The sequence below is a fragment of the Aquila chrysaetos genome, chromosome 9 (assembly GCF_900496995.4).
Source record: "Aquila chrysaetos chrysaetos chromosome 9, bAquChr1.4, whole genome shotgun sequence".
Taxonomy (NCBI): Eukaryota; Metazoa; Chordata; class Aves; order Accipitriformes; family Accipitridae; genus Aquila; species Aquila chrysaetos.
The window spans coordinates 19748185-19813157 of NC_044012.1; the positions used below are offsets into that span (position 1 = coordinate 19748185).

The window sequence follows — 64973 nt, forward strand, 5'->3', positions numbered from 1 at the left end:
TTAAAACATCTTCCCCCCACCCCTCCCTTCTTCCCAGGCACAACTTCACTCCTGATTTTCTCTACCTCCTCCCCCCCCCAAGCAGTGCAGGGGGATGGGGAATGGGGGTTGGGGTCAGTTCATCACATGTTGTCTCTGCTGCTCCTTCCTCCTCAGGGGCAGGACTCCTCACTGTTCCCCTGCTCCAGTGTGGGGTCCTTCCCATGGGAGACAGTTCTCCATGAACTTGTCCAACATGGGTCCTTCCCACGGGCTGCAGCTCTTCATGAACTGCTCCAGCGTGGGTCCCTTCCACAGGGTGCAGTCCTTCAGGAACAGATTGCTCCAGTGTGGGTCCTCTGCAGGGTCACAAGTGCTGCCAGAAAACCTGCTCCGTGGGCTCCTCCCTCCACGGGTCCACAGGTCCTGCCAGGAGCCTGCTCCAGCGCAGGTTTCCCACAGGGTCACAGCCTCCTTCGGGCATCCCCCTGCTCCAGTGTGGGGTCCTCCATGGGCTGCAGGTGGAGATCTGCTCCACTGTGGACCTCCATGGGCTGCAGGGGGACAGCCTGCCTCACCATGGTCTTCACCACGGGCTGCAGGGGAACCTCTGCTCCAGCACCTGAAGCACCTCCTCCCCCACCTTCTTCACTGACCTTGGTGTCTGCAGGGTTGTTTCTCTTACATGTTCTCACTCCTCTCTCCGGCTGCAGTTTCTGTTGTGCAGCAACTTTTCCCCCTTCTTAAATCTGCTATTCCCGAGGCACTACTACCACCACCACTGATGGGCTCGGCCTTGGCCAGCAGCGGGTCCGTGTTAAAGCCGGCTGGTATTGGCTCTATTGGACATGGGGGAAGCTTCTAGCAGTTTCTCACAGAAGCTGCCCCTGTAGCCCCCCCAGTACCAAAACCTTGCCATGCAAACCCAATACAATATGGCAGTAAGAGGGGAATGATTTTTCCACATAGCTTGCCTATTCACACTTTTATTATAGCAGTGCACTAACACTGGACAAGTTGCCTTGGCCAGGCCAAACTTACTGTTTGGTGGAAGTGAAAAGTGGAATGAATGGACTAAAATTTAAATCCAAGGCTTGGTGTCATGGGAGAGAAAAAGGGAAACTTCTTACAAAAAGAACTTGGAGAATGGCAAGTAAGAGCTGTACTGAAATCATATTTTAAAATTATTTTTATCCAGCTGAATGACAGAGCTTGTCACTTCTATGTAGTATAAATGACTGAATAGTGGGGATGAGCAATAATACCATGGCAGATTGAGTCAAGCCAAGATTTGATTCTTAGCTCTGCTACCAATTCATGCAGATAAATCATTCAAAGTCTTTGTGCTTTGACTTTCCCATCTGAGAAAGGAGATATTCAGCTTAGTTCACAGAGGTGTTGAAATGTTGATCATTTTTATGCACACAGCAATGTGAACTCATTGGGTGAAAGGTGCTTTGGAAGTATTAAATATTCTTCTTGCTATTATGCCTGCTTTCGTCTTCGTACTGTTTATGAGTAGTGCTATTCTTTTGACTGAACTTCAGCCCATTAGAACTTGACAGTATAGAATTTACATTCTTTGCAATGATAAATGCATTTAATTTTCTTCAAGCAAATACATTCCAATCCAGCATTTGAGCATAAAACTAATCTCTTTTGTTTCACGTGACTATTGAGTAAAAACAAGTGCTTAAGTGCTTTGTCAAATTGAGGCCATAAGAGTTTTTGCAAGAATAAGCAGCAATTGGCAGTTGAACCCTGTGATTTGATAAAAGTTCTCTTCCAAATCTTGAAGAAACTATCAATAATTTTGTTGCCATCCCACCAAAATGGACATGGTATAGTACCTGTACTATGGGTTAACCTGTACACGGGTTAAAAAAAAACAAAACAAACAAACAAACAACAAAAGATAAGAATTTCCCATCATAGTCTTGACTCTTCCTCTAGAACTGCAGTATTCCCTGTTACATCTTGCTCTGACTTTGGTGGGGAAAGCAGCACTAATTGCAAGTCTAAGATGTTTGAGGGAAGAGACAGATTCCTCCCTTCACTATCCTTATAGGGACCAGGTTTTCTTTTCAGAAGAAAGCTGTGGTATATTTCCTAAATCTGTGAGAATCTAATACACCAACAACGTCTCTGACTGTTTCTGCTGTCTCCCTGTTTTACACATCAGCAGTAGTTACATTTCTTACACAATCAAAAAACTGATCCAGGGTATAAGGAGGTTTGTGCAACCTACGAGATATAAACTCATTAATTCCTCTAGAGTACATGCAGTGAAATGAGCTATATCCATACATATTTCATTGATTCAGATCTGTATATTCACATTAATAACAAACAATTGCTATGAATCAGTTCTCATGCTATCTGCAATAAACTAGAAAGTAATATAAACAGTGCTCACTTAGACTGCTTTTCCTGAGATGTTGTATTAGGTCAGAGACTCACTGTGATGAGGGCTGCAGTTTGTAATCTGCAACATTACAGATTATTAGGATTTCATCTGACTTCAATATAAATAGGTTTCCTTGACTAGAATGAAATACAGAAAGCAGAGGATGATCTTTCCCCTGCCACCTCCCCCATCAAAACTTTGAAATCTTGAGATATGACGAGCCAAGCAATCATAGCCCCAGCTCTGCACATGGTATTGGGGAACCCTAAAGAGCTTCTTGGAATGATCTCATCAGCTTTACTGAAAAGACAGACCTAATGAACTTAAGTGAAACAAAAGAAAATGGAAGTTTCTGTGCCTACGAGCTAATGTACCTAAGAAACAGCCTAGCACAGAACAATCTACAGGTAAGTCATAGTAAGACTGAATTAATGAGCAACATACATGCAAATATTTCTTGAAATGGTGAATTCTGAGAGGAAAATCTAGGGATTTTCTGTCTGGAGCAGAAAACTGGAAAAGTTAACGTGTAAAAATCTCCAGTGGACATGCAATGCAAAACCTAATAAAGCATTTGAGTAGCTGGGATACCTGAAGAACCCTCCTTCCCTCCAAATACGGTATTATTAAGGTAAGCAAAAACTAAATTCTGTCATCAGGGAAGGTACTGGATCAGATATTGTAGAAATATGGTTAAGATTAACTTACACACAATTGGCAGCAGCAAATGCTGAGTGTCACTATGCTCAGAAAGGGCTGTTGGAGAGTGAGGACTGGGTCTTGGACCAAGAGTGTGAAAAAGCTTCTTTTCTTAATTTATGAGATCTTTGTAGACCAAAATAAATGGCAAATCACTTATTTCATTCCCCAAAGAAGCCTAAATGTCCTACCTCGCCCTTGGGAACACAGAAAGTTGTTTTTTTAAGGTTACAGTTTTCTGATCTGTGAATTACCTGAGAGGGATTTGTAGACTGCAGGTACGAGCACCAGAGGAGTGGACAAAAGCTCAGTAAAGCAGTGTCCAGAATGAAACCAGTGTTCTGGGTAAAACATCATGTCTCATCTCAGGTGACACGTGGACTGCCATTCCCAAAGCTACTCAGGAGATCAAGCAGAAAAAGATAATTAACTGTGACTGTTGAGGTTGCAAAGACTCTCAATGTGAAGAGCTGAAAGCAAGAGGACTTGCTGCGTTTTAAAGTATATCCCTTCCTGGAATAGGAAGATGACTCCATCACAGATGGTAATGCTAAAAAAATAAAATAAAGGAAACTTAGTAATACTGTACAGGTGCTGCTGCACCATAGAAGAGGGCATGTTTTCAGTAATGCCTTTTAATCCATCAATGTACACAGAAGTTCCCACTGCTTATTTTACTATCATCAGAAAACATGTATTGATTCACTTATGATCATAATTCCTGATTCAAATCTTTGTCTATTACATCACAGCAGAGGGGGTGGAAAGGAAATCCAGAAATAAAACAAAAGTAAATTGCCATTTAATTTCAGAGTAAAACCTTAAGCACCTTATTCTTTGAAATAGAGAAAAAAAATATGTGATCTGGATTTTGTGTGCAGCAGTAGTAATATTATTTAATATCATCTTAAAATCAGGAAGAAAAAAACAGTATAAAACTTAGGCAAATGGCCCTAGAATCAGTCTTCCTGACAGGAAAATGTAGACATGCTGTATGGCCAATCAAGTTGCCTCTGGAAGTAGTTTAGCCATTTATTTGCCCTGTATTAATAATGGTCAAGTAAGAAAGAAATTAACGGCTCATAAAAAGCATAGGAAGAATAATAAAAATGTTGAAAGACAAAAAGTTGGAATTTAATCCCTTTATAGAAACATTCTCACTGACCATTAAAATGCTGCCTTTATTCAGTCATTCCCATTAACAACTAACACAGACCGCTAAAGGACAGGCAGGTGGTGCCGCTGGTTCAGGTTTTCACTCTAATGGAGGTTTTACTTTGAACTCAATACCTCCCACCTAATCACTGAGGGCTGGTAGACTTTCCTCACTCCCCGCCTTTGGGATTCCCACAGTGCCCTTAGATTTTTCTTCTTTTTGGCATCTTTGAGGTTGTGATTCTGTTCCTGAGATCTCCGTGACAGACCAATGACCTAGTATGTCTTGTTAAAGGAAAAGAAGCTGACCTTGATACCTAATTATACAAGAAAGGAAGTCACTAAATAAAAGCTGCGAGCCTGATTCACTTAACAGCCTGCTCAAACAGCTCCTGCTACACGTGCAGTGCCAGTAACTGTCTGAACAATCTTGGTATGGACACTAAACATACTCCTGCACATTTGAGCTTGAAAATAATCCCAAGCTTTTCTAGTACGATGCCACAAATTACTGCTCAACCAGAGGACAGTTTGCAATTAGATAACACTTACTTTGGTTTAACACACTGAAAACGACCCAAGCCCAGCCCCAGCTGCCCTAACAATGGCTGGACATGCGGTAACAGCCCAGTGCTATTAAGACTCATATATAAATATATCTGCCAGCCAAACAGCCTTTAATAATCAAATATGAGTAACAGTTTACTGTAGCAAATTGACAATAAAAACAAAAGAAAAATCTCCAGATAAAACTCCCCCATGATTGTGCCCAGGAATTCAATTTTAAGTTTACAAATTGTACTTTTACCAGTTGGCTGAAGTACTATGTGAAAAGTTAGTAATATAAAACTGACAAACTTTTTGCAACATTACCAAGAGCAACTACTGAAGAAATCAAGTAATGTCTCCTTTCCAGGGAAGTTATTTTATATTTATTAGAAATATTTATATTTTTATGTTTATAACTAAGAAATTATTGCCACTGTAAAGGTAAAGATGGTAACTACAGATGGTTGAATGATGTTCAAGATTCATCAAACACATTTTTCAGCAACTGCTGAAAACTTGTGAATCGTATTTTCCTACTGCTAAACCATTTCTATAGCTAGTAAATAAGACATTTCTGAATTTTTGCCAGCTTGCAGTGACTAATTTATTCAAATGCAATTTTTTCCATTATTCATCTCCCTCTCAAGGCAATTTTTTTGAAAGATCTTGATGTGACTTATTGACCAATTTCCTTTAGCTCTATTAAACTGTAAATTTTGTTTAATTTATTAGCTTTTGTATATGTAGCAGGTAGTTATTCTTGTTGGTTGGTTTTGTTTGTTTGTTTCTGATGGTAAAATCACAGATTGGCCTCCATATACAGGATGGAGAAACTTAGCAACCCCAATCAATCAACTAATCCCACAGAAAGGAAGACCCATCCCTTAGTAGACCAGACCAGACGATAAACCTTAAAATACAACCCACAATTGTAAAATCAAAGCCACAAATGTCCCCTGAATCTTTACTCTGAGAAGGCAGAGTAACCAGCAAGATTATGAAGTCCATTCAAAGAACTTCATGGAAGTCACTGCAGCAATGGTATAGCAATATAAGTCGCCTAGATAAAAAACGTATTTGATAAGAAATTCAGGTGAATCAAGGTATACAGTAAGACCAAATAAACTCAAACAAATTCAACTGTCATAAGAAAACCACACTCCCTGGCACAACAGATTTAAGCTACAGCAATATACTCTGCTACATAGTTGCTTAAGTCCAGTTATCATAACATAGGCCAGAAAGAGATGTAATTGATCAGTGCACCAGGCTTCAATAATACATGAATATCCCCTACGTTGTCTGAGTGAAAGCACTGCCTCAGTTTCCCTTTATGTGAAGTAAGAATTCTCCTACTGTCTTGACAAGAGCCCTGGAGTGAGTACCTGATCCATACACAGCATCTTAACACAACATCTCTACAAATAATAAATGAGTATATAAGCATCATACAAATGTGTGTCATTTTTTCCTACCAATACAGACATTTAAAATATATGAGGATTTTAGAAGGAGAAAAGGGGGGTAGGAGGGGGAATCAAATGACTGCAGGCCCCTTGGCCTTACCATTTTTCCAGAGTCTGTAACAACAGGGACCTCTCTGTTTCAAAGCAAGCCCATTGTGTTCTCTGAATCTGCTGTGATGAGATGAAATTTGCATTCAGCATACAGCACTAGTGGTCAGAGGGAATCACTGTTTTCATCAAAGATTGTGCACTTTAAATCCTTTGCTAGTTCAACTGCTATATATTTGATTTTAATTAAAGTTCTGTCATGAATTATAAAAGACCAGATCTTCAAAGTCATTAATTAAGGCCCCTCGGTGTCTGAATACTAACACTATAATGACAAGTGAGATGTACAGTGCCTATCAACAAGCGGCTGCACAGCAGCAGCAGCAAAGCAAGCAGAACTATTATTCTGACATGTTCAGGATTGCACTTGCCGATTGTTACAGCAACGAGATCTCCCATGAATACAAACAGAACAGCGGTGGGGAATAGTCAAGCTTTGGTGTGGCACTGTTTGTAAGTAATGTGCCTCTTCCCAGAATTTGAGAAATGGGTCACTCAGTGAGATACTCCTTAGGGTCTGTCTCTGAAATTTGAAAAGCAGAAATTCCATAGCTCTGTACTATGGGGCTTCAGAGCTGATCACGCAATCACGTCAACTTAGCTCTAGCTCTTACTGTGCGTGTGGTAGTGGCTACCTTACTACCTAAGGGCTGGATCCCATCATCCTTACTCACATCTTTCACTGCAAGGTACCTCATTAAGATCAACAGGCTCACTGACAAAACACAACACAAACCAACACCAGTATGGATGGCAGGATCTGTCCCCAGTGCTACTCATGATCATGCTGAGTTTACCAAGCTTAAGCAAATACAGCAGCATCGAGACTTCATTCTTCTGCCGAGCCAACAGTGATGTGGAGTTTCTTTTAAGGACAAATTAATTCTCTACATTTTATCCACAAGATCCTGTTCATTTTCAAACAGAGAAGCCATTGGCCAGATGTCCCTCCCTTTCCCTACAAGTAGCCCCACTTATTTTTTTAGACACTTTACAAAGTCAAATATGAATGAACACAAAATAGCTAGGTGTTTTTCATATGTTGCAACCAACTGGGCAAATTCCAATGGTAAGTGATAACCTCAGTTGTAAATCGCTGTGGAACTGGATGCTTGAAAATAAGGGGAAAAGCCAATATGTGAAAAGGGAGAAAAAGGAGCAGTATAAAATCAGATACTAATAGTCATGATGTTTTTCTTTGAAATAAAACAAACTGATGCACTTCTTTATGTTCTAAGCAGGGTGCTTGGGTTTACATCAGAAACAACTCGGGTTTTCTCTGCCTTTTACAGATGCTCTGTTCTCAGAGAATACTGATAACTCAAAACTAAAAAATCCTTACTCATGATCAGCTTCACTCATTTCCCAAAATAAAGGTTTCCTCTTACTGCTCTGCAGTTGAAAGCTTGACACTAAAACCGTTTTCTCACCTCACTGCTGAGGAGCAGTTTGAACTTTGTTTCCTCTCTACAAACTACATGTGGTGTGGGCAGCCAGTCTGTTGGAGCTAACAAGCAAGGCCCTTGAGGAAGCCAGAGCCATCTCCTCGCTCGAGCTTTTCTTTCCTCTAGCAGCTAATCTTGACCAATAGGCCAACCTGATTTCCTTTAAATTCACCAGCCCTATAAGTTAGAAGGGAGTTCTTCAGACTCATTCTGAAAAACTTTATCAATACGCACTTTCACAATATTCCACACTAGTTGTCCCATTTATGACCTCTATTATAATTAATTTTTCTTGTACAGAAACTTTTTCTCTGAGCATTTTCACAGTTTCACCATAAGGAATTGCCTTATATTGTGCTCCATTTATGGCGATTTAGAAGTATTTCCTCATTCATATCCCTCACATTATTAAACTATGTAATTTTTAGTGAAAGCACTATACTTTCCATTTTACTGCCATAATTTTCACTGAAGACACATTTCAATTAGAGACCTTAACAGTTAATAGGTCAGGCATATGCTACTTACTATAATCAGTCTCTAAATGGACATACCTAAAATACTTTTTTTTTTTATTATTTTATCTATTCTCTGCCTGAAATTCAGGGGTGACAAGCAGGCAATGATCAACTTCAAACACTTGTGTTTGAAATTAGTTTCTAACCAAATTCACAAAGGCTTTATGATTTCTGAACTAACTAGCTAGCAGAATGCTCAACAGCAATGAGTAATCAGAACACCCCAAATTCAAGTTACAAGAACTCACCAGATGTTACTTTATCCTACCGCATACTTGAAATCAAAATAGTTAAAACAGGTAAGAATTACATTAGGAGAATGCATAGGAACAAGAGATAAATTTATCAAAGGAGTCTGCATTTTAAACCTTTTCTAGACTATCTGGCAGTACTAAGAAGGCACAAAGAAGTTTGTCCTGGTGACACATGTAAACTTGGCCTGGGGTTTTGCCCAAAGTAGTTCAGCATCTTTCCGCCGAACTAATTCACCCAACAGAAGCTTTGCAATGCCAATTAACGCCAGCTGAGGACACAAGCAGAAATTTCTGGTTCAGGCAGAAGCATAATGAACAAATGCAATGGAAAATGCTTTGTCGAGAGTAACAACAGATTTACTTAAAATTCATTTCTAATTTAGTAGCAAGCTAACAAATGAAATCCATGTGTCAATGGAACTTCACGTCCTTAGGACCTAACTTCCCAAAACAGAAGGGATGAGAGAAACAAAAGCAAAAATATAATTGCTACCTTAAATGCTGAAAATCACATCTGGTACCAACTGTTGACCCTTTGTGCATTCTCCCGCTCTCACCCCTCCCCATGCACGCGCACACACACACACTGATTTCCAACAGTTTAAAGACTCCCTCATGTGGTGGTCAGATATGGTGAATTCGATCACTGGAGTCTGAGCCAGCCACTGAGCAGGCAGAGAGCATATCCAGATAATAAACGATGTGGATGTTTAAGACTTATGTTCTGTTAGGATCGACCCTTCAACATACATGTCTTAGATGAGCTCACTTGCCTGCAATATAAATGAGTTCTTGCTGAAGTTATTAATCCTTTTAAACTCCAATGGGGACTGTTGTGACTGATCATTGCTTCCTGGAGACAACTTTACTAAAACAGATAAACTGCTAATATTATGCCTTCCTCTGTTCCTACAGGGGCACATGTCTCCATCAGTCAACTGCAGCAGACACCCACTATTTCTGTTACAGGCACTGAATGGCAGGTACTTGGAGCTTAGTGTCTTGCCAGTGCCAAACACCAGAAAGAACGTAGTCCCTTAGTATATTAATACTATTACTTGTATAGATTGTCCATCTTCGGCAGAGGTACCACTAAGAAAGACCAGTGAGTAGATAATGATTCATATACAGCTCAGGTTCAGTGGGGCTTCAGTCTGGTACCATGCTGGTAGCCTTGCTACTTTCTACTGCAGTGCCCTCCTAGTCAGACATGTGACTGCAAATCAAAATGCATCAAAATCCCTCCTTAGCTTAGTCCAGTTCCATGCTTTCTTCCATAAGCTCTTTGGTTTCCTGGTACTTATAAACTTCTCTTCCTCAGACAGGAAGAAAGGCAGCACTGGAATGATGATCCAGGAGAAATTACAGAACAGGATCTGTGCAAAGGAGAATAGTCACAAGGCAACCCTGGCAACTGAGAAGGAGCCAAAGGCCTGGCTAAACTGGACCTGGGACGGTCACAAGGGCAGCCTTCCTGAAGCCCAGGCAAACTTTTCCATCACCTGAGCTTCAGGTTTTCCAGTCCCTTACAAGTTCTGAATGAAACACTCTGAGAACACCACATTAGCTCTAACAATTTTAATTGGTTGTTTCTTTTTGACAAATCCTGCTAAAATCAATGCAAGTCCATCTACTTTAACCAAACTTTTGTTTTGCTTCCTAAACTTGAAGCTATAAACTGACAGCACAGAACCTAGAAGTAACAAATACAAGAAGAGGTTATATACATGTACCACAATAGTTTACTTGGAGACACACATCCCGCTGCACCCAGTTACAGCCAGCTGACTCTGTAATCAGAGGATCAGCTGCTTTCTTGAGATCTTAATTGTCCTGATGATTATTTATTTCTTCAGCCTAGCAACAGGTTTCAATTATTTAAAACATGAAACCCCACTAAGAATAAATCCATCATTCTCCCATGGCCTGTGCTCACTGACATTCTGCCTAACATACTCCTCTGGAACCACCAGGAAATCATCAGCTTTTGATAAAATTTTGGAATTACTGACAGTAGGAATTGCTACAGTACATTTCTGGAGGGATGACTACTCTGTCAGCAAATTACCCAGGACACCATCTGAAGTCTAATCCTGAAACTGCTGAGTGCTCCTGAATCATTTAAAAAATAATTTTCTGAAACAGAAAAATCCTTTGATAAAAACAGCATGTTAATACACACTCATGTATCAGTCAGATCTACTGAGGTATGTAGCTTATAGCTCACAAGACATCATGATTCCCTTTTTACTGTTATTACTGAAGTACGTCCTCAAAAGAGGCATTTGCCATCTCAGACTGTGTGGTTTCTGCTATACAGTTCCTATTAATGCATGAAAGTAGGCATTTAAAAAGCAGAACTGGCTCATAAAGAAGGTTGTTTAAAATTTTCAGTATGGAGTGGTTCTAACCTGAAACAAACATAGAGAGGAGTTTTTTATGACTCAGGAGAGATAAATTAATGTATATATCAAATAAATATCTTACCTTATATAGAAGTTATATGCAACATTGAAATGAATTTTTTCCACAAACACATAAAGGCTGTAGTTGCAGTTATAACTGCGTTCATTTTCTGTAGCTAATCCCGAGGTAGCATCTATGTACATAGACAAAAAAGGCTGTAGTTGCAGTTATAACTGCGTTCATTTTCTGTAGCTAATCCCGAGGTAGCATCTATGTACATAGACAAAAAATCTTGTAGAGTGAGTATTAAGGTAGAGAAAGGAGACCTAGGTTACTGTTTCAGCTCTTCCTTAAAGTTGGTAGATGGCCTTTGGTTCTCTTCTTGGGGGGCTTCTTCCTCTTTCTCTCTGTTTTGTATTGCTTCTTTCCTTAATTTTTAACTTCCAGGAATCTATTCAGAAGTCACTAATTAATGTTAGAGGTAATCTCTTCAGAGTATGGAATGTCAAGGGAGGTTTATGCACTAAACATTAATAGCAGTTACACTGTCAATCTGTCAATGTCAAAATACATCAGTTCAAATGTTTCAGAGTCTGTCTCCCTGATTTTAAGCTTATCTAGTCTGAGAATAGAAAACACATCATGCCACGTCTTTTCAAATTCAGCAAGAGTGGTAGGATGATGGAGTAATTCGGGCTGTAACAGACCTCAGGAAGTCATCTAGCCTAACCTCTGGCTCAAAGCAGAGGCCTGCCAGCAGCAGAATTTCCCTACTTTCAGGATTTAGCACATCTGTAGCACACTGAGAACAGGATGATCCCATAGAGCTTAAAGAGAAATATAAGAACATAAGAAACATTTTGCCCCAAATTCAGTCATAATACGATAGGACTTCTCTCACAAAGAAGTGTCACCAGCATTAACTTTGCTTTGCTTATCTGAAAGAGGGCACCTCAGCTAGGATCTCATAAACTGCTACTGATCTCATGTGCTAATGGAACAGAATGCCTTTCACTCAATGGTCAGAAACTCAATATACTGGTTCACCCAGTACCCCTAAATCCAATATTCCATTATGTATTATGCTTCCTAATTGAACATAACTTGCTTAACTGCTTACTAGTTGAAGTAGTACCAGCAAAGCAGTTTACCAGCAAAATTGCAATCAAAGGTGAGAAACAATGCTTCACTGCAGGTCTGTACGGTTTCTGTTGCTTTGCCAATTTTTTCGAGGAAATGTATTTATAAGGTGACCTCAACCTACTCTTACTGACAGCAAAGATAAGAAACAAAATACAGTGAGATTTTTCAAACTGCACAGACCTCACAGTCCATTCAAAAGTTTCCTCATCCACTTCTGATTCAATGTTCATTAGGACACACTGAGAATTGAGCATTCATTAGATTTCAATGAGGCTTACGAGTGCAACAGGAATGTGCCAGGACACATTCAGCTTTAAATGGCTTCACATTTAGCCCTTCTAAATGAAAGCTACTAAGTCATCATAAATTACATTAAAATTCTTCTGAAAATGATGTGGTGCTTATGCTTTAAGATTTACAGCAGCCCTTGACCTAATGCAAAGCACAGAGGTAACTGCAGAATCTTGCGACACAACACATAATATTTTTACTTGCTTAATTAAGGAGAAGCTAAGAGTAACTTGGCACATCTAGTGAAGGCTTTCTCAGCCTTTGTTCTCTTAAGAGTCTCACGTGGCCGGACACAAATATGAGCTGTCACCACAAACAAAGCAGGAGAGTCATTCCCCATAACCAAGTGCAGGGCTGTGGAAAAACCGGATCATATTTTCAGAACTGCCATTTATTAAGACAAATCTTAGAAATTACTGTGTTTTTTTGCTGATGGGGAAAACCTAAAAAAGAAGATGTAATTTCAAAGCCAAACCATTAGGGGAAAGTTGTTCACTGTTACTCAAGTGCCATCGGAATCCTACTTGAAAGGATGAGAGGGCATACATACAAAGCTACTTGCTTACAAAGAAAGCTCCATTCATGTATGAAGTTCCTGTAACTCCTCTTTCTCTCTTGAGCATTAAGTGCGGCTTCCCATGGCTGATACACCCAGCGGCTGTGCATACAGCTGCTGTGTTAGGCTGTCGATGGAATTTTATGGGCAGCAAAAGCTCCTGCTAATGCTTTCTCTCTGAACACCTCAGCCCACCCTTTGAAATCTTTGCCTTTATATAAAACTATTCAGTCCATAGATGATCGGGTGCAGGTAGCAAAATAGCTTGATATTAGCATAAATTAAAGAACTGTCAGTAGTAACTATTTACAATCAGATATGAAAATATTATGAGTAAATACCAAACACCAGCAAAGTATTTCCTTTTCATTAACAGCCCTATTTAGTAACAAGAGTCATATCGGGAAAACTTTCATTTAACATTCAGCGGAAAGGCATGACAGCCTTTACGCTGACATACAGCTCAGAAGAACCTTGATGGCTGGACTCATGTTTAATAGAAACTGTAGACACTTGGCTGGCCAGAACACAGTTTGCATTCATGCAGAATTGCCAGCCTCCCGTCTTAAAAAGTCATGAGCCAAGCCCCTAGATTAGGGATATTCAGCTAAAAAAATATTCAGCTTGTAATAACATCTCAAAGCTAGCAATATTATGAACGACACAATAAAAAGACTGTCCATGACAATGGCCATATTTACACCAAAATTTCAGACTAAGGCAGCTGCACCAGCGGACCAAACCCCCAGCATAAGCAAACCCTGAATTTTGTACAATTCCCCTGATGTCAATTATTGAGGATAATTTCTATTGCTGAATCTGCCTGATGATCTCTTTACCCTGTAGATTAAGGTGATACACTGTGCCTGTTGGTGGCAAAGCCTCAAGCTGGTTCTAGACCCAAGCAAGCCACAAGAATCTTATTCAGAGATCTGCACATTCTGCACAGATCAGGGAGGAAGAAACACTCATGCCAAATGCGGGTGAGCCCTATGTACACAGACCTACAGTTTATGTAGCCTAAGCGGGAGTGGGACAAGAAGCCTCACTCGGCTGCACTGGCCTGTGCAGGGTCTGCCTCAAAATCCGTAAGAAAAATGTTTACTGTAAAGCACTGTGTAGGAGTGTAACCACATATGACTAAAGCAGATTATTATGTCTGTGGCAAAAAAAATAGGCTAAAAATTAATAAAAATACTTAGCCAGGAAAATAATGTTTAGGAATTTGTTTATTTTTTTATTGAAAATAAATGTGGGACACTTCATCTTCAACATTAAGTCAGATTTTGCTTTTTTCTGCTCTCTGGCTAACTAAATGCTTTCATATATGCAAATGAGGAGAAAATGTGGCCTCTTTCAGCACTAATAAATATCTGCCTGTTGCTACCTTAAAATCACTGCAATCACATCTGGTAACTGCCCTTTTCTCATGTTTCCACTAGTTTTCAGACTTCCTCTTGTGGTAGCTTGAGACTGCGCATCTGGATGTTTTAAACATACAAAGGAATTGCTAGAGCAAGCAAAAGAGAAAACGGTGCAGAGAGTTAAGATGTGCAGATAAGCAACTGGTGCACTGTGCAGCTAAAGTAACAGACAGGCAGGCAGGGAAAAGCTTTTTGCAAAGAGGAGAGCACAAGTTTAGGCAGAATGAAGACTCACATTGTCTGTGGCTTCGTTTTTAAAGTACTATTAATCCAAGTATACCTTTTTAACAAAACTTTAGCTGCACCGTCACCAATCATTAAGTTTCCTGGAGACAGCACTCCCAAAACAGACAAAGAACTAGCAGTGGTAAGTGTTGGTTTCATCTTTGCTTCAGATTTATATTGTTGTTTCATAAGCAGATGTTTCTTTCTTTTTTCAGCTGAGGCTAAGGAATGACTGTAGCGTTCTCTCCCTAGAGTCTCTGGAAGTGCTAGCTAGCTAGCAAAGGTATCAGCTTTCAAAAGTTAAAACTAGAGCCAAGTAATGTTTCCTCTCTTAAAATTTTTAAAGCCGGCAAAGAAAGTTGTTTTTTTTTCTTCCTTAAGTCTGAACATACAAAATAATTTCATTAAATCATTGTGACTATAATCAGAAGATTGCAATGGTAAGAGGGGAGAAGGGCAAGTAAGAGACATCTAATTTTTTTACTTAAATCAAACAGAAGTGAGGGCTCTCGAGACTCACTTAATGCATGTATCACAGCTTTCAGAAGTTTGTTTTCCAGATTGCTTACCGTGCGTTGCATAAACACAGCTTTAAGGGACAACTACAATTGAAAGCTGGCTCGAGTTCCAGAAGCCATTGTGACTAGTTTTGACTTTGGGAAAAAATCTCATCAGAGGTTTAAAGAAATTTTTTTCCAAATTCAATCTGGAACAAAAAAAGGAGTTTGGATTTCTGCAACATTAGCAAATTATAGCTATAACTCTACAGCGTTTTATTCTAACCTTATTTTAGCCCTGTGGACCTTCATAAAAATGACATTATGGGGAAGTCCATTTGAGGGGAGATTGAGATGAATTATTCTTATTTTAGCATGTAAATTATAGACATTTCTCTTCTTCAGCAGTAAGTCCATTTTAAGGAAGATTGAGATAAATTATTCTTATTTTAGGACACAGAGGTTTGAAAGTTGGTCACTTTTCTTCAGGAGTTGATGTGCATCTTGGGAAAGCTTGCCAGGTTAAAGAAGGTCTGGGGGAGGGTAGAGAGAGAATTTCCAGATGGGAGCTGTGGTGGAAAGTTTAGGAAAACAGACAAACTGACCCCAAAAGGGCATTCCTCAGCCTTTAGCAAAACAAATTCACCCAAGGTTTTGCCTTAGCAGCACAGCAGCCAGGGGATGGGGGCGGGGGGCAGTGCATGTAGGAGAGGAGAGTGGGGTCCCACATGTCTAATAGCAATTTAACCACTTTTAAATAATCTATGTTATTAGACACAGCCAGGCTTTTATTCAGTAACAGCAATTCACATCTCCCCTCATCTCTGTTTCTTTCGAAAAACCTATTTATTATGTGTACTCAGAGGAAAATTACAAGCTGGTTTAACACTGCAGTTCGTCTTTGTCTTTCTTGTAGTATTCTTGGGTAATGCTAACTGGCTGTCTTTCCCTCACACCCTCCATCAGAACAGCCCCAACACTCAGCATCAGAACACAAATTGCTGTGTTGCAGCTGGACCCTGTTTCATTAATGGGCTGGATCAAAATTCCAGATCACCACAGCTCCCTGCTGACTCTGGGGAAACTGAATTTCGCAGCCTAGGCCAAGATGTGGTTTACATAGACACTACATTTTCTTCAAGATTCTCTTCTCATAGAACAGCTGGTTATGTTCATTTCTCATCTTCAGTAAAATCTCCATTTTAGGAAAAACTGAGAGGGGTTAGCTTTTTATTTAGAATCCTAGCAAGTAAAATTCTTTACCATGCCTCATTTTATATTTTTGGTTGTATGTCTTACTCCCAAACCTAAAATGGCAAGAGCAGCATCCTGCTTCTTCAGTAAACTTCAGGTCTGATGTATAGTCTGTATTATATCATGGTATCTCATTGGGAGATGCAAACAGAAGCATAAGAAAATATATCAAAGTACATTAAAATGAAAACTGGGATAAGAACAGATCCTCCAAACTGACCTGTTTGATTATGTTCTTAATGGATTTCACATAATTTCCACCAGGCCCCATTAACTATGACTAGACAGAAACTTAGTGGTAGCAAAGGTGAAACCACTCTGTGTCCATTATTTGCCAGTGCCACAGTCTCCACCGGAGAAATACCACACCAGAAGTTACAAAAAAATCACAAAAAGTAGGCATAGTCTGTGCTTAGTTAGTCAGTAGGTAGATGGAGGACCTTCTGAAGGAAATGGTGCAACATCTTGATTAAATCCTTTTTCTGAGTAAGCTCTGAGCCATTTCCTATGCAGGGTAGATGAGGTATGCCTGGACTTAATGAGGAGGTGGTGAAATCCAAGCTTGACCAACCGCAGTCATCAGATATCCTTTGCTATATTTTGCCGATCTAGTGGTCTTATCCCCAGTCTCCTGGGTGAAGTTCAGTCAATTAATTAGACACATAAAGTAAGGTTTCCCTCAGGAATACTTCCTGGCACAAGAACTTAAATGTGCAGTCATTTTGTCAGGCTTCTTGTAATTCTCGGTTAGAAATAATTCTCACTGATATTTCTGATACCTTTTTGGCAAATACACCTTTACCTTATTTAGGGTGTTTCCCCACCTTGGATTTGTAGTTAATATTTTGGATACAATACCTGAATGATGCTCCTTCCTCTGCTACAGACAACTTTACTGGAAAGATCAGTAACTTGCAACCTTCCTGTCCAACAGCATCATTGGCAAGGGCATCTCTCAGCTCTGTGCCATGCTACACACCAGTTTGGGTGGCCTACCCATCAGTTTGGCAACACCTGCCATTTGACATGGCTGTAGCTTTTCTTTTAGAGCTAGGCATAAAATATTGCAAACACAGACTCGAGTGTGGAGTTCCTGAAACCTCTGTGCAAGAGAACCATAAGATTCACTTTACTGGATAAAGCCGACAACTCCAGATAGTTTAGTCAAGCTGTTTAGAACCTGCAAATGAAAATAATTAGATAATGATAGGTTATTATCGTTATAGAAGTACCTAAACTAACATCTTCATCATAATCCATTTATCTACTCCTCAGTGAGGATATAAATTCAACAATCTAAAGCTCTATGTAATCTAAACAGCATGACTGAGCTTTTCTGTGCAACAGTCCAAGCTAAGGCAACAGCTTGAGCTACAAGTTTTCTCAAATTCAGTCTGGATCCAAACACTGAATCCAAAACCTCTAGCTAGCCAGCAGTCTGTTGTGTGGCCATGTTTGTTAGTCTCCAGATAGGAACAGAGTTGATTTTAGACAGTTCCTGACGATGTAACTTCATCACTCTTTTTCATTTCAATGACTATGGTTTTATGGCAGGTTTCACCACATGCTAGAGACTGCCAGGCATTCTCTCAGGGTTGGTCTCTACCCCAAGAAGCTCACAGTTACTCTGCCAGTCAGCACTGAACTTAAGGGAAAAAAATACTAAATGGTTTGTGTGATCTCACTTGTGTGTTGCACAGAGAGTGGGGACCACGTATAGGTATTCAGGACCACAGGTGTTTATCTACAGTTTAGTTTAACATAAATATGCAACTTATCAACACACATCTGAAAGACTTGGCTGCTTAACTGGAACAATTGCCAGGGAACAGACTAACCCATTGCTCCTTGGGCATTAGAGGCAGCAGCAAACAACAGACAGAGGTTGTTTTTTTTTTTTACCACCACTATACCTGCTAATTAGGTCATACTGATCAAAATGGAAAGTGGAGGAGACTTGGGTGGGTATTAGTTTAGATAAGAGAGGAAAATAATGGAATTTGTGCTGCCTTTTTGATCCGTTATGACCACTAAGGAGAGGTAATTTTGTGGTCTGCCACCATGGTTGTATCAGAAAGATCAGTCTGGCCATAATCCGCTGGAGCATTCAATGGAGTTTTAAGTATGCAGATATTGATTGGCTGCAGTGTCCAGGCAAATGAGATGTTACCAAAGACCTTCTTCCTCAGGTCTTTGCAATGTTTGACTCAAAAGCAAACACCCACAACATTCAAATAGCTCTATGTGGTTTGAATAAGCGATGGTTTTTTTCCTTTTCAATTAATGTGGTCTCATTTGTGTGGTTGCTTTGATACCTTGACAAGTTTCTCAATAATCCATAGAGTCTTCCAAGAAAAAAAATACACAAAATCTAAAACTGTAAGCAGTTTTATACATCATAAAGAAACCAGAAAAGACAAAGTCATTTTTACTTTGTAGTTCCTACATTAAAGCTCTACGCTCTACTTACTAATAAAGCAATTCATTAAGTAAAGGTGACAGCTAATAGTGGAAATGATTGCTTAATTAGCAGTGTTGTGTGATCAAGGATGGTTTGTGTCAATTAAGGAGATTCTGCTGGTCTCAGTTACTAATAATAGTAATTTTGAAAAGAAAACTTGCAAATTACAGATGGAAAGCTAACATGGAATTACAGTATTTTATTTGTAATGATTAACTATTTCTTCTATGAATTTTAAAGTCTTTGTTCTGTGCTTTTTTTTCAAGCAATACCTGAATAAATACTATGGGTGCCCAAAAGACAATTGCAATTTATTTGTGCTGAAAGATACTTTGAAGAAAATGCAGAAATTTTTTGGGCTGCCTGAAACAGGAGATTTGGATCAAAATACTATTGAGACAATGAAGAAACCCCGCTGTGGTAACCCAGATGTAGCCAATTACAACTTCTTTCCAAGAAAGCCCAAATGGGAAAAGAATCATATAACATACAGGTACTGACTGGTGATGTTGGGTTTTGCTCACATATAACCATAGTGCTTTCAGGAACCAATCAGACAAGACACTTAGAAGCGGAGTAGCTGCGTAGAGGGCTAGACAGGATTTCTTGAATTAGAATCTCTTTGTGTTTGGAAAACGACCCGATGCTTTAGCAAACACCTCTGAAATTTCAAGTTTAAAATTTCAGGAATAATCATCTAAAGATCAACTTTATGGTTCTGGTTGAGACTAAAGAGATTTTGGTTTTGTTCTTTGCTCTGCTGCAAGCATCCTAAGGGAACTGGAGCAGGAGTATCCCACCTGCCCATCTGCTCAGCAGGGACCACAGTACTTACTGACTGCAGGGGCCACGTAGGAGGACAAACTCCTCTGCGCTCAGCAGTCATAAAAATGGAGGTTGTCAATAATTTTTAAAATAAAACAATCATACTTCAAATACATACAGACATGATTTAAGCAAACCTATTGCAATAGGTTTGGCATGTTTTAATTTCTTACTCTTACTCTGAAGAGTCGGGGACCCATATAGATCTCATTGAAGTCAGTAATAAAAAAACCCTCATTACCTCAGGTGGTCCAGGAACAAACTTTTAGCACCAATGAGAAAAAACAGCAGATTTGTCTTAGCTGCTTGACTTGGTCTGCTGCTTCCTCACAAGCTATGACTCAAAGCATCCCTCATGCTGCAACTAGCTTAATAAATACTGAAAAAAACCGTGGCAGCTCTCGCAGCCCCCGCTTGCTGTTGTGCTTCCTCTGATTCTTCCTCATTCTCCTTAGGCACGAAGTAGTTTCCCTCACTATCCACAGCCCCAGCAGCAAAGAATTGGAAACTTGTCTACATGGAGGTTGGCTGGCTATAATATAAGGCACTAAGAATTCCAATTAAAATATATGAAGAAGAAGAAAGCAATGCAGAGTTTTGTGCTTTTTAAGAGTTTGTGCCAATTAAGAGTTTGTGCCTTTCCCATGTCTGGCCTATGGCTCTATCTTACATGCTTTTACCTCCTGTTTCCCCATGTATCCTATTGCCAATGTAATCAACACACTGGTAAAGGATTAGCATTCAACTGGGATGAAACAATATGCAGGTAACTAAAACGGTGAGGGAGAAGGGCTGTTTTCCTGTTATTACTAAAGAGCAAAACAATCTACACTTGAAACTTTCAGAACGTTATTGAGCTTTTTTTCTGGCAAATAAATCTTATATATCAAGATGTGCGTGTATGTTCATGTTTACAGTGACAGTATGACTTGCCAGCCCCTCAGCGCTGATGCAAAACCCTGAATATTTTGTGCAAGACACACCACCATGCAGGCTTTACAGCCTCTGGCTATATAATTTTCTTCATGCTGCTGCGTCAATTCCAAAGGAAAATAAATAGTAAGCACCACATCTAAACACATCTCTGAATCAAAGGAAAGTGTTTAGATCTCACATGTAGCAGTGTTACATCTTAACTGGTTTCACTACTGAATCTACTCAGCATTTTGATCAGTAAACAACAAATACTGGGTGGGGGGTTATGTGTTATTTAACTCTTCCTTTTACTTCTAAGGATTATAGGCTACACCCCGGATTTGGATCCCGAGACAGTAGATGATGCCTTTGCGCGAGCATTTCAAGTCTGGAGTGATGTCACACCGCTGAGATTTAACCGAATAAACGATGGAGAAGCAGACATTATGATTAATTTTGGCCGATGGGGTATAATTTTCTATTTTTACATATGTTTTTGGTTTTGTTCCTTTCATTAATCCATAGTATTGGAATGATCTACCCTCAATAAGCAGTACCCATGAGCCTTTCTGGCAAACCTTGTCCTAGCTTGCACTTGGCTTATACAGGCTAAGATCGAATTTCACTAAGATATTTTTTTTCTTTCTTATACATGAGAGAGAGAGAAGTATTTATACAATATCCTTGTACTATATTTATCTTTCCAAAAGAGAATTGCTAGTGGCAACATTTTATTTTTAAATTAACAAATCAGAAATAGAACTGGGAAATATTGGTACAGATCTTCAGATGATGTGAGCTGGATTCCTGCCACGGAAGAGAATGGAATGCCATTGCACTGTTTATTTATAGCTCTGTACTCAGTTTTCCAGTGATAGTGGTGGAGGTCCTAACATATTGGAGATTAAAAATGGATTTGTCGCTTTCAATTTTGACTCCATAGCTGGTCTCTGTTCTTTAGCATAGCAGAATACAGGCTTTCAATGCACTCTTTGGTCCTGAGGCATTTAAAAGTATGGATCATAAGTTGTATTATGGTTTGAGTCCAGCTGATCATAGGTGACTTGATAATCAATTTTCATTGTAGATGCCTTCTCAATTAATTTTGGTTTCCCCTGAAAGAATGTTTATAGCTTTTCAGTGTAAACCTGGGGCAATTTAACTTCTTACAGACAGTCACAGAATTTTTAATACTAATGAAGATATTTGTGCAGCCAATCACTTGGGAGGTAGACTTTGGAAGTGAAGTGAACAGTTCAAAGAATAACTGAGCTCTTTGTAAAAGCCTCCATTTCAAGCGAGTTTTCTTTGCTTTAGCTACTGATGAGTTGACCTCAAAAGCTTCAGTGATTCTGTACAGAACTCAAAACTTCAGATCCTCATCCAGGCTGGCTTGGTTCGCAAAAAAGAAGTTTTACAAAAGCAGAAGTGTTTATGCTGGTTTTAGTACTTGCTGGTTATATCAGCTCAGAAGCAGTGGGAGCAGAGCTTCTTTCACATTCGTTCATTGTTATCACTTTACTGCAAGTCAGATTCACAGGAGCTGGGATATCCACAAGGTTTTTCATCTTCAAGCTTTCTCTTAAGCAAACGATCTACTTTGAGATAAATGGGAGTAAAGCATCTAATATATGTCAAAATCTTCTTGACAACTAACACACTAGTCTACTGAAATGAATGAAGGGAACTAGTATGAAGAGAGTGACACCAGCATGAAATCGGTGTAACAGAGTAGAGAATCATGCCTGTGTATTTAGGGCTTCTGTTAAATGGCAAGACATCAGACCAAAAGGCCTGAAATGATGCAACTGGAGATGCTGGCAGCCAGCTTTGATGCACAGGTCAGTGTGGTGGGAAAGCTATGAATACCAGGGTTATGCCCTTGCCAGCCTGCCTTACCCACATGCGGTGTACTTCCAAGAAAAGCCTACAGTGTAATAACAGGAGAGCTACTTAACCTGCTGTTGCCCTGTGAGCTGCCTGAGTCTCGGAGTGTTGATGTGGAAGAGGAATAGGCTCATTCACAGGACTCGGAAGACTGAATAAGAGCTAACTTTCCAGAGGCTTGCTACTGAGACACTCAGCTGATTTGCTTTCCTGCTTAAAGTAGTTAGTATCCTGCACTAAGAGCACAGCAGTCTGAGGTGCAGCAGAAAAGAGTAGCCTGCAAAAAGAAATCTGCCTTTATTTTCTAATGTCTGTGTTGGAAACTGATATGAATTCTCTGAAAATATCCCTCATCTACAATGTTTATTTTACAGCTCCCTACCAGCCTCCATTGAGAAACAGCAGCGTGTATGCAGTCATATATCTAATGTACAATATTTCACTGTGCTTCACTGTCTTTGATTCCTTTCCACAACACTTACGAGATATAAAATAACATGCTGTGACAACTGCAGTACTGACACTTAATGTTCTTTGTAGGAACTGGCTTCTTTTCTCTTCTGATTCAGTCTTGCCAGCACAACCCATACCAATAAATTCACTCACTAGAGTATTCTGCTGCTGTCTTGGATGGGGAGGTACACATGATAATCATCATTCATGTATAGACTCTGACAGAGTTGAGGTCATTAGAAACTGCTCTTTTTTGTCTGCTTCCTCCTGCAGAACACGGTGATGGCTATCCATTTGATGGCAAAGACGGTCTTCTGGCTCATGCCTTTGCACCGGGGCCAGGAATTGGAGGAGACTCCCATTTCGATGATGATGAACTGTGGACTCTTGGAGAGGGGCAAGGTACCAGACTTTTTAATGTTTCAGAACATATGGCCTGCTGGCTGCTATGTTTTAATGTTGTTTCAGGCACTGAACTACATGTTTTCATTGACATGTCAATAAATGTTAGTGGGTGAAAATTATACAATTTAAATTGTTCTCTACAAAATGTTTATGTAATTCCTAAATAAATGTTACCTATGATTTCCCTTTCTGTTCCTCTACTGTTGCCCATTGAAAAACTGAATTAATAATAAGCCCGATGCTGCACAACCTTCATGAATTGTGGGAAAAGTACAAAGCCACAACTATGATTTTGAATGCTTCAGTTGTCAGGGACTCAAACTGCAACATCTTTAAGTTCATTAGTAAGAGGCAGACTGGCCAGTGCTTTTCTGCTGACATACCCTTTTTAAGACAACTTAAGCTGTGGCTCCAGTTGTTAAGAATGGAACCATCCACCTGAATAAGTTTTTATATACTTATGGTATCTGTCAAAAACAAATGGAATATAAATCCCTCATGCTGATGACTGAAACAAAACTGACATCAAACAGTGGATTAAGAACATCTCCAAGACTTTTTAACAGGCAGTTTGCCATACCCTTTAGAAGAAAACAACTGAAGTCCAGATAATATCACCTGACCTAGACAAACAAGACCATGTATTATTAGTTTGGAACCTCTTTTTTCTGCTTGAACTTTGCCACAATCATATAGTACTGATTATAATTCTTCTACTGTAAAATAATTTGGAAAACTTAGAATAAGAATGCAAATTCATGTTTGCCTTTCATTTCAAATTCTAGTTTTCTCAGCTGTCCTCCCATTGAAAAAATAATTGAACTTTAATACCAAAATAGTCAACTTCCTTCTGTTTGGCTTTCTTTTGACTTTAGCAGAAGCATTGACCGGTAGCTCTACTAACTGGGCCAGATCCCTGCCTCAGACCAACAACGAACAGGAGGAAACTGTTTTCCATATTAGTGAAAATACAGTGCAAGCATCCAGTTAGTTACTGCCACTAAAAGAAATGCTATGGATAAGTGAATTACCTATACATTAACATATATTCCAGCACCAGTACTGTAGTCTTAAGACTACATGTGACAAACTGAAATAAACCCCAGGATCTGGGTGTGTCTGCATTACCACCCTATCCCCCAGTGCCGCAGCAGATCTCATTCAAGTCAAATTGGAAATACCAAAGTGGTTTGTGAGGCATAAGGCATGTTCAGCTCATGCTCAACTGCTGCCTGAAACCTTTCAAACTATAGTGAACATTTTAGACCATATTACCAAAGAAACTAAATTACTAAATGTATTAACAGCATGTTTATAAGTTTGCCTTGCCATAGTAACAATAACATATGTATTTTTCTGGGCTGATTTTAAGGACTGTTCATTCTAACACTTCACCATGAGTAATATCCATGTAATTCTTTCAAAATTACCAGTTATTATTTCAGCTATGATCATCTTGCCAATAGAGAGACCAGCAGCATATTGAATTTCAAAGTGGAAATTCAAACTGCATTTCTATACCAGTATCCTCCAGGAAAAGAAGATGTCCAGAAACCGTATTTTTTTATATCAGTTGGTGGCTAATTTCACCACTGTATTTGTTCTCTTTATAGTGGTTAGAGTGAAGTATGGAAATGCAGATGGTGAGTACTGCAAATTTCCCTTCTGGTTCAATGGCAAGGAATACAACAGCTGCACAGACGCAGGACGCAACGATGGATTCCTCTGGTGTTCCACAACCAAAGACTTTGACGCAGATGGCAAATATGGCTTTTGTCCGCACGAGTGTAAGTAGATCATTGTTTCTACTGTTTTTTTCGCGGTAGACTGTTCCCTACTTACTTGCCCATCCACTTCTCCTTGTACTTTTTCCACTTCCTTTCTGGCAGATTTATATTTGCCGCTCTTTAATATCTCCTCAGTATCTAAGCAGACAAAACTCCCTAAAGGCTCCCTTGGTGTAGGAGAGTTTGTAACTGATGATGACGAGGCCAAGGCCTTCCTCTAAAAACAAGGACATATTAAAGATATGTCTGAAGCAATGTTGGCCCCATATATACATCAAAGACACTAGAGGTTGAGCTTCACAAAGCAGGAAAGACAACCACCTTTTAGAGTAAGGATAGGGCCAAATTTGGAGATGGAGTACACTAAATGACAGAAATCTCTCCCTAAATTGCAGGCCATTGCACAAACAATTGAAATTGCATCTCCTTCAAGAGCAGTAACTGACAAAAACTATCAGCTAAGGTTGAAACCAAATAAGCCAAACATCTATAACCTTGCATACCAATTTTACCAACTGGTGGCCCAGGTCCTCCTAGTCTAGGAGCCATTTTAGTGCAAAGTGAGACTATTATTGTCACAAATCATCTTTAAATGGCCTCATACTGCTTTTCAAAATAAAATTGATTGAATTTCAAGTAAGTATGTATCCTGGTACAAAGTTATTTATATGTTGGTACATTGCAAATTGCTAGCTAGGAAAGCAGTCACATTTTTAGAATTTAGGTTTTTATTTTTAACGCAGGTCTTAGAACTCTTACTCTTGAAGCAGTGCCAACAGCTCACTTTAGATACAGGAATGACACTGTATTTCAGAAATCATAACTCTGTATCAGTATCTATACAAAACTGTTAGAGGGTCTAGGAAAACTAAAATCATACTTAATTTCTAACTTTTTGGAATGTGAACAGAATCCTCTGTTTCACAAGCAATTTATTTCATATTTGGAAACACTCATTTACAGATTAAACAATATGTGTAATGCTTTCATGTAGCCATAACTTTTTAAAGATAGACACAACATGATTACCTTTCAAATGAAATTATGACAATATGTTTCCTGTTTAACATCAGGAACACTTATTTATATGCTTGAAAATCTTGATGAGTCTACTGAATATAAGATTTCAGACAATTTATTGTTATACGAGTGTTAATTTCATCTCCTGTATATCACACAGCAGGAAACCTTTAGAGAAGCAATTAAGTATAATTGGCTGTAGCCTACTGTGCTGATTTATCAGCAGTGAGTAGAGAAGGAGCCACTTGCTCCATCTCCTGTTTGCCAGCTCCAGGGCTGCCACCTATACTCACAGACATTCCCAGTACTGCAGTTTTCCATATTCACTTTTTTCCCTTTGTACATAACCGATTACTATAAGCTTTTGGCAGCAGGGAGTGTTTCGTCACTCATGTTACCTTACATCCTGAGCAATGGATCCACAGGGTCACTAAAACTCCTGCCTGCTACTGCTGTGTCATAACAAATAATAAGAGTTATGAAAGAGAATGAAACAGAAAACAATGGAGCTTTTGCCAGACTCATGCTAATCCTGCTTGGAACAATAGTACTAAACTTATTTATAATATTATGGCTACATGCAGTCAGTACAAGGAAAGAGAATGCAGGTTGCTGACAGAAAATCAGCGATGCTTAAGATGCAAAGCTAACAAAACAAGACATGTTCAGAGTTTTGCCAGACAAAGAATGCACAACCAGAGGCCGACATGTCCCAGGCAAGCCTCAACAAGTACTGTAAAAACACATGTATGTACATTAATATGTATGTGCCAGTTAAGTACACATAATTTTTTGGAAGACCACAGATACGAGTATGTAGAAAAAGTGCAGATACCCTGTCTTCAAAACTTCTTTCGTAGCCAAACACTAAATGGATTCCTGCTTGACAAATTTTAGGGATTTCTCAAGTTCATTTGCAAGACCACACAGTTTCCAATATAAGATTACAAGTTTTCTGCATCAGGATGCTACCGGTTTGCAAAGACAATCTGTTGTAGAACATACCAGTCTTCTAGCCCTAATGTGATAAAAAAAATATTCTATAATTTCCAAAACCCTGATCGCCTGTTATAGATCACATCTTAAGCTGGATCTACCATGGTGACAGCTATTTATACAACTATAGGGGATGAACAAGTAGGAGTGTGAGTTTTTAACAGACTTCAGTTAATTAAAAAAAAAGTTATCATTAGTTACATGACTTTCAGAACTAAGTTCTTCAGCCTAACATTTACTTCAGGAGATTATATATGTGCATATGCACATACCCGCACAATCATTTTTTCCTAAAACTTTGCCATCTCCTTCATTCCCCACCTTTCCCCAAATCTCTTCTCCTTCAGGTTAATCCTTCCAGCTGGAAAAGAGCAAAATTGGCCTTATTTCTTTTAAATACTCCAAATGCTCAGATCTAGTCGGAATGAAGCCCAGATTATAGGTAGCTGGACAAACCGAGATCCACATACTCTCACTGATACCTTTGTAAAATCCCAAAGTCATACAAGACCGAAAATCTAAGCAGTGAAGCACTCTCAGGGAGAGCTGGTTCTGGAAGTTGATGTTCCTGGAAATGCTTGTGTCAAGGTTTCTGAAACGGAACAGAAGGGTTTCAGCCTTTTGTTTCTGATGTAATTGTTTCGCAAGATCCTTGAACAGTTATGCACAGATGTTTCTTATTAAATTCAGAGCAGTATTGTTCACTCATTATTCCAAGACACCATTTGCTAAAACCCAGCCCAGCTAATAAAATCAGATAGGGGAGTATTTACATCATAGAGTCTGTGTTGGGGGTGAAATTCCTAGTTGTCAGTGTTTATTTCTCTCCCATTTAATTCACTTAAGTTAGTTTTAATTCTTCCTGTTATAGAGCCACGCTGCATATTTGGAAACATTTTTAAAGCTATGGTACTGCACCAGGCTTTTCTAAAGTTAATCCCAGATCTGTACCCTAATTTTGTAGGCTGATTCAACTATCATTTGTCAAAGCAGAAAGCTGTCTACCTACTACAGAAATCTTACGCAGGTGTGCTGAACCTCTCCTTTGCCATATGGGATCAAGGGATCTTGAATCTCTTTCTTTACCAAACTCCACTGACACTACAGGGAGTTTAGGCTCCTAACTTTGATCCTCTGATATTTAACGTTATTGAGATCTGTACTCTGCCTGTACCTCCCTCACACTGATCATAGTTCTTGTAGGCTGCTGCTCAACTGCTCTCCCAGGCAGAACCCTCATGAAGCTGCAGCTACCTCCACCTTGGACCTGTGCCACAGGGTTTTTAGCAGCCTTCCAGCCTGAGGTTTCCTTACATCACAACTGGCTGATTTTTCTGGGAAGAGCTAACAGTGCAGTGCAGCTCACAGATTAGTAATGTCCAGTCTCAATCTGCTCTCACATCAGCATGTCTTCACTGATTTTTAAATTGCTGAGCTTACCATGATGCAGAACAAGATTCAGGCCGTTTAAGATACCCTTACAAGTAAATAAAGCTTTTGTTTTGTTTTGGGGAAACTGACCTAGTCTCTGTCTTTAACTTTCATTTACATTAAAGCAAAGAATTTTCTAGTTAAGGTGCGGGGGAGGGGACAGAGGATTTGAAAACTTAATAAACCACTGTTGTTACCATCACATGATGTTACCTCAAGCAAAATGAAAAAAATGCATTTTGACTGTGACTCAGAAACTGCTTCGCATGGAGTCCAAGAAATTGACTTTCCATAAGGTTTTTGCAATTTAGCCACATTTAAACCAATAAAAAAAGGCTATTGAAATACAGAGTTTGCCAGATCTAGAGCTTGAAGCAGCTCATGTGGTAAATGAGTCATCTAAACAACTCAGTTTAATTTTGCCTTCCAATTCTATAATTTCTTTATAAAAAAATAAAGTCTTTCTCCAATCATGATAGCCACAGTCCTAGTTAATGCACATTTCCTAACTTATTACAGCATCTGAGACAAATACAAACATTTGAAGCTTGCTCTTTTGGGGAGGCACAGTGTGTGTTGCAGTTATCTTTTGCCTAGAGATAGGACCTCTGTGTGGCAGCTTCCATGTCCAGGATGCAGAAGGATACAGATGAGAGCTCAGCCAGATCAGAAGTTCAGCAAACTCGCGTGTAAGCCAGGCCTGCAAAGCTCCAAGTCCTCTCCTCAGTGGGACTGGAACTTACTTCAGTCACTTACTGGTTCATGCCCCCAATACTGTGGCCAATTACTGATTTAAGTGGAAAAGGCAAAATGAATCATCTGTGTCACAATACCCCATTTGTTACAACCTTTCCCAGTCACTCTTCAGCCAGAAAAGGTCTTGGGTTTTTATTTATTACTACTCTAAAAAGTGAAGCATGCTCATAAACAATGTCTCTTCCTATCAATGTATCAGACTAAGCAAAGGCAAAACCCCTGAAATCCTGCACAAAGACACTGAGGCTATAATGGCTTTTTGGTCATCAAAAATGACAACAGCAAAGTTAGAAATAACCTGCCAAGCCTTCCCACATACATGTTTGGGTTTTAGCTGTAGCTTTAAAGTGGGGGAAGGACAGGCAGAAAGGTGTCCCCTCGGGCACCTTAAAAAAGGCCAAATCACGCATACTTTACACTGGGAATTCAAACAGACATGTTTCATTCTGAGGTGCTGTTCTTAAATCTCAAGGGGAATTAGCGCATGGCTGCACGAAGGATTTTTTTTGACTCTGTTCAAGTGCAAGGCCTGGCCCAGTTTGTCACCCTCACGGTTTCCTCTCACCAGCACATGGCACTGACAGACACTGTCCTGCTAGTGAGGATTCCCACTGATAAAGCAGCTGAGAGAAGTCACAGGCAGGTTCACAAGATATCAGATGCTCCAAGCCACCTGCATTTTCATGTAACTCAATTTGGACATATATTTTTTAAATATCAGCATGAGAGATTTTATCTCTCTTCCTCTAGATATTCCAGAAAGTTTACTAAAATCCTAAAAACAGATCCCAGAACTCTCAACTTAGTTTAATCTGTACTCCTTCATCCATGAGAGAGATTTCTAGTTCTCAGGGTTGAGCCATGTGGCCTTGTCTGTGTATGCGGACAGACAATAAACAACACCTAGAAGACCAATAGACTACCTTCAGGAACATTAACGAAGCAAACGACAGGAGAAGCCTCCAGTGTTCAGCTTTGTCGGAGAAGACGTATGTCCTCTCTTGTTTATCTATTGAGTGCCTGAGCCCAGCTGCAGGGATTCTCAGAAATGAGCAGCAAAGCAAAGTAGAGGAAAAGCCTAGAGGTTATTATCTGACTTTAACTCTACTGTATGTCAGTATCTTAAAGAAACTGAAAATGTACATAGATGGCCACTGGGAAAAACCAATCTGACTTGTCTGTGGCTCTGTACAGTCTACCATTCTAGCTAACATTCTTGATGCAACTTAAATGAATCAGCAGAGCACTAAGGAACATGAGTGACCTTCTCAGAATCCTCTTTCTAAAGGTTGTTTCAAGAAGGGATATTAATTTTATGTTATAAGGCAGGCTATAAAGGATACACACAATTCAAACCACATTCAAACAGCTTGGTAGAGTTTTCTTCATTCCCAGTTCATTTATAAAGATCAAACAGTCATTCCTTTCTAGACATTTGTGAGATTGTAACATCTCTTGCCTATCTTGCCAAAGCATTTCATTTTTTGTGTAAAATAGAAGTTCTAAGTGTGAACTGCAGCACGCATGACAGCTGTCTAATCTCTGTCAAGACCTTCACACATTACCACTGGCACACCGTGATTCCTTGTTGCTATTGAGCATCGTGTACTGACGTTTTTCTCTTTCGTTCTCTCTACAGCACTTTTTACAATGGGTGGCAATGGTGATGGGCAGCCATGCAAATTTCCCTTTAAATTTCAAGGCCAATCCTATGACCAGTGCACAACAGAAGGCAGGACAGATGGATACCGATGGTGTGGAACCACTGAAGACTACGATAGAGATAAGAAATATGGATTCTGTCCGGAAACTGGTATGAGGAACGTTGCTTGCATAGCACAGTCTAATTTGTCATTGTTTTAAGTAACAAAAGCCTCCTGTTTTTACACCTCCACTAGAGCACACAAAAATCAATGAGTTAGGCACAATTTCAGCATAGGTGGCCAAGGAAGTAACTAGAACAGGAGCAATCTATGTAAACGATACGGTATGCCATAGCACACCAAGCTTATCAGGGATACACAAATGTCATTGAACTATAGGACTAAATGTCTACCACTGCAGGGTAATTACGAGTAGATTACAATTTGTTAATGGCCCTCGGAGAGAAGTCTCGTGTGATGGAAGAAAGCATGAATAATATTTTAGCTTAATACTTACCATTTACACTTGAAAAAAGAAATCCTGTTTAGTATGTTAAGCTTGAGTTAATAGATCTTCTCAGCAATTCAAAAGAACTAAGTAAAATGGTTTAGTCAGGAAAATAGATTTCTGCTTTCTTCGCAATTTTTTATACTTTTTAACTTGAGTTTTATTACATAAAGGAACAAAAATTAATTTATAGCCTCGTATAGCTTGGCAGATGTTCAATTTTAGGATACAGACTAGAGCCATAAGTATTTAGACTGTATAAGTTAGCTATGGCAGTTCTAAAATCTCAGGCTTTTAACAGAGCCAAGGGAAAGCTACATTCACCCTGTTGCACCCTGAAGCTACATTCAAACCTACATGCATCCTGTTTTTTGAGTATTTTGAAAATGGCCTAAGCATTTGCAATAGGGATTTGATGTATTGGTATTTGGCTTCCTGTTACTTTTGATAACCAGGTGTAACCCTTCACTTTTACCTTACAGATGTTTAAAAAAAGAAAAAGAAAATTAAAAGAAAGGATCAAATTCATTCTAACTTGCTACACAGGAAGAGAAAAATCTAAAGGATAGTTCAACAAACAAAAGAACCAATATATTTAGAATCAATATATCCAAAGTCCTAGGTAACACAGTCTCTATCACTGGAACCAAGAAGTACACTTAGTTTAAGCTTTTTTTCAGCATAACACATTACTGCTTGAGGTAGCTGTGATTTTTTTTTTCTTTTGTTTTAATTTCTGGCTTATTCATTAGTAATAATGAATGAGAAATAAATAACAATAAATAATTAGGGACACAACCAGCTTTGCCTCCGTGTTGCTCTTCTGTACCTTCCCAGGTAATTTGAAAGGAACTGTAATTGCCAGGTAGCAGTGTAAATGAATTTAAGTGAGTTTTATATTCTTTTCCTATTCTGTTTACAATACCTACTTTAAACTGTAATTTTAAATTTAGTTACACCCTCTTCCCTCTAGAAAATACTTGTACGTGCATATACAAATGTTATTTCTTACGTATTACCGCCATATACTACACAGATAAGAAAACACTGAGGGGAAAAATTTACCAGTTTTTGCAAAAACACTCGTTAAAAAAAAAAAAAAAAAGCCATTCACATTTGATATCCTTTTCTTTAGAAAATGTTTAAAACCATATGCTTTTAAACTGTACCCTGCTGTCAACATAAAACAATTCCTCAATTTATTTGATATGACTCCTCTTCTGGACCTTTTGGGTTTTTTTTTTACTTCAGAGCTTATACTTGAGTGGGACACCTACTAACCAGGTGGATACTCAATAGCTCTTTAACCTTTCTGACACTAAACCTACCTTCGACCTATTTGAGACACACTTTAAAACATCACCAGGAAAGACCATCAAAAGATACTGGCTACGCAATCACCTTCCACAAAACACTGTTAACTGCTGTTTTCTCAGAGCTGTGAATATAAGTCCAGGGCTCATTCTTACTCCCACCAAAACTATTGGCAAGTTCATTGCAACGGCAATGCCTAGACTTTTTCCTTTTTTCTGTCAGACAATTTTCTTTTCAAATACTATGTTTAATCTTACTCCTCATGTTCTTAAGTGGATTGCAGATTTTCTGCTTGCTTTCTGGTTTTAGTGTGTAGTCTAGGAGAAGATGCATCAGCTTAATCTCACAAAAGGGACTCCCTTCACACTGTGGTTTTCTGTCATTTTCTGCAGCCATGTCAACAGTTGGTGGAAATTCAGAGGGAGCCCCTTGTGTATTCCCCTTCATCTTCCTTGGGAATAAATACGAGTCCTGTACGAGTGCAGGCCGCAATGATGGCAAGCTGTGGTGCGCTTCTACCGGTAGCTATGATGATGACCGCAAGTGGGGATTTTGTCCAGATCAAGGTAACACAGTTTGTCAGAGCAATACAATGGTAACAGCATATTGACCACACCGATGATGTCACACTTACAATGATTTCATTCTCATACTTATCACTCCTGTCTGATTACAGTACTTCCCCCCAGCCCAAAATCTGAGCAAAACCCCTACATTTAAATGTAAGACTATTGTAAAAGAGTCAGTCTCAGAGCTCATCTGCCTGAAACATTCAGATTTTCTAAAATTGTAACAATGAAGTATCTTTCCAAAATATAAAAACCAAAAACATTTAAGAAATAAATAAATGTTTTTCTCAACACCAGTTTTGACTTCCAAGGCTAAAAGCCACAAGTACTATAGAATTTCAGTAGTATGTCATAATTACCCTCTTATATTGGCCAAATTAGGAACAAATGCTAAATGTAAAAAATTAATACATTTGTAGCCGATATTGCTGAAGATGAAAAACATGTTTAAAAAATGAGAGAGACAATATAAAATTTGTATGGTGAATATAAGTATTTAAAATTATTTTGGTTAATCTTTGCCCTTATTTGTAAGGTAAAATTAAATATAGCAAAAGGCTCTTTACACATTTACAAACAAATGCTAGATTCAGGTTTTTCTTTTAGGAGGAAAATAACTGTCAAATTTCAAAGACTGTTTGGGCATAATTGATTAAATGTCATCCTGTGATAAAAGATTTTTTTTAACCTAACAATATGTGGTACAACAGTACTGATCCAGGCTCTGTTCACAGACACACAGACATACAGACCTATCACTTACATGTCATTTCATGATGTAAAGTAAGATTTGAGGTCTAGATTGCAAGTTTAATTCTTCTGTGCTTAAAAAAAATGTCTGATTTTATTTGCTGCACTTCCTTTTTTCACAGAAGTATTAAGACTGTGGTCAAAGTCATTTGCATGTGAGATTTGCATGAGCAAGTATCAGCTACAGAAGGAAGTTTTAGAATCTAATGAAATGTCATTTCTGGCAATGTGTATGACATTCACCATTGGAGGCTGTACATATTATCATATTTATTATTGGGAGATTTTTGATGGGTAGCAAGGAAATAAAATTGTAAGACTATGAATAACCTGTGTGGTACACTTCTATTTAGATGCAAGCAGCTAATACTATCTTGCTGTGTTATTTAGGATACAGTCTCTTCTTGGTTGCTGCTCATGAATTTGGCCATGCTATGGGATTAGAGCACTCTGAGGATCCAGGAGCTCTTATGGCCCCTATCTACACCTACACCAAGAACTTTCGACTTTCTCAGGATGATATTAAAGGGATCCAGGAGCTATATGGTAAAGTCCTCCCTCATCAGCAGAGCCCATCAGAAAAGCATGGAGCACAGGTTGAAATTTGGGACTCTGAACTTGCAGTAAATTATGTACTTCACAATACCACCAACGCCACAAACATCCTCTGTTCCTTTTTCCCTGCTTTCTTCATATTATTACCACCACTCCTACTTCAATCAAATACCACAATTTAAGGATGAGGGGTCACTAAGTTTACTGAACTAAGAGGAGCCCCAAAACTCCCCATAACCAAACTTTTAGATGAAAATTTCTACTGCCTTTACTGGGACAATGAAATGTCATGCTTTTCTCTAGCTTGAAATACCTGATGTGGTTGGTTTGGGGTGTTACTGTCTACAACACTCTGAGCTTCCCAGATTGCAACTCCCTGTAAGAGGGGAAGGATGTTGTCTCCTGTCCCAGCTTGGAAACAGTTCACATTGCCTTCCCACAACAATTCAAGCTGTGCTGTCACAGTAACATTTGCAGAGTGTGTGGGAGCTGATACTTCAACATTAATGTATTTGGCAAGCTCCTGGAGAAAAAGTGGATTTAAGTATTTTTATGTTAGTACATCTTTAAAATTTATTTTTTTCTCCACAGATACTCTTAGTAAAATGCATAGGAATTATTAGGATTAAAGTTCCTTCCATGTATACATTTTCTACCTTGTAGAGGCACAAGTATACTACAGTCAGTTAAGCAGATGAAGAAAATCTATACCATTTCTCTTTCTGTGCTTTTCACTTTTCTACTGAGATATCTTCCTAATTGTAAGTGACTTTATTTTACAGTATTCAACACCTTAGGAATGATAATAAGAATATAACAAAATGATTACTACGAGACACTTTTTTATCAAAAATCTGATTTGAATCTTCATTTTTGCCTTGTCCTTAGCCGCTTTAATTAAGATTGGGAATTGAGACATGGGCAAGGTTAAGTGAATTTTCTCAGCTCACATGGCATATCTTTGATAGAGTTTAGAATTTAACCCAGTTCTCTCAGGGCACACTCCAAAACCTGAGACAAAACTATCTTTCTTGCTTCTTTATAACTGATATAACCTTTTACAAACCACTTTCTATATAAAACAAGTATTCAAAAAACCCTTTGTTTTCTTGCATTATAATTATCTCAAATCAGCCACACTCCACTTTGTTTCATACAGTAAATCAATGTGATGTCTAAGAAAAAAGGCAAATGCCTTATAAGGCAATACAGCAGCAGCCAAATAATAAAACAAAATAAAATAAACCAGATGGCAAAGCGTATGTTCTGAAGAGAACATTTTGATTATTGATGAGGGCAGAAAGATCATACAAATGGCTTAAAATGCATCTTTGTAACTTGCAAAATATTGGTACTTCTAGAAAGAAGAGAAATCCACTTTGATGTCTCTCTCAGCAGAGTTGCGGATAATTCTGAATAGAAGGACTTTGAAATGCATTTCTCTTCTTTTTAGAAGCCAGTAAAAAAAAATTGTAATGTTAACGTTTGAACCCAGTATAGTCACTTCTGAATACCTTTCAAGTTAAATAGACAGCTCAACATGGACACTTACACAGGCACAGGGTCTTGAATGAGGCCACACAGCAGATTAAGGCAGGACTGGAAGCTAAGGCCTTCTCAGCTGTACTTGACCACCCTTCTTCCGAGAAGATTTTATTATAAATTTTTTCTCCTTCAAGCACTGCCTCCAAATTATTCCCCTTCTAGAAGTCATGGTAGTTCATCTTCTCTGTAACCTATGCAGCACTGTATTTCAGTGTAACAGAATATCTGTGTTCATCATTACAGAAGTATCGACCGATGTCGAACCTGGACCAGGGCCAGGACCAGGGCCAGGACCGCGTCCAACCCTTGGACCTGTCACTCCAGAGCTCTGCAAGCACGACATTGTATTTGATGGAGTCGCACAAATTAGAGGAGAAACGTTTTTCTTCAAAGATAGGTAAGTGAGATAAATTGCTTACCAGTGGGGCCTCAGGTGGAGGAATCTGTATTATATCTGACATATTCATCAAAATCTAGAAATTTATTATCAGGCACAATCTCTGCCTTCTCTTTTGTGTGTTCAGAGGCAGCAAAGTGTCCTAATCAACTCCTAAGGGAAAGAGATGGCAAATTCTGGTTTTACAGTTAAATAATATGGCCTTCTTTGCCACAAGGGTAAACTGCTGGCTCGTGGTCAACTTGGTTTCCACCAGGACCTCAGGCCCTTTTTCACAAAGCTGCTTTCCAGTCTGTTGGCCCCCAATTTGTACTGGTGTTTAGGGTTGTTCCTCCCCAGGTGCAGGACCTTGAACTGGCCTTTGCTGAACTGTGTGACGTTCCTGTCATCCCATTTCTCCAGGGGTCAAGGTCTCTCTGGATGGCAGCACAACCCTCTGGTGTTACCAGCCACGCCTCCCAGTTCTAGGTCATCAGCAGACTTGCTGAGGGTGCACTCTGCCCCAGCATTCAGATCATTACTGAAGTTGTTAGTCTTCTACCCAGTACTAACACCTGGGGTACACCGCTAGTTACTGGCCTCCAGCTAGACTTCATACCACTGACAGCACCCTCTAGGCCCAGCCAGTCAACCCATTTTCAGTCCACCTCACTGTCTGCTTATATCACCCACACTTCAACAGCATCTCTATGAGAATCTTATTGGAAACGGGGTTAAAAACCTTTCTGACCCACTCTCCCCTCATCTACCAAGCCAGTCGTTTCATCATAGAAGGTTATCAGGTTGGTCAAGCATGACTTCCCATTTGAGAATCCATGCTGACTATTCCCAACCATCTTCATGTCCAAAAGACTTTCTGTAATTAGAGATAGGTGACATGATTATGCCATAAATTCACTTTTTCTTAGAGCTACTCTCAAACTTAACTTTGAGAGTCTGGAATTTTCAACTTCAGTCATTATTTTAGGCAGTTTTGTGGTGGTTTTTAATTTCTGGTTTCTGCCCTACACTGGGATTGAGCATGCCAAGATGCTATGACAACGACTGGGCTGGTGGTACCTCTAGCTAAAATCAGGACAAGGAAATGCCACAAACCTCATGAAAAAGCCTGTTCTCATTATATTTTCTGCCCAATTTTAGAGATTGGAGAGCAAAAATCAACCCTGGTGTCAGCCCTGCCAGCTTCTGTGGAGTCACACGAGGGTTGCTTAAAAGGGTGAAGTAGCTGGGAGACACATCCAAACTTCTAAATGCTTATGCAAACCAGATATGACCTGCAAAATCTTTAGAGATTTACCCATCTGTAATGTTAATCACAAAATTAGCAATGGAAGAGGTGTATTAACCAGTCTGTTGCCTGCCAAAGAAGGATTCATTCTCTATAAAATATTTCCGGATGCCTCTTGTAGCAAAACCTACAAGGATTGTAATTCAGCAACAGAAATCCCATCACTTTCAGTGGAGTAGAGCTCTGGAGGCACTATCCTTCCTGATTTCACTTCATATAGTCTGCAGTCTGGGGGAAAGCTTCAAATCTGATTGCAGGAAAATTTGCAATCTCAATTTCTAAAAACACTCCTCCAAAAAAAGTAGTTCATCCAAAGCTAGTGGCAATAATATCAAATGCCTCTTCCACCATGGAGACACTGTTTTAGCAAATCTTCAGTTTTAGCATAACTTTCATTATGATAGACTGGTCCAAAGAGGATCTGTTCCTTTCCCATGTTCATAAAGATACAATCATGAAAAACTGTGAGCAAAGTCTTGTCCCTGAGTGGTTTAATCCAGGTTGAGTCCAAAATCATTAAATAACAGTATGATGTGACTCATGGCTGCTGTAAGAACACATCAAGGACACTGGTGATCGGGATAGGCTCCATGTGTGCAAGGCCTCCAAGGCAGAAGACACAAAAGGCATTTTTGATGCAAGAGCAGAGACGTTCCTGATAAAATTAGGTGGCTGCACAGCTGCAGCTCCCACTGTCTTTGCCAGGGCCTCCTATTACCCAGCTGCTCAGCAATGAAGAGCATCTCCTAAGGAGAATGGGACTTGGCAGCACCATGGTGAGAGACACTAAAGCTCCTTTTTTCCAGCCACAAATCAATGCCCAATTTGAAATCATTTATCCTCAGTTACCCTGAACATTCTCCCAAAGCCACTGAAGATGTGGGCCCAGTCACATTCACTGCGCATGCCTAAATTAAACACTGTCTCCTATCACACAGAAACATACACAAGCATCTGAAGCTGATGGAAGTATTACAACTCAGCTGTTCATCGCTTCTTGCCAGATGTCAGCTGAAATTTAAAAGCAAGCAGGAACCAACAGACAAGGTCCCCCTCACAAAACAGCAATTTAATAGTTATTTGCATCTCTTTGTGGTGTAAAGTCCAGCCACCTCCTCCAGATTTAAATTTTCAGCTAGAAGATATGAAGGATTTATTACTATGCTGCATGGTTTAACTCTACTCACCAGCTTTTTGTAACAAAAAAATCACAGTCAGTTGGGTAATTTTACAGGCTATGGTATACAGTAATTCCTTCAGTGCATTTCCTTCTAGTTCCCATTTATGTGATACCCAGAATAATGGTGTTTGGGCTTTGAAGTTTGACTTAATCTTTATCACAAACTTTGCGTTTTAGCAATGCAGAAACGGGATTGAAAACTTCTGGTTGTAAAAACCAGAAGTTCCTCATTTCTATTACAGCTGCTAGGGGCAAAAAGGGTTCATTCAACTTGTCTGTGGGGACCCCTATGATACCTTTTCTACTATTCCTCTTGGCCCCATTAGTGGCAGGCTAAGATTCCTTACAATCCAGTGATCCCTAATGGCAAGAAACAGCCCTTTCTTGGCCATGAAATGGCTCCACAGTACCAACAGATTAGCCTCACAGAAAGCCAGCACTGGACCCTTCCACCAACAAGCTGCACACAGCTGGCCCCACCACCCTGGCCTAACAAGTTTGCCAAAAACACTGCCCACTTTGGCTAGCATAGTCATCAGAGAGCTAAAGTATTCACCTCAGTTCAGTGCCTTCAAAAGGAAAAACATATTCTCACAGCAGTAAAAAATCTTACAGGTTCCACAGTATTCACAGCATACTGATCCTCTTTTGCTCACTTACGGGCCTTGGTTTTCAGCCAGACCTCCACCTTGCTTCTGCTTTTGTAAACTGGTAATCACGCAAGGCTTGATCCAACAAGGAACAATTTTAAATCTATTCCTAAATCAGAAAAGTGATTCAGTATTCTATATAATCTCAACAAAACAGAAGTATTTCACATTCAGATACAGTTGGTCAAAGAACTATGCAAATACCAAAACAATCTGTTCATGCTTTATCTAACGTAGCAAAAGCAGACAATTGTTGAATTGTTTTGCTCTGGAATGGCTTTGCCTGTCAGTCTTGCAGCTTTCCAAATATCAGGCAAGCAGCATTATGACTCACTTTTGGAATTCAAAAAACAAATGTCTATCATGTGTCGTGTGACTTTTATGATTCATGAAAATGACCACAGCATCCAACTGTCATATTACACAGGCAAAAGGAGTAAATAGCAAAAAGGAGGTCAGATCAGATTAATTCTTTCAAAAAAGTATTTTTCCATCCCCCCTCAAACCAAGGAGATAAAAGGGAATTACTGTAGGCGCTGTTGGCCATAGAGAACAGTTGGGCTTTTCCACCAGGCACAGAATCCTCCAAGCAGAGCGCCTGAGTATGGCATTTACACAGGTGGTTTTGTTCTGAAAGTGAAAAAAATTCAAACTTCTGAAGTTTACCAAGACATTAAAAAAGACCCACTGATTTGGTCCCTTTATATAACTGCATGTAGTAATAATAATAATGGCAAATCTTTTTTATGTTAAAATATAATGTAAAATACTTACTGTAACAAAGTATTAAATCTGTCTATAAACATACTAAAATTTAACCTGAATGAGTTAAAAGATTTCTAACATGTTGAAAGTGAAATGAGAAAGCCAAATAATTAATTTCACCATTTCCTCAATAAGATGAGTAGAAATAAAAATACATCCTACCCGATTCAAAAACAAAAGAAAATTCAGCTTTGACAAAGCTTCCCTTTCCATAAGAAAACCTCCCGTTTTAACAAGTCCCTTGAAATGTGTGCTTTAATAAAAACCCGGTGTTAAGTCTCCATTGGCTCTGGAAAGTTTGGAATTCATGCAGATAGTAATTATTAGTGCTGACTCAGTCATAAATCAGGTCCAAATTTGATTGAGAATTCTGTAACTTGGATTTTTAAAGGAGCTACTTTTATGCATACATTGTTAGAAAGATTTGTTATATGTATTTCCATTTCATATCATATTGGATCTGCTTTTCTGTCTAAAAAGAGATGCACGGAACAAATGCTATAGCCTTTTACAGCATTTCATATGTGTTTAAATGCTGTCAAGAGCAAGACTAATTAGCTAAATGCCTCATTCCTTGCCTCTTTCTTTAAGTGAAAATTTTGATGAGTTATGCTCAGAGATATTTTTGTACATGTTAAAAATACATGTATGTATGCAAAATGAGAGTTAAGTTAACATATTAACATCTTAATTATTAGTACCATGTCAGGTTAAATTAATACGTATTTTTAATTAAGAGACAAAAAACCAATGCACTTGCCAGTTGTACTCTTCCTCATATCAAACACTATAGATTATCATAATTCAGTATGCAGCAACTAATCGTACTTGCAAATGCATTTCAAAATGTTTTATTAGTCTTAACTAGCTCTGTTCACAGTCAAACTTCTGTTGATAAAAATAAAGCAATTTATTAAATGAATATAGGACTGCTCCTCTAAGTTTTAGGCAAAACCAAAATCCAGTTTCAGATCCTGGGTTTCTTAAAGGTATAATTATTCTAGGTAGGAATGGGTAATGACTATTTACAGTCTGCAAAAAATAAGATGCCAGTAGCACCTTGAGCTTCGGCAACATAATAATGGTAAAAGCTGTCTGACCTGAGAATTTAATAGCTATAGCTTGGTGCAAGAGTGATTCCACCAGCCTGCTGATTTTTCATTTTATGACCATGGCAAAACTTTTGTTCTGTTGGGGAAAAAAGTTGTTCATTCCATGGAGAGGAAATAGCAGTGCCATTTTTAATACAAAAAGCCCTCAGCACAAAGCTCTGCCATTTAAAGATAATTACAGCTTTTAAAAGATTAAATCAAATGATGATCCTACTTATACATAAAATAGCCAATAAATTACCCTCTGCATTTCTCTAATGAACATTTTTAGTGCTAGCAGTTTCTTTTACAGGCGAGCTCACTTCCAAGCAGTTTGATATACTGTTATTAAATTTGAACTTTTAGTCACTACAATAGTAATTGCAAGAGCAATTCACAGACAAATCTCTGCTTTTGTCAAACGCTTACCCGTCTGCTCCATACACAACAGCAGAAGAGCTCTAATAGTTTAAATGCCTTGTAAATGAGTTTATTTGTATACTCAAGCACAGAATACATTTTGCCCTGATACAAAAAGCAACAGGAACTCCAAAGCAATCAGTGCAAGCAATTTCACCTGCACTCCAGCATGCAGCTTATTGTGCAACTGTTTTAGCAACATGCTTCTAAATGAATGATTCGGCTTTTCAGTCACGGTAGGAAAACAGTTACAAGCGTGTATTGCTGCTAACGTGTGTGTGTGTGCATGTGTGTATATGCACGCTCATGTGGCCTTTGCCAGAAATGATGAGAAACAGATGTGCTGGTGAATTAGTTCATTGTAAATCTCGCACAATTTTCTGTTCTGCTCAGATTCATGTGGAGGACTGTAAACGCCCGAGGAAAACCCACAGGTCCTCTTCTTGTTGCTACATTCTGGCCTGATCTGCCAGAGAAAATTGATGCTGTCTACGAGGCCCCTCAGGATGAGAAGGCTGTATTTTTTTCAGGTATTGTTTTAAGTTTTAAAATGTAAGTAGCCATTTGTATAAAAGTTGCATTCAAGCTCAGTTTCCTCTGAGTTGTAACTGGGCCAGGGAATGGCCTGCCTAAGAGCCAGTATAGCCAGCAGGTATGGGTGACATCTCAAACATCCCATGCTGAGGATTTCAGGACAAAGGCTGGATCTGAAAGACTCTGAACAGCATTCAGCCTCCATTACAACAAAGGAGAGCTATAAAGACCTAGAAAGACAACTTCGACATTAAGCAAGACTAACCAAAGGTCAGTATTTAAAACAAAAAGCAACAACAACAGTGGGAACTCTGTTTCATCAGTCACTGCTCTGTTTTTCTTCTGTTTCCTCTCATTTTAATTTACTGTCTCTGTACATGTCGCTTGAGAAGATTAGATCTTTTTTTCCCCCCATGCCTTTCCTTGTCTCCTCCTCTTTTGCCAAAGACTGACTTCCACTCTGGCTTCCAAGTATCTGCCTTGGTGGCTCATCAGGCAGAGGATACAGGCGGCTGTGCTAGCTGCCTCCATGGGAGAGGAGGATAACAGGAAGCACTACTCTGTCCGTCATAAGTCACACATATGGTTCAGCTGTACTGGCCAAATTAGAGGAGCTGGGAGGCTATTTTCAACATGAAAAACTGAGCCAGCAACAACTGGCTTCCAGTATCTACTAAAAACATGACTAAACATCTCCAATCATGTAAAAACCATATGGCTGATGCTGCTGTACATTTTCTGTACAGGAGGGAAAAAGAAGTAATGATAATGTATTCCACATGTCTCAAAGGTCATTTGCTTTAGTTTACATGGCAGGGAGCGGGTGGGGTGAGGGGGAGCTTAAAAAAGTTTTATTTCAGGCAAGCCAAAACACTTTAAATATTGCATATACTATATATAATCTTATTACATCTAAACTTCTCTCCCTCTCTTTGTAATTTCCAGGAAAACGTAACTAACCTGCTTTTAAAAAAATAAATAAATAAGAACTATCAAACAAACAAAGACTGGTTTGAAAGTTACGTTACTTACTACTGAGACCCACCCTTTGCTCCTGAATGGTCAAATAGTAACTTCTCTGGAACTCAAACGCTACACTATACTTTTCTCCTATTAAGACTGTACTTACTTTCTTTCCCACTAGCACAGAATCAAAGAAATGTGCTTTCATGAATGAATCTTTCCATGGCTTTCAGTGAATCCACTGAGGGTATTTACTCAGTGAATTATAATACCATGTAAAGACCGCAGAATACTAGTACATCTTCCACTAGTACCTATTTGGAGAGACATTAGAAAATGTTGCATGACAAAAGACAAAAGAAACAGGAAGTCTGGGTGAAAACTTCCTGTTAATCACTCAATAAAATCACTCAACAAAACAAATGAAGGGTGAACATGAGCTTCTGCATTTGACCTTCAGGTGGCCGTGCCTCGTTTCAGACTATCTTCATCATACAAAAAATGACCAATATTAACTATTTGTTTTAACATAACCCCAACTGTACTAAGACAGCATCTGCATCAAAGATGGGACAGAAGGGAGGAAGCAAGAGCAAGCTGAGGTGAAGTCTTTTGCTGAGGGGCAAGCAACACTGAAGAGACAAAAGCAGAAATTGTAATCACAGTATACCTGCACTTTAATCTAGTACTTCTAGTACTATAGAAAGACTAGTAGTGCAGTTAGTGCAATAAAATGTCACATAACAAAGTGTTATAGACGCTCGTGACAAATTGGAGGAGCCAATTTGTATTAAATAAAAGATCGAATTTATTAGCAAGCGATAAAAAAGCAAAACAGCGCTGGGCGGGCCGGGGAGACAGTGCTCCGCCACAAGCTCGCACCCAAACAGGGGAAGAGCCTCTTTATTTATACAGTCTTTTTAGTCCCTGATACATGAAGGCTGGCTGGTATCTTCGGTATCTTGTGCCATCAGGTGTTAAGTGGTCGTAATTTGCCTTCTGGTGGTTGTTGGGATGAAGGCCGAAGTCTTCCTCAGCTGTTCTTTAGGTGACTCAAGTCCCATTCATGCTCTGTAAACGTTTCTCTACATATGCTAATCATCGGTACTCATGGTCTTAGATAAGTGAAGAATATCCCTACCTCCACATGCGATTTCATGAACAAAGTTAACCCGTTCATTACAATCCCCCCTTTTCTATTTTATCCTGATTTTGTTCATTAAATCGATCTAATACTTTTTTGTCCGCCCGAGGATAGGATTAATTCCTTCATCCTCTATTTGTTCATATTGTTTTCGTAACAGCATTAAGTGTGCAGCTTCTAAGCGCCCTTTAACAATAGCGATCAACTTATTAAAAATGCATGGCCCAAAAGTCAAAAATAAGATCAACAAGATAAGGGGTCCTGTAATAGTTGACAATAGGGTGGTTAACCAGGGTGAATAATTAAACATAGACTCATACTAGCTCTGTTGTGCTTCCCTGTCTTTCTTCCGTTTTTCTAACCCCTCCCGTAGCTTGGCCATTGTATCTCTAACTACTCCAGTATGGTCAACATATACACAACACTCTTCCCGTAGGGCTGCACATAACCCCCCCTGCTGCGTGAACATTAGGTCTAAGCCCCGTCTGTTTTGTAATACTACTTCTGATAAAGACCTAACAGACTGTTCTAGGGCTGTCATGGCTTTTTCTATCCTAGCCAAATCCTCGTCGACTGCTATTCTTAAGGATTGAAATTCTTGATTTTGTTGTATGAGGGAGGTTATTCCTGTACCAGCTCCAGCAGCTCCGACTGCTATGAGGGTTGCTACCGTGAGGGCTGTCAAGGGCTCACGTTTTTTGTATGTGATGGGCCTGAGTAGTTTGATAGTTATAAATAAAATCTTCGGGATGGTAAATAAGCTTAGGTATTACAGTTACTTGTAAGATAGTAGTAGTCTGTACAATATTGTTATTATCATCTTCCTCTGTTACGACTGAATTTGGTCTTACACCAGAGGGTTTATTTGGCACCAGCTCTTTCCTTATCGTAATTATTCCCCCTTAATCTGCGCCTGGTTTTCAAAGTCTGACTCCCCATGTTCTCTCGGTTAACCAAGCAGGATCTTTCGGGTTGGTTGCATTAATATAAACATATGGGCAATTTCCACTCCATAGTCCTGTTTGGCTTCCATCCCAACCATGTGAAGGAGGTGTACATCCATGAGGCTCCCACCTTACAGATAGGAATTTATCTGGACCTCCCCTAGGAATCCAATCAGAAGCTATAGTTTTGCAACCCCAATAAGCATAATAGTAAGAGTCGGGATGGTTGCAATACCCCTTTCCAGGGTTAGAACTGGGACAAAACTAAAAGCCTAAGTTATGTAGACATGGGTTCCTGGGTATGATTTGACATAAGGATTGATTAAAGCTTGGGGCCCCGGCAGCAATTACTTGCTGTAGTATCTTTTGATCCTCCCACCTATAAAGCGTCTATTTGTAAGGTTGGTGGGGGTTCCCTTTGTCTTGGGTTGTCTCCATTAGCATTAGTAACAGTCCTATCATTCAAGTGTTTAATCTCAAGTTTGAGAAAAGTGGTGTCCCTTTACCCTTGCGACAGGTATTCCAAGGGTGCTGATAATCATTTTGATTTTTGTCTTCATCCCTGGTGAGAGATGGGAGACTTTGGGGAAGCTCTGAGGATGTTTTATTTGGGAGTAATAAGTCAAGAGGCTCCGTGAGCCTTCTCTGGAGGTAGTTCATCAACCTTAATCCCCACAGCAGTACGTCTCTGCCCTCTTCTCTGCCTACTCTGTTGCTTAGAGCAGCGAGGTATACTATCTTCTCAGCAGCAGTCGTATTCTTCAGGGGAACCTCCTTTATATTTACTTTGTTTTGACTTATATGCGTCCCAGTTTGTATCCTTCACTTCCCAAGCTCCCCACCCCACTCTGACCACTGTTCGTCTGCGGGATACTTGCACTATTTCAGTCTTCGTTGGGCATAACTCATTTACATAAAGACAACACCTCTCAGGGTTTATGCCTTTAGCAAAAATATCCCACCATTCTTTGGAGCCTTTTATAATTTTTCCAGTTGATATTCCCATACATAATGCTTGCTCAATTAATTCCTGTTCGTAATTATAACATTCGTGGCAAATGTCACTAGGGGAATACCCATAGGAGCAATGTGTCCACCACTTTTCTCTACAAAGTTTACACCTGTAACATATAAAGATAACATATACAGTGAGGATTTTTACAAAAGACAGTCTCACTCCTCCACTTTTCTTCGGAGCTTGATTTTCAAGCTGTCAGGGTCTTTGGTCACTTCTCAATGAGAACTCCGAATTGGTCCTTTGATCCTGCTTGCATGAGTCTATCCTCGTTCTGTAGTTCGGACAGCAGTTTCTGTGGTAAGTAAAACAAGAAAGGGCCCCTCCCACCTAGGAGTGAGAGAGGATTTTTTCCAGGCTCTTATTAATACCATATCACCTGGCTTTACTGAATTTCAGGGGTTGTTTTTCTTTGGTGTCCCTTAACATGTACCACAGTTATTCGCTTGGGCCCTCTTATTGCTTGTCTTGACTTCCTTTTCCCTGTTATTACTCGAGATGACCCATCAGCGAATAACTTTTCTCCCTCTCTCAATTTTACCTCTTCCAGATCTAGCCTAATTTTTGTTTGTTCTTCAATGGTCTGAAGGCAATTATGTGTTAATTCTTCTTCAGGACCCCCATACAAAAATTGCGCCAGATTTTTTAAGTTCGTTGTTCCGATCTCCAATTTAGGGGAATGGATTAGGATCCCCTTATATTTTAAAAGCCTAGCATCGGTGATCCATTTTTCAGCCTTTTGTTGGAGAACTCCTCGAATATTATGGGAGAACACCCTTAATTCACTTCTAAACGTTATCTTATTTGCTTCTTCCACTATCAGGGTTACAGCAACAACTGCTTGTAAACAGGTGGGCCACCCTCTACTGACGGGGTCTAATAATTTGGAAATATACCCTACAGGTTTCTTTTTTCCCTGTCCACTCCTGGGTTAAAACTCCGTATGCTGTCCCCTCCTCAGTGGCCACAAATAAATAAAAGGGTCTCCTCACATCAGGCAGACTCAAGACAGGGGCGTTAACTAGATCAGCCTTGAGACTCTCTAATCTCTCTTCATCCTCCGGGGTCCATTTAAGCAACCCATCCATAGTTAACTTTTGATACAAAAATCGTGCTTTCGCACTAAAGTTTTCAATCTACTGTCTACAATACCCAAATAGCCCCAACAATTGTCTAATCTGTTGTTTACTCCTCGGGGCTTTCAGTGATAAAATTCCATTTACTCGTCCTTGCTTATCCAGTGTCCTAAATATTTCACCTCCTTTTCCACAAACTGTAGTTTTGGCCATGATACCTTGAGGCCTTGAAGGCCCAAGAAATTTAACAACCATATGCTTTCTTTTCTGACTGTTTCTTGATTTTCTCCTGCTAACAATAAGTCATCCACATACTGTATTAGTACGACCCCATCCTGCAGTTGGTATTCCCGTAGAACCCGTTCTAGGGCTTGTCCAAATAAGTTTGGGGATTCTGTAAACTCCTGGGGGAGTACAGTCCACCTTAACTGCTGTCTCCTATGAGTGTCTGGGTCTTCCCACTCGAAGGCAAAATAATCTCTACATTCCTCCTTTAGAGGGCATGACTAGAATGCATCCTTAAGATCTATTACGCTATACCATTGGTTCTCGGGTCCCAATTGACTCAGCAGGGTGTGTGGGTTTGCCACTACCGGGAACCGGTTGACAGTCCATTTATTGATTTCCCTTAGGTCATGCACCAACCGATAGCTACTATCGGATTTTTTTTTTTTTTTACTGGTAAAATCGGGGTATTAAAAGGGGACATGCAGGGTTCGAGTACCCCCTTTCCCAATAGTCTTTTAATCTCAGGTTTTAGTCCCCTTCTCCCTTCATTAGATAAGGGATATTGTTTAACTCTCACTGGAATCTCTGGGTTCTTAATAACCACCTCAAATGGTTCAATCAAGCCATTCCATTGGGGTCTCATCTTTTTCCTGTGAGCCGGATCCTGATTATTCCAGTTTGGCCGATTTAAGGGCCATTTTTGATCCGTCGCTGGGCCAGCCTGATGTTGCTGGTCCCACAGTCTCATCCCAGCCCCCCTAATCTTGTCCCTTTCTTCTACGGTAAATAATATGCCCAGGATAGACTGTAATTCATCCCACGTGTACAAATTCAGTCCCAAGAATTGATCCAACCTTTTGGCTACGCCCAGGGGATCATCTAACAGATTCCCCATTTCCTTCTTAAATTTTCTTACATCCCCTGTATTAAGGGGGACTGCCACATACCCCGTTCCCGGTCCCCCCTGTTCATCCTCACCAGGCACCAACATTTCCCGAAAAAGGAACAATCTTTCCTTTCTTCGTATTATTTTATTACGTGCAGACCTTCTGGGAGGGGGTGCCGGGGCTGAGGAATTAGGTTCCGAATCTGACCCTTCCTGGGCCTGGGCTATTTCCTGGCCTTGGAGTGGGTCCTGAGGAGGAGGGGCCTGAGGGGCATAGGGAGGGGGCCAAAGGGGGTCCTCATCATCTTTTCGAGGTTTATCTGGTCTGTTTTCTCTTAAGGCAAAGAGGAATGACATTTCCCAGGATTGGGAAATCCATAAGGCAGCATATTCACTTTCCTCTGGGCTGGCTGGTGGTCTCTTATTGTTTACCCATATATTTAATTGTTGACACACCCAATCCTCAGAGGACCCGAACACAGGCGAGAGTATATGAGGATTGCTGAGAGGTTTTCCACCCCAAATCTCAATACAATAACTAATCATCTTTTTCCTTAGACCTATCCTTTCTCCTTGGTGAACTGTCTCAATATCTTAACATCAGGCTTAGGGGACTGTCCGGGGGTATGTCTGGTAACTTATTTCCCTTCCCCATCCCCATGGGTCCAGAGGGCTTGCTTTTCCTCTGTCCCATCTTCCGAGGTGCCCTTATCCACACACACACTCACTTCCCCTCGGTCGTGACTCGCTCCCTCGCGGGCTACGAGAACTGCACTACTGGAGGGTCCGCACTCGTGTGATCTCAGAGAAACCTCTCACACAATTGCACCTCGGGATAACCACCCCAACCAAACGGCTCACGCTTTATATACTCACCCGCTCCCGGGGTCTTCGTTTGGTCTTCGTGCACAAAATTTAAGGGGTCCTGCAGGTTCTTTTGCTCAGTTATCATAATTTAGAGGGGTTCGTGGGTCCAGGGTATGGCGGCGGCACCTCTTCAAGACGGGGCTATCCGGGGATAGGGCGCCTCCCCGCTTGCAAGGGTCCGCACCAAAGAACCTGGATCCGAGTCACGGCACCAAGTTTGTTATAGACGCTCGTGACAAATTGGAGGAGCCAATTTGTATTAAATAAAAGATCGAATTTATTAGCAAGCGATAAAAGAGCAAAACAGCGCTGGGCGGCCGGGGAGACAGTGCTCCGCCACAAGCTCGCACCCAAACAGGGGAAGAGCCTCTTTATTTATACAGTCTTTTTAGTCCCTGATACATGAAGGCTGGCTGGTATCTTCGGTATCTTGTGCCATCAGGTGTTAAGTGGTCGTAATTTGCCTTCTGGTGGTTGTTGGGATGAAGGCCGAAGTCTTCCTCAGCTGTTCTTTAGGTGACTCAAGTCCCATTCATGCTCTGTAAACGTTTCTCTACATATGCTAATCATCGGTACTCATGGTCTTAGATAAGTGAAGAATATCCCTACCTCCACATGCGATTTCATGAACAAAGTTAACCCGTTCATTACACAAAGCATAAAAGAAGAAATACTACTCTGTATCTGATTAATAAACAGTGTTTGTTTGCTTTGTTTTCTCCCCTACTTAGGAAATGAGTACTGGGTTTATTCAGCCAGTAACTTGGATAGGGGCTATCCAAAGAAACTCACCAACCTGGGACTACCCCCTGACGTGCAGCGTGTTGATGCAGCTTTTAACTGGGGCAGAAACAAGAGGACATACATTTTTGCTGGAGACAGATACTGGAAGTAAGATATATTGAAGTGGTGATGGTATGTTGTTAGCCAAGCTGTATCTCCAGGGCTGAATGCATACTGAGGTTCAGGAGGCAGGGGGTTCATCTTTTGAGAATACAAACCAAAGGCTGCCAGGACAGCACTGCCAGCAGTGGTGAGTGAGGATGCTGAACCAGGGAGCATGTCTAGGAAAGCGCTTCAGTACAGCAGCAGGAAACTAGCTTGCAATGGAAGAGGATATCTGGGAGTCTGTTAGGCTGCAACCCATCCCTCAACCCTTATGTACCAACTGCCCCACGTCAGTCTCAGGCTCTTCAGAGGGGCAAGCTGTCCCTACTGTCAGCTCACAACTGCTGGGAGAAAACTCTGAAAGGAATTCCTTAAAAATGGGCTGATCTCCAATCACTTGAAGCCAAAGACTGACCAGATTGCCTTTGAAATTCATTCACTAAACCATCAGGTTTGGAGGCACTAGATGTAAAAGAAACAGCAGGGTGCCTAGCAAAGCATGCTGGGGATGACTGTAAATCCTTTCAGCAGCTGATGTACCAGTCACTAACACATTTGCTCTACTAATAGAATTGGCACTCAGGAGATCTGACCAAACCACAAGAAGCGTATCTGTTAGTACTTTGGGAAAAGTCTTAGCTTCAATTCATTTTGACAGTCTCAACAATCCTTTTTATGTTTCCAGTACATGCTCAGAGAAGTTTTTGTTGCAAAGAACACCACAAATGTGATATTCCACAAATGCATGTAACCCTATTTGCACCAAGGTTCCTGTTCGAAAGGCTGTATTTAATAGAATTTCATTATCATAACTGGCAGAAAGATCTGGCAGGAAAGATCACCTTAAAAAGCAGGGGCACTTTGGTGCTTTGAGGAACTGTGTGAGTTACCTCGGTGCTGCCTATCAGAATGGCATGAGAACAAAACAGAGACACTAACTCCTGCTTTCACCATCAGAGGTCTCTTCCAGGAACCAGACTTTACTTCAGGAATGCAGACATTACACAACAGGATGAAAGTTAAACCATTAATTAACTGACAATTTAGAGGAAAGTTAAACATCAGAAACACCCACCAGAAATCTAAAAGATTCTCCAAGCTATAAGGGTTCTTTCTGAGAGATGCTCTATATAAAGTATTAAAGGAGGTCTCAGTATAATTGACTCCATTTTATGTGAACATTAATTTCATGTTATGATCAAACTGGATAAGTGTCTTTATTATATCCTAATGGCTGTGGATTCCTGTAAGTAAATAAAATACCCTTTCACAATTGCCACTTGATCATAACTTTCAATTACTTTGAGGACAGTACTCTTCTTCATTATCTAAAGAAAAAAAAAGAACTTAAAAGCTAAAGAATGTTATTCATTTTTTAATGTCGTATTGTAGAAACCATCTTAAACATTTGCAAGTAGTTCTAAGTAGTTCTAATACAGCCATTTGCAATACTTTGAATTCCTACCCAAAATCTACAGACTATGAGTTAGCAAAGCTGCTGGTCTCCTCTGTACCAGCTATTGGTTTGATTAACTGTGCTCCAGGGCCTCCAAGTAATTCATCGCTCTAATCACAGACAGTATTTCTATCAAAGTACCTTATCAATTGCAGTCACTGCGGAATGCATAATTTGTTGTTAAGGCATCAAAATAAGCTTAAGTGATTTCCATCTGTGTAAAGAAGCAAGCAAGCAGTTGACAAGTATTTCAGAAAAAAAAGCATCTCTGTTTAACACAGATGCTATAACCCTTAAGTATGTGGCTGTTTTATTTTATACAAGCGCTCTGCCACATGGAATCAAAATAGTTACATACCATAGGCCTTCCTGTGCCATTATCACACTTACTTTAAATGGATTTTTGGAAACCTTCTCCTCTCCCTCCTTCCAGCCCCAAGCTATTTTAGTGTTGTTATAACAAGATTGATAAACAAAGTGAAGTTCTGTGACAGAGAGGAAGAGGAACTGGCTCAGCTTCCACAGCTGGTTTTAAAGCTACACAGCAAGGTACTAGATTTTCCTTAAATATCCAAGGAAAAAATAGTAAGCAATTTAAAGTAATAATTTAAATCGATTTTGACCAACCTACTGTTCATTTGTGCTAGTGTAACTTTGGATATAATCCAAGCAGTTCCATACAGCAATGAGGGAAAGATACATACAGAGATACATACAGATACAGATAAATAGAAATCAAGAACATAAATGCTTCCCTCTCTCCAGTACTAGTCAAAGATGACCTCTCTGAAGTCCGCTGCTCCTGAAGAAGTGCTGCTAGGGTGACTGAGGCCTCACATGCATTGGAAGCCTGGTTCAAACTCTATCCCATGTCATTGTTCCTCAGGACATCTCCACTCCTCCTGCTCAGCACTGACTCCTATCTATGAATCAGAAAAATGGGGAAACAAGGCCACAGTCTTGCTCCTTCCATCTTCACTCTCAAGGACCTTTCATCCCTGGGACATTTATTCCCTATATATGGAAAGGGAGATCCTGGATTACTTTTTTGTGGGAGTGTAAAACTGGCTTTGCACAAATCTATCTTTGCATTCTACAGCGGAAAGCACACAGAGTAAATGAAACAAATGATCATCTGCAGATGTGGATACAGACAGATCCACTCACTTCTGAAGGATACTACAAACTAGATTCAACTTCCATGGAGTTAGGTGGATTTACATCAGCTGAGTTTTTCCTCTTTAAAGCATAGATTGTGAAAGCCATTGTGGTTTGGGTTCCCCCCCCCCCCAAAGAAAAGCATATATTTTTAACTTAGCATTTATCCGTTGATCATCACTGAGAGAGAGACTGTGTGAAAATAACGGGGGGGGGGGGGGCAGTTAATGAAATGTTAGGGAAAGTAATTAGTAATTTAATAGCAATCCATCAATTACATAGACTACAAGCATATTTCAAAGAAGATTTGAAAAAGATAGCAATTTCACATTAAAAACTGCTATCTTCAGATGCTGGCTGCTGCCTGAAAAAAGTTGCCTTTCCTAGAATTATGTTTGGAATTTTAAAGCTACTTTTCTGAAAAAGTTTTTGCTTTTAAAGTGTATTTTCAATTCAGCAAGAATTGCATTTCCAAAAGGAAAGATGTAAAATTTCACAGGGTTTTAAAGGAGTCAGGAAAAATTATAATGAAATAGAAACTATGTTACATCTCAGTTATTATATTTGTTTGATTGTTTTATATAGTCACATTTGCTGAGGACTCCCTGAAATATTATGTTAAATTTTAACATTAAATACAGATTTGTAATGCAGGGATATAATTTTCTTCAGGTACAATGAAGAAAAGAAGAAAATGGAGCTTGCATCCCCTAAATTCATTGCTGACTCTTGGAATGGCGTTCCAGATAACCTCGATGCTGTCCTGGGTCTTGGTGACAGTGGTAAGCTGTAATTCTGATTCAAGTCACTAACAAGCTCTCTTATTTGTCTGCTGTGAAACTTTATTAGAGACTTTAATTTCTTGTGGTCCATGAATAGGAGCCAAATTGAGCCAAATTCCCATTCAGCTTTGCAAACCACTGGTTCAAACAAACTTTTTTTATCTCTTTATTTTCCCATTAAATATCACTTGATAAATACCCTACTAATCACAGTTTAAACTTTTTAAAATGAAACATTTAGGGAATATTACCTCTCCTGAGTATTTTTATCCAAGCAAATAACAGTTACACTAATTTCCCTTTTCATGAAGGTCATTTAATTTCAATCTGCTACAGCTCTTTATCATTTACTTCCTTGATGCTGAATACTACAAAGCTTAACAAGGCAAGAAACAGCTTTTATTAGCATCTTTCCCCTTTTCTTCCTTGTGTGTTTTTTGTTTTGTTTTGTTTTTTAAAAAGGCTATATACTGTCTTGTTTGAATGTCCTGAAGCATCTTATCATTTTCCATTGCAATGCTGTACAGGTCTAGAAACCTGCTATACAAATGTCAGACAGGACGTGGAGGAAAGTAATCAGTGATGCAGTCACTTTTATGTCAAGATGTCCCCGAGGCTCAGATCTGGGTTCATGCTGGTTTTCCAATTTGGGCATGGGGAAAATGAGCTCTGTGGAGAATTCTCTTTCCAGTGTAGTTTCAGACAGAGGCTAAAGCGACTCCTGCAACCCAATGTCTGATGCACAGGATGTCCTAACACCAGAAGACACAACTATATATTTCCCTATAGCTTGGAAATTTCCCAACTTCTTGACAGCTCCATAGGTTCCTCAGTACCTGCATGTAGTCACAGCACCATTTCAGCACTATCCTGCTCTAGCACAGTCAGAACTCAAGTATGACAACCTCCTTGATCACAGGCACAAATGGGTTGTATTTTGCTCTTTTTTTTAACCTCCTACCAAATGCAGCTGAGAGCCCAGCCCATGGTTTTAAGTGGCCTCATATTTTGCACAGATATGCATACATGTCTGGAAGCAGTGCTGATATCACGAGTCTCGACTCGGTTACATTTTCAACATCTATTTTGCCAGAAAACATTTCTTCCCAGAAAATTCTGGCTCACAAAATGGTAACCTGACTTCAGGCTCCATTTAACAAGACCTCTCTTCTCCAGGATGGGAATTTCTATGTATTTTTAAAATAAATCTTTTTTATTGTATATAAATATTTCAGGAAACAAGTCTTCCAGTTCATTAAGCTTCATGAAATCAAACAGACAAAAAAGCTTTGATCAAGAATTATGTGCTCCATAATCTGAGTCTGCTTTTTTATTTACCTTCACAGGATACACCTACTTTTTCAAAGATCAGTACTATCTACAAATGGAAGACAAGAGTTTGAAGATTGTTAAAATTGGCAAGATAAATTCTGACTGGTTGGGTTGCTGAACTGTATTAGATACTAATAACCAAATATTTACTTTTTCGTTATATGCCTTATCTGTAATTAGAAATAGATCTGAATGCTAATTACTGGACCAGTCTGGTACTGGCACCAAAACATTAAGTACCAGTACTGTACACATCAGATAATTTAAGAGTGTTTGCCTCCTCAGTATACAAAAGATGTTTACGTATATATTCTGGTACAATTTTTCAGTTTTCATGCTAGTCATAGTAATGCTAGTAACAGAACATCCATCATTCTTTATTCCCTTGGTGCTTAAACAGAGGATTGAAACCATTGGAGACTGGATCACGCCCCTGTGTTATACACATCCCAGATAGGCTCAAATGAGATGTACCAGCAGTGCACTTTGATTTTTTTTTTTTTTTAAATACAGCTCTGTTATAAATAGATGGTTTGTCTTGATGTTTTTCACCCTCTTGCGAGTTTGATCATTACTTCCACTTATTTACATAATAATACAGAAAGACTGTCAAAGGCACAGGTTGCCTCAGGATTTGATTTGTGTTGATGCATGATGGAATCATGGCAAGAAACTGTGTTAAAGTATTGTTTTAAAGTACTTTTTATTTTAATACCTTAGTTAAATTCAGCAATTTGCTTAATGCACTTTGTTACTACTATATAACTTGTTTATATGGACGGAATGACTCAGATTTTTGAAGTCAATGCGTTATACATAAAAGCCAAGTATTATTGTTTAACTTGTTTTATTTTTCTGTTCTTTATAATATTGGGGGTTTGTTCAGTTAGGTTTTTTGCTTATGCATTGGGCAACAGAAAATGTTCTTTTCACAATCTGATAGAAAGTTTCTCATTAAAAAAATAAAACAGAAAAGAATGTCCCACACATGAAGTGCCAATGATACAAATAAAATCAAATTACACTGTCAACACTTCTCATGGCCAGGCTTCCTTGTATCATTTAAAATTAGAAATTCAGTAGCATGTTACAGTGAAATACCTGTCAAAGGAAAGACAGTATTACCCCAGTATATAACTGCATATTGGATTTATTTAGAAACCTAGATTATTTTCTCTGTTAGTTCTAAGATGTAACTGCAGCAATTTACATTAAAGAGATTATATGGTCCCACGCCTCCATGAAGCCTGCTGCCTTCTCAGAACAGTTTACATGCCTGTCTATTATCCAACGCTCTTTCTCCTTATCAGCAGGCTACCTCACCACAACCCAGACAGGAAGAGTCAGCATAGACACAGTGGTATCTGTATCCTACAGGGAATATAAGCTTGAGAAACAGAGATGTAAAACCTTACTCCTGCCCATGAGATCAGACACCATTTGGCCAAGAACCTTATCCAGCTCCATGCACATTAAATGCCTTGTGAGACTCTACGGACTGCATCATGCAAGTGGTCAACCCAGATCCTTCTCAACATGTCTCTCACATTGAGTCCATGATTCATAGAACTGGCTAGTAAGCTCTGGTCAGGTTTGTCGTTATCTAAACCCTTCATGCCCCACGTTGGGTGCCAAAATGGACTGTCGTGGTTTAAACCCAGTCAGCAACTAAGCACCACGCAGCCACTCACTCACTCCCCCCACACCCAGGGAGATGGGGGAGAAAATCAGGAAAAGAAGTAAAACTTGTGGGTTGAGATAAGAACGGTTTAACAGAACAGAAAAGAAGAAACCAATAATGATAATGATAACACTAATAAAATGACAACAGTAATAACAAAAGGATTGGAATATACAAATGATGCACAGTGCAAATGCTCACCACCCGCCGATCGACACTCAGTTAGTCTCCGAGCAGCGATCCCCCCCGCTCCCACTCCCCCCAGTTTATATACTAGATGTGACGTCACATGGTATGGAATACCCCGTTGGCCAGTTTGGGTCAGCTGCCCTGGCTCTGTCCCATCCCAACTTCTTGTGTCCCCCCAGCTTTCTCACTGGCTGGGCATGAGAAGCTGAAAAATCCTTGACTTTATTTGACTAAACATTAGACTAAACATTACTTAGCAACAACTGAAAACATCAGTGTTATCAACATTTTTCTCATGCCTAACTCAAAAACATAGCACTGTACCAGCTACTAGGAAGACAATTAACTCTATCCCAGCTAAAACCAGGACACCAACTAATACCTGAGCCAACAATCAACCAATTTCTTCTCATGTCCTCTACAACTTCATGTTTACACTCAGTGCTTTCCTGTTCTAAGCAGAGTGTTTTTACTGTGGTATCCTGAAAAGATACTGCTGCTAAAGTGGCTGCATTTGCCAAATCATCTTTCCATTGCACACTATCCAGATAGAACTCCCACTCTGGGAAACTGTTAATTACTACAGACAACTCTTACCTGGATGAACCAGTACTATTTTCACCTATGCCAAAAGAAAAGATGGCTTACCTCCTTCTGAGCATCCTCATTCTCTTCAGAAATCTTTAATCACCTTCCCAATTAGTCCTGCACCAGAATCAACAAAATAAGGCACAAAATTAAGTAGTTGTAATTGCAAAATGTTAGTCTTGCAGTTTTTACAGACACCTGGCAACCTTCTCAGGATAGCAGGATCTATTGAGCCATTGCAGGGATGTATGGTCTGTCCCGACCATAAACATCTTCCTATACTAGTGTTGAAAATTTTCTGTAGCTTTAATGACTACCAGGAGTTCCTTTTGAGTGTTGCAATAATTTCTCCCTAGAGAATTTAAGCTCTGTTTTAAGCATCCTCAATAACCACCCCCTAAAGATTTTTATGTTCTTGTGTCAATACTGTCCCAAACTGCATGCTCTAGCATCTGTATTTAATATGGAAGGTTTCTGAAACATAGATATACTAGAGGAACATTTGCAATGGGCCTTTTCAGCTCTGAACTTGCTAAATCATATTTCTACTGATGACTGAAACAGTTTCCTTTTCATCTACAACTTACATATATGTTTTGCAACATGGGCAAATTTACCAGCTTACCTTCTGTAATAATAAGACCATAATCCTACAAAACTCCACACATCTGGTGGGTTTAAGGAGTTCTGCTCAGCTTCTTGTTTTGTTCTTGCCTGTGTAAATCCATTCTCCAATGACTACATCACTGGCAGAAAACCAGAAATAAATTTTCTATCCTTAAACCAACTCACACTTCTTTGGGTTCAGTTTCAGACTGGCAACCTTAAGCTTGTCACAGGTCATTTGTAAACACATCTGTTTCTCTTCATGAACTGTAACATTTGCCAGGTTATCATCTACGTATATCAGACGAGCTGGAGGAGTATACTCGTCCTTCTCATTAACCTTTCATGTTTGACCTGTGAAATGCCAAAAGTCACAAAATATGTCCTGAAAAGGTCCTTGGGTCTAAATCCACTTGCTGGTAGCCACTTTTAAAACCTCACTGTTGGAACCCAGAAAACAACCTGCTCCACCTCCAGTATATCACCTAGTCATGATAACTGAGATGAAACTTTAAAGTTACTTTAATGCATTTTCTGCAGTTAGGGATGTTTTTCTTTTTCCTATGGCCAAAACTCAAGAAATTGTACATTTCCTCAATGATTTTGTACCTCTTCTTTACTGTTTGTAATGAGTTAAACATGAGATGGGAAGTCCTTGCCTCAGCAGCATTGCAGCTCTGCCTGTAGCTGGCCATGTCCCATGCCAATCCGTCCCACTGACTTGCTTCCCTATTTGACTTTGGACCTGCCGCAATACTATGGACTTCTCTGGTGATCCCTGGACTCTTGGCTGAAGTGGATTACCCTCCCCAGGCCTGCTCTGTTCACCTTTCTTGGGCACTGTGAGTCCGTGCCCTTGTCAGCAAGGCCACTGCCCTTGCCTTTCCCAGCCTCAACATGTTTCTCCTAAGACATTTTCAGAACTGAATCAAGATTTTTACCTACCTTCTTTACAGAGGAAGAAACAAAGGCCAAAAGCATAAGTGTTTATCTCAAAGCCATATAAAACCCAGCACAAAACTCTATCAAACCTTTGCCTAACTTGTTCTACTTCTCCAGTCTTATTAAATTGAAGTCAGGTTCACTTAGGACTTTTTGGTGTCAGGGTAGAGTTGCACACATGCTGGACAAGGGCTTGTTGCAACACAGACAGGGCTCAGACGCTCTTGCTCCTTGAGCTGAAGGAAATTTTCTATCCGTTACGAGCAGGACAGGCTGTATGCACCCAGCAGGGCAGTTCCAATCCAATGGAGTAAAGGGCAGTGGTTTAGTAACTGCTCTGTCACAATACATAAAAGGCAGCCAAGGCTATAATGAAATGCCATAGTTTAAATACTTAATAGACATAGCAGCCTGAACTGTGACTCATGCTTAGCACTTTGTGTCTCACTAACGCTCTGTATTTGTTAAAAATACATTTTCTTCCTGCTATTCTGTCATGATTTTACAAAGCAGCAGTTACCCATAAATTTAAGCAACTGTCTGTAACTGTGCTGTTCTTTAAATCAGGAGGAAGTAGGTCCTTTGGGCCCATTTTGGACAAATTATTTCTATTTATGAACTCAGACATGCATGTCTTTAGCAGCAAAGTCCAGGTGAATGAACATTCTTCTGCTTTTGGAAGAGATAAAGCCAACAAATGAGGAGGCATTGGGCTCTGTGGGATCACTGCAAATGTAGAGATTTATACCTGCAAGGGGAAACAGACTTGCTGCAGACTGGTTATGTAAAATGCTTATAAGTACTAAGGTATTTCAACGTAGGGAACTGTAGTAAGGACAAAAAAACAAAACCAGAACACCCACCCCCCCCCCCCCCCCCCCCCCCCCCCGCAAAACAACAACAAATCCAACAACTCTGAGACTCTGTCAGAGAAATAGCACAGTCAGGCAGAACCGGAGGCATCTCAAAAGCTGCCAGCAAGGTTTCTGCACACCGAGCCTGTCAAGAGTCACATACTATTACCTGAAATACATCTCCTTCTGGCATTGCCTTTTCAAACAGAAGTGAGAGGAAAATGGCATCTTAGGCTAAATTGTCCAGTTCTGAGATTTACACTTGCACACAAACAGCCATGATTTCACACACAACTAGCCAGGAAGCTGGGTACACGGCTTACCCCCCACCCCGATCGCAACAGCAAGTCCTTACCTGCAGAAATAAATGGGCTCCAATTTTCCAGGTATATGATATTCAGTATAAACAAGACAATTCAATAACATTCATTCATTCTCATCGTTACACTAAAAATGGTTTTAGTAAGATCCCCAAATAGTCTTTTCTTAATTGAGACAATTATTAAGAAACCCTGTTATTATCTCAGAACTCTTTAATCTAATGGAGAAAGATATGGCATGAACCATTGCCTAGAAAATAACAGAATCTGAAAAAATGCACACTTTATTAGTGGTAAAAACAATAAGCCTGTGTACCAGGCTACTAAAAGAAGTGAGAGGTGGTGTTTTTGTGGTTTTGTTTGTTTGGGGTTTTTTTATGTCTTCAGACCAAGACTCCCTGCCTTTTTGGAGACTATCCTTCACTCAGACATATTATTTATGGTGTTAACACAGCATATTTGGGAAAAAAATCCTGCCCTGGACCAAGTGGAGATTGGATTAAGTTAACCAATATCCTCTTCTAGCCTTGAACTGCCTTAGGCTATGAAATTAATTTATATAATTTTAAGAAGTATATACAATAGCTTTTTCAAATTATGTATTAAATATATGCCTGCATGTGTACACATATATATACACACAAAGAAATGGCTATATTACAATATCTTATTTAATATTAAGGATTTCATATGAATGTCAGAATAGAATAGAATATCTCAGTTTGAAGGGGCCTACAATGATCATCTAGTCCAACTGCCTGAATGCTCATTGACCTTAACCTGCTTAGCACATTGTACCAGTTTTTCCCTTCTACATAAAATACGCCACATTCTAAGCAAAGGCTAATACAGTGAGATTAAAGTACAAGTATTCAGTCTGCACAGGTATTCTTCCTTGATAGCACTAGTGGAGATAACAGTCAAGGATTTTCAAAATAATCAGTAGGTTATTGGTTTTATTGCTCAAACAGTAAGTAATTTCTCCATAGCTACAACAGCTGAATGAGTGACCATTCAACAGGTCATAGCAGCTTCTACCAATGCTACCAGGCTGGTCAGCCTAACCAGCACTGGGAGGTCTGTATCCACACTGCCTGCTGATGTAGCCTCTGGATCATTCTTTCACCTCTTTTTGCAAATCCCCAAACTCCTAGTATACTTCTAAAGTTCAGCTTCAGCCAGCTTTACCACGTGCATGCTCAGACTCTACCAGACAACCGACAAGCCACTCTGAAAAAAGAGATAAGAATCAAAGGCCTCAAGTCACTACAAGTCTGCATTTACCCTTGCTAACCCTGCTTGCAGACTCTCTGCACGGTCAACCAGAGGGTGACAAACAGAAAACTGTTGAGCTTTCAACTGTCTGTTACTGCCCAGTGCTTTCCTCTGGGACTTCTCAGAACTCCTCCTGAGTGACTAACTCACTCACTTTGCTGTTAAGAATTTGCTAACATTGCCAAAATAAATTTAAAATTGTAAGAGCATAATTGTTTTAATTTACATTAGCCTGGAGCTTGGCAGTCTGTCCCTGGAATTATTTGGAGGTGGTCACCCTTCCTAAAAGACAGGAATTCGCAATATTAAGCTATCCAGGTGGGCTTTTTTTTTTGTGTCTCTAACCACTGCTCTAACCTTGGGGTGCTTCATAGCTTTATTCTGTCTTCCCTACACCTATTACAGCAGCCATTATACTGCTGCCAAAAGGGCTGAAGCTAGAAAGCAGCTTCACATGCTGCAGTTGGATGCCAGGCAATGATGAAGACCCAGCACCTCCACCGCACAAAGTTTCTAATCACCACTAGCCAAGGAATTAGGAAATTCAACCACAGGTCTGCTATCCAGTGTCACATCATACAGTTAGTTAAACCACGGAGACATTATTTCTTCTGTGGTTGCACTTACAATAGACAGTTCTGGCCACTGCCCCTCTCCATTGCTCTCCAAGTCCCTTAATTTGACTTAAGCGGAATCCCACCACAGTAGACTTTACTTCTACAGGACGGCAGCTGACTATCGTATTAGGAAAACCAAGTTGAAGCAATTTACCAAGAGGCAAGTCCTGCATGCAAAAGGAAGACAATCAGTCTGCTTTCTCTCTGTGGTCAATGCACTAACTGTTGAACCTAGTCCTCTAAAGAGAGAGTGATTTCTCACTATTTGAAGACTTTGCAAGGTTCATTAAATTCTTGCATTTTCATGCTTTTCTTTTCCATTAAGAAACGTGTACTTTCAAGGCCACTGACAATTCTCTTGTTCAGCAGCTCAAAAGTATGAAGTAGGAGGACCTACCCTGAAAATTCTTTTTCTGTTGTTTCCCATGTGGTCAAAGAGACTCCTACTTAAGCCCTTTTAAAATCCTCCTTTGTAGGACTTTGTAGGACTCTTTTCTTCATTAATAATGCCTTTCATCCATTCTTACATTTAGATGCCTTCCTATGTAGTACTGCATAGCACTGTGTCAGTCCTTTATCTCTTGTCTTATATCACCGATTATGTGTGTACAACTGTGCCTTGATTCTATGCTCATAGGTAAATTCCAGTTCCTCTCGCTTTCATGCAGTATTTTGGAATCTAGGAACATCCCGAAGCTAAAAGGGAATAAGTTTCCAACCCAAAAGGTAGGCTACCTGGCTAACGGATCTTCAGCTTTCAGGTTTTGCTTTGGCTTTTGCTTCAAGCAAGTCCTTTGAGGAAATGCATAATATATCAAAGCACTCCTGGCCTTTACAGATTTTGTTTTGGTTTCACTGCAGTTTTATCACCTCTTTACTCTACTCTTTTGTTCTTTCAGCTTTGTTTCTTACATAAATGACTAGACACTGGGACCAAAAAAAGAACCTGGCAGGGAGGAGTTAGCCATTACCTGTAAATCATCAGTTCAAACCCACTCTAGGAAACAAGATCATGTCACCTTCAGATATTTTTGTCTACATACACTCTTTATTTTTGCATGCAAATTCTGTACTATGCACAGAAAAATTGGGAAATACCAGACACAGGAAGTTGCAAGCAGATTCTGTGTTTGATTTGCTGTATTTTTTTTGTGAAACCATGAGCTTAAATAGAGCTTTTCCATTTAAATGCCAGCACCCCCTTGGCTGTTAATACATCTGCTACACAGACTCTTCTTTTCTACTTTTCATTTCGAGTTCAGAATAAGGGAGTTTCATCTATATGTATTCAAGCCAGAGAGGCCACATAAGAATTTTAATGCCAACTATTTGAGTATATATTTATCATAATAATATGTGTAGATATTTATGTATATTTATATTTGCATAAAATACTGTATAGCTCCATTAAGCAGAAGATCACAGGTGAGAGTGGACATTTGGTAAACAATGCATGGCAAACTGACAACAAGACTGTACCTATGTCAGAGGTCCTAATGTCTAAAATAAACAAGACAAAAAGAAACTGGAGAAATGAGGTACAACAGGGCAAGATATTTACTCTATCTAGATCTCACAGAAAACCTATTACAGGCTGTCCTAGTTTTGGCTGGGATAGAGTTAATTTTCTTCCTAGTAGCTGGTATAGTGTTATGTTTTGGATTCAGTATGAGAAGAATGTTGATAACACACTGATGTTTTCAGTTGTTGCTAAGTAATGTTTAGTCTAAAGTCAAGGATTTTTCAGCTTCTAATGCCCCACCAGCAAGAAGGCTGGAGGGGCACAAGAAGTTGGGAGGGGACACAGCCAGGACAGCTGACCCAAAGTGGCCAACAGGGTATTCCATACCATGCGATGTCACATCTAGTATATAAACTGGGGGGAGTTGGGCTGGGGCAGGGATTGCTGCTCAGGAACTAACTGGGCATTGGTCAGCAGGTGGTGAGCAATTGCACTGTGCATCATTTGTTATGTACATTCCAATTCTTTTTTTATTATTGTTACTATTATCATTATTAGTTTTTTTCCATTCTGTTCTACTAAACTCTTCTTATCTCAACCCACAAGTTTTACCTTTTTTTTCTCATTTCTCTCCCCGATCCCACTGGGTGTGGGGGAAGTCAGTGAGCAGCTGTGTGGTGCTTAGTTGCTGGCTGGGGTTAAACCATGACACAGGCTTCAGAAATCAATAGCACATCAGGATTTAGGTCATATTTTCTAAAATATTTAGGAGCCAAAAAATTGCAGATGAGCCTAAACTAGACCAAGGTAACCACCTCCTGCTTAGCCCCATAAAGCATTTCTAAGAAGGCCCAGCAGGTGCCTATCCACATCATTTGGCCATGTTGGTTTTGGCAAGTTTTATACATAATCACACACACTGAGATTGTATTAAACTGAAGATTTCAAAACAAGGTTACTTTACATCCTTTTTAAAACTATTTTCTCTTCAGGGTAAGCTGGTGCTTATCGCAATAGGGTTATGCTCTCAGCAAGTACTCTTCACTTTGCTATAAACACAGCTCATCTTGCTATGAGGCAAACATCCTTTTCTGAGAGATAACCAAGCATTTAATTAAAAAATTTTAGCAAATTTAAACCCTAAAAATTTACAAAATCCTCATATGAAACTGCAAACAA

The 64973-nt window shown here is 39.6% G+C and overlaps 1 protein-coding gene across 1 annotated transcript; it reads left to right on the forward strand.

Annotated features, from left to right (window-relative positions):
* Positions 1–14436: 14436 nt before the first annotated feature.
* Positions 14437–56291, forward strand: MMP2 (matrix metallopeptidase 2). Its single transcript, XM_030026375.1, has 13 exons — positions 14437–14767; positions 19104–19330; positions 20897–21045; positions 23191–23319; positions 24936–25109; positions 30952–31125; positions 33170–33343; positions 34487–34642; positions 36440–36593; positions 42381–42517; positions 50376–50535; positions 53819–53928; positions 55275–56291. The coding sequence occupies exons 1-13, from the start codon at positions 14624–14626 to the stop codon at positions 55376–55378; spliced, it is 1992 nt and encodes a 663-aa protein (XP_029882235.1). The 5' UTR covers positions 14437–14623; the 3' UTR covers positions 55379–56291.
* Positions 56292–64973: the final 8682 nt, after the last annotated feature.

Excerpts from the sequence above, each read along its gene's own strand:
- MMP2 (XM_030026375.1), top strand. The coding sequence starts at position 14,624 with ATGAAGACTCACATTGTCTGTGGCTTCGTTTTTAAAGTACTATTAATC. Across the intron at positions 23,320-24,935 it reads GACTCTTGGAGAGGGGCAAG|TGGTTAGAGTGAAGTATGGA; the intron begins GTACCAGACTTT and ends TTCTCTTTATAG. Across the intron at positions 53,929-55,274 it reads CCTGGGTCTTGGTGACAGTG|GATACACCTACTTTTTCAAA; the intron begins GTAAGCTGTAAT and ends TTACCTTCACAG.